Raw genomic sequence first — 72,089 nt, 5'->3', positions numbered from 1 at the left:
TTTTTGGAGAGAAGGTATTATAAATGTCTGCGAACAGACTCACAAAATTGCCAGAACACTGGGATTACTATTTTTGGTTCTCTTTTATACAATTTGTGTAAAAAGTTTGATGCATGTGCAAATCAACACTAATTTTGTATTTCACTGTATTTTTCTCAAATGTGAGCATTGAAAGTATAGATTTCTATTTTTTAGCAAACAAAAATATATAAGGAAGTTGGGTCCGATAAAAAAGTTTTTGACAAAAAGTATGTTGGATAAAACACACAATCCTTGCCAATCATATCATGGTCTCTCATTTTGCTTGTGAAGATGCTGGCAACAATTCAATCCTTCTAGTATTAAAGTTTGCAGGTTTGGGGGCTGAAGAAGAAGCCACATATGGCATGGTGATTAGGTTCACATCCAAGGATGTGAACTAAACCCTAGATGCTGTTGGAGCTAGAGAAGAAGTAGTTGCATGGTTCTAAAGCTTCAGTAGGTGTTTCTTTCACAAGTCATATGGTCATCACATATGATTGATTTTGTAATTAGTCCATCTCAAATTCCTTTTGTTCTAATCCAGAGTTGCGCATGGCACCAAGATTACATTTATCACTAGTGATACCTCTGTTACCAATACAATCACTACCAAATCTCCATCACAATGACAACCATTGATCTCTCTCCTTTGAGCCTAAGATTAGTGTTGCCAAATCGCCATCATCGTCCTTGAGGCAATGTGCTAGAAAGGTTTTCTCAATTGAGCCTAGAGTTGGTTTAAATTTTAGATTAATAAAATTGGCAAAAATTATAGAGTCAGTTAGTACTTCCGATAATGAACACAAGGAATACTCTTACAAATTGGCAAAATTCTATATTCAATTAGTACTTCCGATTTGCATCTTAATAATTGGGCACGTGTTTGGCCACCACAGAAAATACTTCCTTGCCCCAAGGATATCCTTGACTATAAGTGACACGGGAAGAGTAAAGGGATCAACGGCTCTCCATTGATCCATGTGGCACCTTTGGATTGGCAACCAAAAATAAACCCTCAATTGTGTGGCGACTGGACTCGACTGGACTCGACCCTTCACCGTGGCCTCTCCAAGGCAATCGACCTACCCATCTTCCCAATAACGAGTTCAAAAATAAACCCTCAATTGTGTGGCGACTAGACTCGACCCTTCACCGTGGCCTCTCCAAGGCAATCGACCTACCCATCTTCCCAATAACGAGTTCTAGAAGTTGATGCATCTAAAAATGGCTAAGAGTCTTGCCCCCGCAGTTGCGGCTTCTACGTCTAACATCTCATTTGTCGTCGATCCCTTCACTCTTCATATAAAGGAAGGGGGGGGGGGGGGGGGGGGGGGGGGATATGATGGCAAGCATCAATCTCCATACTCCCACCTTATAGCCAAGCAGTGTTCGAGAAAAATGTGTCTCAGCTTAATATCGTGCCGTTTTCAATTTCGAAAATGCCGATTGAAGGCAAGAGGAAAAGGAGAAATTCCGCCCCAAAATAGAGAAAATTAGTATAAAAACTCAAAAAATAGACCTAATTTTTTAAAATTTCCTCTTGGAAAATTCAAGAAAGGGAATTTTGTATGTTTGGAAAAATGATTTTTCCCGAACAATGGAGCCAAGAGCCAATAGTCACGTACTGTTTGGGATGGTGCGGCGACGATGATCGAGTGTTACCCATTTCTAAGATCTTATGTGGCCCCATTCATACAAAGGTTGGTACAACTTCAAGTTCCAAGGAAGGTGTGAAAATGCACTCCTAGGACCAAGAGCCTAAGAGGAGAGGCGAGAGCAAAAGTGAAAATTTGCGCGGTGACAATGAATGTCGGTTTTCAGTGTTGCTTTAGAATATGCTTTGTCGGACGCAAGGACATTGTAGGCCGCAGCAAATATCAAGGAAGATTTGGACTCCACAGTACTTGGACTTGAATAGAATGACAGAATTGCTCCTCTTTCCTCATACGCGTAGTTCACACACACAGGCACCGATAAACTCACTCTCAATTTCCACACACTCCACCTCAGCATATAAATGAAGGCATCAATCAACCCAATTCTGAGAAAATTACATACACAAATCCACCCACCTTTGCACATTTACAGCTTAAATCAGCTCCCTCTGCAACAATCATGCCATACACACACAACTCTCCCATCATGCCATATACACACAACTCTCCCGCACACGACAGCCACACCCAACTCCATGCCCATTACCACGACGACATTAGCACCAATCTCTTAGCGCCTCTCCGCCTCGGCGACGAATTCGAGCTCTCCCACAGGTTCAACTGTCCTTCTTGTATCTAAAAGCATGAGGGAAACTGAGAGGTTTTTGTTGCCTACAAGAGGGCCAGCCTTCTCATTCTGTCTTTGATATTTGCCAGAGTTGTTCTTGCCCCCGTTACGCGATGCCGAGCTTTGCACTATGTGCCTCAACCTGCTCATGTCAAGTATTACGGCGAGAGGACCACTCCTGGAGGCTTGTTAATCACAGAGGGGGCAGCCATCTGTCAACAAGGAATTGGGTAATCAATGGTGCATATAAGCATGTATTTCACTTATCACATGAGAGTGGCAAAGCAATCCACTACAACTGGGATTAATTAATGTTTGTTAATGTATCTCTGCTTGTGAACAGGTTCCCCCATTCTCCCGGCATTTGGTCGGAAGAGCAACTGCAAGCATGGTCTGAAGTGGTTCAAGCTGTTCATGACAGGGGAGGCTACATCTTCTGTCAGCTATGGCACGTCGGCCGGGCCTCTCATACATGTATGTTGTATAAGCAATGCAAGTGTATGTACATGAAACATTGTGCTGTTTGTATACACATTTCAACACAGCATTACACTCCGTTCTGATTGAATCCAAACTGCCACAGATTATCAGCCTGACGGAGAGCTTTCTCTTCCAGTGTCATCAACATCGACGAGGGTTCCCCAGCCATGGTCGATACGACTGCCAGAAGGAACTATGTCAGAGTACTCCAAACCAAGAGCATTGCATAAACATGAGATACCTATGGTGGTGCAACAGTTCCAACAGGCCGCACGAAATGCGAAATGTGCAGGTATGAAGCACCTTTGCCCTGCAGAGTTCCCGGAAACAGAGTCGTACAACATGATGACTTACTATTCTACTTGCTTGTGCAGGCTTTGATGGAGTCGAGATCCACTGCGCTCATGGATACCTCGTAGACCAGTTTCTGAAGGATGGTATCAACAACAGGGATGACGAGTATGGAGGTTCTGTTGAGAACCGCTGCAGATTTGCATTAGAAGTGATTGAAGCTGTGGCTGAAGAGATGGGCGAGCAACGCACAGCAGTTCGCATTTCGCCCATCATTGACCACCTAGGAGCTACAGACTCCAATCCGCGAGCACTTGGACTCCATCTCATTTCCCACCTAAATGACATGAATCTGGCGTACCTTCATGTCACCGAGCCACGCTTCACAAACCAAGGGCTCAAACCCTCATCTGAAGGCAAGTACTCTCTCATGATGCACAGATAAAAGCTGAATGTGAAATATGTGTGCCCATCATAAGCTTGCATGTTGTCCAAGTATTCTCTAATGTACAGATAAAAGCATGTTCAGAGGAGTGAGCATATCATCATGAACATGCACATGTTGTGGCATGCAGATGACCGCCATGATGACCTGCTACTGCTCTTGAGAGAAGCTTTCAAAGGCAAGATGATGCTAAGTGGTGGTTACGACCGCAGATCAGGCATGGATGCAATCAGGAGTGGGGTGGCAGACCTGATATCATATGGGCGCTTGTTCATCTCCAATCCAGATTTGCCGCTGCGTTTTGCGATAGAGGCCGGGCTGAATGCATATGACCGCTCCACCTTCTATACGCATGACCAGGTAAAGGGCTACTTGGATTACAACAGGCTCAGTTCTGACGAGGTCGAGCAAGGGTGGGCAAGAAGGCGGGAAGAGTCGAGGACCGATCAGAAGGGGAGGAGAAAACAGCTGCTGCGGGTGCACATCAGCAACAAATGCGGCCCTGCTTGGGGAGGTGCTAGCGGTGCGCTGCTGCCCAGCTCGCCTGCGACTCCCATTGCTGCTGGCTCACCACGTCCTTGAATGGGAGGTTTTTGCTTGAAGCAGGAGTTGAGCTCTTGACTGTGCAAACTCTCAAGATATACACGCAAAAAGAAGCCAGGCATCCGTGACCTTAACATCTGAAAGAGTATAGTTTAGCCTAGCGTATTTTTTGAAGGGCAACCCACATTTTCACCATGTTAAAAAACTAGCAAAATACCCATATACAGGTAAAATGCCCGGCCAAAAATCTACATTCATCACCTCACATTTGAGCGATATATATACACTAGATTTTTTGTACAAGATGTAGATAGATTTTTGGAGTGCAATTAGGAGAGTATAGTTCCCAAATGAAGTTTTTTGTCACCCTGACCACGATACACTCAGAGCTATTCAGCTGAAAGTGGACACATGGATGAAGTTAAGAGAGCTTGAAACCAGAAGAAATGCTTCAAACATTTTTTCTATTTTTCAAAGAGCATTTAAAAACATATCTTAATCTTGTTCAACGGTCGCTCATTGAACTTACGCCGTCGTTTTATCTTGCTTAAACATTTGAAAATTATCATCATTTGTTGTAAATGATTTGTCATGTAGGTTTTTTATTTGGACCATCCGTCTATAATCATCATTTGTTGTAAATGATTTGTCATTTGGGTTTTCACTATAAGAGGAGTTGTCTATAATCGCTAACAATGCCGTGGAAAAACAAAGGAAAAAGGGGAGAGAAAAATTTGTAGGGGCGGCAATAATCGCGGCTATGAACGCGGTAGTGGTTTCTCAGCAATAAGCGCGGTAATAGTCGCGGCAATATACCCGCTGCTATTACCGCGCTTATTATCACTACACGCCAATTCAAAAATAAAGATGCTCATTTGGGCCACCCAAATTTGGGTGGCTCAAATGAGCACCGTTATTTTTGACCTGCATAAAACAATAAAACATCAATAGTTTTTTGGAAGAGTATAAAAAATACCCAAAGAATTGGAATTGAATTTACTTTACCTTGACAATTAAAAATGTAGAAGATCAACTATTTAAAAAAATTACAATAAAAAGTGAATAGTTGTATATACATTGTGCCACATTGGGACTTTACGAAAGTTTTGACAAAACATTTTTTTCTTTAATCCTCGCTGTCCAGAGGCACGTATGTTGGATCACTTTGATTCTACATAAACCCAAACCAAATTAAACAATTATCCACAGCTCAAAACAATTGATACAAAATTACTTGTTCTCTCTCTCTCTCTATTTATCTACCTCTATTCCTCTTTCTCTCACTCTCTTTATCTATTTTTCTCTCTCTTATCTAACATTTCTCTTTCTTTATTTATTTCTCTCTCTATCTAACATTTCTCTCCCTCTCTCTCTCTCTCTTTATCTATTTCTCTCTCTATCTAACATTTCTCTCCCTCTCTCTCTCTCTCTCTCTCTCTCTCTCTCTCTCTCTCTTCTCTATCTATCTAACACTATCCAAACAATCATTTCCAAAACGTGCCTAACAAATCAATCATTTCCAAATGTGCGTAGCAAAGCAACCATTTTCAAACGTGCTTAGCAAAGCAACCATTTTAAACAAGCCATGCGAAGCAGCCATTTCCTAATGAACGAGGTATGTTATGGATTCTCTATTTTCTCTATTTTTTTGATTTATGTGTGTGTGTGTGTGTGTGTGTGTGTGTGTAGTAAGAAACAAAAGGGGAAGAGGGAGGATGTGCTTCTGTGTTTACCTCTTCTTTGTAGCGCGATTGAGCTTCGACTAGGTTGAGCTTCCAAAGACGATGGCGGAATACTCTCTTGCCGAAACTTGGACGAAACCCTCTTTGACGAAACTTGAGAAGCTTGGAGAAGGAGAGAGAGGGAAGGGAGAGGTTGGGGGGGAGGGGGAAGCTTAGGAGCGATGGCGAAGCGCAAGAACGCAGGGTATGCTGCAAAAACGCGGCATACTCTGCCTTCTTTCCTTTTATAGGTGCCAGTTATTACCGTGGCTATTACCGCCTATATTACCACGATCAGCCATTTCAAACGGATACATGGGAATCCGAGGTTACAGACAGGGGAGGGGGGGTACAAACCGTCCCCTCTACCCTTAGATATACATTATTTCATTTTTTAGTCTTTTTTTAATGAAGATTTTTAATTTTTTATGGATACTTTATTTTGTAGTACTTTTAAATGTTTATTAATTGAATTTTTAAAATCTCTTTTAGTTAAAAAATAATTTTAACACTCATTGTCATTTATTCCTTTTGACTTTAACTATATGTAATTTTTCTAATGGAATTAAGTGTTTTTCTAATTATTTATTTTTTAGGACACATGACTAAGTAAACAACCTTTCGTGTGTGCATGACATCGACTGGGATAATCATGGTCCTCCTGGAGGCCCAGAGCGAGATCGTTGGCTCAAGGAAAAACTACCTTGTCCTTGCGTCAAGTGCAAAAGGGCAATTCCTCGCTTGAGGCGCATTGCTTTGGAGCACGTGGAGAACGAAGGGCTTTGGCATCCTCGGAAAAGTGCTCGGAGAGATGATAACACGACTCACGCGTCGCTTGAGGAGGTGCCCCATTGGTCTGTGTTCGATGGTGGTGCACCGACGCGCAAGGACGACCGGCAGAGACAAGAGCGACTGGGCGATTTGGGTACACCACATGGTGATCCTCCCGTTGGCTCTACGTCGGCAGCTCCTATGGCGTCTTCGTCGCACTTTGAGGTAGAGGATGAGCACATGTTTGACATGTGTGATGAGTTACTAACTCATAGCGCGACGTGTGTGAGGAGGATTGTCAGCCCTGTACTAAACGGGCTGCTGAAATGGAGGATAGATTGATGACGAGTACCCGAACACCTCTTTACGACGGTGCACGGTACTCGGTGCTCCGAGCATCGTTGAAAGTACTTAACTTGTAAGAAAAGTTCGGTTGGAGTAATGCAAGTGTCGATGCACTACTTCTGTAAGTATGGAATGTGGCTTTTATATACTCTCTCCCTCTCTCTTTATGGTGTTGTCTTCTAGGAATTATACTAATACGCATGTTTGTTGTAGTTTGATGGGCAAAATGTTGCCAAAAGATCACCACATACCTCCAGATCATCGAAGAGCTAGATCGTATGTCACTGCACTTGGAATGGAGTATGAGCGCATCCATGCATGTGTCAACGATTGCATGCTATACCGCAATGAGCATGCACATGCTACCTCATGTCCCGTGTGCGGTGAGGCACGATACAAGATAGGTGTGAGCGGGGCACACCTACCCCTCAAGGTATTGAGACATTTTTCATTAATTCCTCGCATCCAACACATGTTTAAAAGAAGGTCTACCGTGGAGCTTCTCAGGTGGCACGCAAACCATCACTCAAATGATGGAATGATGCGTGTCCATGCCGATTCACCTGCATGGAGGCACATCGAAACTCAATGGCCAGAGTTTAGGTTGGAGCTTCGACACTTGAGGCTTGGGTTAGAAAGTGATGGTGTCAACCCCTTCGGCACTAAATCTACTTCATGGAGCACTTGGCTTGTGGTGATCGTCAACTACAATATTCCACCATGCGAGACAACTAAGAAGGAAAATATACTTCTTTCCTTGCTTGTGCCAGGGAAGTACAAAGTGTCAAATATTGACATTTACCTCGAGCCCCTCATCGAGGAGTTGGAGGAGTTATGGAGATACATTCCTGTTGTCGATGTCTCACTTGCAAAGGGGGGGAGAGAGGCTCAAGTGAGGGGAATCCTTATGTGGACTATGCACGACTATCCTGGGCTTGGAGAGATTTTTGATAACCCCTGTCCTCTATCTCTCTTTCCCTCATTCCCTCTCTTCTTTTAGCTCACTTTCGTTCACTCATCTCTCTAACCATATGATATGTATGCAGGGTTGTCCACATCGGGGCACAATGCATGTCCTACTTGCGGGCCATCGTTGGTGACAGAGAGGCCCGATTACTTGTGCAAGGTAATCTATCCAAACAACCATCATTTCTTACCCCAAGGGCATAACAAGCACAAGGCTCCAACAAATGGGAAGGCTCTTCTAAAGCTCACCATGGCAGATTAGGCAACCATTTGGGAGGAACACCACAACAACAATCTGGCTCCGTGTCCTCCACCAAAAGGTATGTCAAGGTATTCCATATTTTTAGGCTTCCATATTGGAAGGACTTAAAAATACAACACCTCTTGGATCCCATGCACATATTCAAGAATGTAGCCCAAACACTATGGGACCACATTATTGGCAAGAAGGACTCTTTGGGTGCGAGGGAGGATTTGAAGCTTTTAAAACGTCTCCCCGCCTCTGCTACTCCACGACGTGCCCCAAATGAAAAGATTGTGCTTCCTAAAGCACCATGGATGCTAGCAAAAGAAGAATTAGACAAGGTGAAGGGTACCATCACCTCTATTCGCAAACCAACAGGATACATGAGGTCGCTAAAGGGAGCTTTCAGGCCAGGTGTTTGCAAGAGAGGGAAGCATGGAGACAAGCACATGGAGGAAGGAGGGCACCCCCAATGCGTAGACACCTTGCATGTTTCCCAGATCTCATTAGTGTAGAGTGGATTCATGAGAGAATGACCGAGGCAAAAGCGCGCGGAGAAGACATCACCAACAAAGAATGGGAGTATGCACAAGGCTGAGTACCAAAGGTAGATACTCATATACCTAAACCATATTGTCTCGCTATTTCTTGAAATTATCTTTAATATGTATTTGATAAATTAAAATATTTTTCTATTTTGTAATGCCTTTCCTTTAACTCTATGTGGTCAAAGGATCGTCACTTTCGTTCACGCCACATTGACGAGCATAGAACCACCATGGATTGTGCCATCATGGGCAACTTTGACACAAACGGTGATGAAGCTAGGTACTGCGGAACTATTGAAAGGATACTAAAGGTTAATTTTAGAACCTTTCATAGCTTCATCTTTGAGTGCAAGTGGTTTGCAAATGTGTCTAGACGACATGAGAATGGCCTCTACATGGTGGACTCTGGTGTGCATCACACAGGGAGGTATGACAATTTAGTTTTACCGCGCAATTGTGAGTAGGTGAGTGACATGTACCTTTTTTATTCTTATTTCTCAATATACCCCTCATATTTTGTCAAAAATTCCCAAAATGCCCTTCAAATTTTCCAAAATTCCCAAAATACCCCTGGTTGTGAGAGTAAATTTATCCAAAAATTAAAAAAATTGTAGCTTTTCATAAGAAGACTGATTGTCTATGAATACAAGATACTAAAACTAGAATTTGAGCTGGTTATGTAGGCTTTGGAGATGAATTGCCTCATTATTTTTAAACAGAATTGTCTTTTTTTGGGAGGTAATTTGTGACAAATTACATGCTAAGCACTAAAATCCGGATATACATTGTCAAAAAAAGAATAAAGATTAGGAAATCGTGAACAATCCAGCTAAAATAGATACAAAGGGTATTTTGGGAATTTTTGAAATCTGAGGGGTATTTTGGGAATTTCCACAAATTAGAGGGGTATTTTGGTAATTTTCCCTTTGATCTACAAAAAGGATCCGGGGTGAAAAGCACCTCGCCAAAAATAGTATGACCGCCACGATCGCTGCCACTTTTGAAGCTACAAATACTTCAAACTTGCCATATAGACTATCTTCAAGAGCATAAAAGCTTTGAACTCACTGATCTGGACCAACCATTCTGCATACTGACATGACACCATCGCATGCCATAATCACCAACCTAATACAAGCACCAAATTCCTACTTGCATAACTTTCTCCCAATAGTTCCAAATGCGAAGCTGTAAAAACTAGGCTCTAGAGAACATGGAAAGCTGCAAAAAGCACTAATAAGCTGTGTACTTTAGGTTCTTTTAAGGTTCCTGACCAGAATAGCTTCCAAAACACCTTTGATCTACTAAATGTCATATTTGGCATACCCGCCCCAATTGTACCTATTGCAAACTGCATCCAACATAGCCTCAATCAACTCTACCATCCACCTGCTAGCTTCCATGCATCTGCTTATTGTCTTTCCATGGGTAAACCATCTTTATCATTGCCCACCCCCTAGTTACGTATTCATGGTCAACCATAGTATTATTAGATATGATGAGGCTACACAAGAAAAAGTGATAAGATTGAATTAGATATTTATATAGTAGCTACTTAGATAATATAGAGATAGAAAACAAAGAGCCATCATTTCAACCATCCTCCAAAGTTGAACAAAAAGTCATGAGCTCCCCCATGCACGATGTAAACTCCATTTGGATCAAAAGTAACAGCAATATGCCTACCATAAGCCATAACTGTTGTCGCTCGGGTAAAAAAAAAAGAATTCACTTTTCATAGGTAAGGGATATCATCTCGAGGATCAAATACATAGCATTGACCACAACCATCCAATTATAAAACTTGCATATTTAAACCTCTATTTCTGCTTGTAGGCTAAGCAACAAACCACTTGTGCAGCTTTTCATAGGATAGCCCTTTGTCAACCTGTATAGATAAGTCTTCTTTGTACACATAATATTGAGCATGCATAACAATGTTTGAAGCAACTTTATCATATCCAATTACCCCGCTTCTTGCTAAATGGCCATGCTTTCTTGGCCGCAGCAACGCACGGGTCACACACTAGTATACATAAGGGGGCCAAGAGGTACTCATTTATTGTTAATTTCATAATCTTTTATTCTATTTCTTTATAATCTATACTTCTTTCTCACTTCATCTCTCTCTACAATGAATACAAGTCTAGCCTATCCACCTACACTTAACAAACAGCACTCGAGTCTAGAATATGAGGACACACATTCCTGTGTTGGTTCACGAAATACTACAAGAATATCTGATCAAAGTCATTCATGTGTGAATGTGATATGTGAACTTAGAGCTAGGTTGACAAAGTCACAAGAAGGTGGTGTCATCCTTCTCTAGTAGTGAATCTCTCTCTCTCTCTCTCTCTCTCTCTCTCTCTCTCTCTCTCTCTCTCTCTATCGCGCGTGTGTGTGTGTGCTATTAAAAAGAGGAAAATGGTATAACCTTTCTATCACCCAAGTGTGGTAGATTGGTTATGCCATTTCCCTTACTCTCTTCTTCTTCTTCTTCTTCTCCCCCCCCTCAAAAACAAGGTGAAGAGGCACAAAGGCCTGCTAAGTTAAAGGGGGAATGAGATTTTTTTGGAAAGTAAGTTTAAATGAGTGCTTACAGTCACATGAAATTTTTACTGTGTTTTAAAATAAAATGATAATATCCATTAAAAATATATAATCACAAATGGTTTATATATTAAAAAAGACCCCACTTAAATAATAAGGTGAAAGATGTACATTGCACATTATCATTTGAAAACAAAACAAATAAAAAAATAAAAATAAAAATATATATTATATTAATTAATTATACATACACAAGTTAGATTCACAAGAGTCGATGGCAAAAACCTTGGACTCTTTCTTCCACCTCTCTCTTCTTTCACAAGGGACGGAGATAGTTCTATAAAATTTATTAGGTACGATTTTGACGTCCAATGAAATGTAGTGTAGTGGTAGTGGTTTTCAGTACATTGTCGTGCAGCTCCGCTCCCATGCTAAGAAAGATACCAAAAAAATGCACGTCGAGCTTATTTGAAGCTTACCTGATTAATGGTCGGTGATCAGGGTTTGTTAACAGGCCAAGTTTAATGATTAATGTATGTCAGATGCGGCTTAAAAGGGCCAATAGATGCCTTACTGATGCTAAAAAGGAGTATGCTTGAAGTGAGCACAAATATGAGATTATGATCTAGAACTGTTGTGCTTGAAGTGCTCTACTGACTTGTTTTTATGGCTCGTCGATTGGAGCTACATGCAAAAGTTATGGCAGTTTTAAGTTTGAGTCAATTGCAAATCCGTATCGAAATTGGGAAACTGCAGCTGAGGGGACAAAAACGAAGTGAATTCATGGGCCTGAAGTGCTCACTTTGTGGAGCGCATCGATCTTTTTAGATCAGCGATCGGAGTTACGGTTACCAAGATATCGCCAGATTAAATTTCACTGGGGTCCAATTCCGTACCAATCTGGTCGGCTCGATCGGTGTGCCATCTGGGAATTTTGAGCTTCAATCAGGGAATGCCCAACATGGCTGCGGTAGGAAGCATTCAGGCTATTTTCACTGAGTACGAAGGAAGTGCTTTTCGAGGAATGTAATCAATTATACTTGCATCTTAAGGGCATGTTGGATTATACGAGATGTGGATACGGGCCACAAAATTCACGATGATATTGTGAGTCAAGGACTGCTAGAGAAAAATGATGTGCTTGGCAATGCTTTGCCCAATGTGTATACCATGTGTGGTGCCCAAGGGCCCATAAACCAAAGGCCCCCCACTATGGAAATTTTGGCCGCCCATTAATTCAAGAAGGGTTTGTGTGTGGAGGGGAAAAAGAAAAACAAAGGCGTGGAGCTGCACGCAGCGAGACAAACGCAAGAGGAAGCAGAGATGATCTCGTGGCGGCTCATAGTGAGTTCGGATGGTCGCGACGAAGAAGAGAAGTTTGCTCAGCTTACCAAGGCGACCATGTTCGGTGCCAAACTCGCAGGATTTTGTGATGGTCCATTCCGAACTGCCACATCACCAAGGGCTCGTTTTTTTTTCCCCTAGCAACAACGGCGCCATCGTTGCTAAGGGAGGCAAAACGGGGGCTATTAATAGAGGGGAAGAAAGGTAACAAAGGCATGCAATAGAGGAGAGTGTGGAAAATGTAAGAAGAGGAGGGGAGAAGGAGAGCTTGTAAGCAAGAAGGCAGGCAAGCTCGCTCTCTCTCGCTCTCGTCCTCGGCTATCAAAGCAAGAAGGCGGGGCAAGCTTGCTCTTTCTCTCACTCATCCTCGGCTAGCAACACAAGGTGAAGCGAAGGCTCTCTCTCCCTCTCTCGACCATAAGCAACAAGGGCACATGAAGTAACGAGGGGAGCAAGAGGGGAGCAGAAGGAAGCAAGGGGATCTCTTTCTCGTTCTCGAAGCTAAGCAAGGGGAAGAAGCCTCTTCCTCTCTCGTCGTCCTCGGTTAGCAAAGGAAGGGAGCAAAAGAGGTAATCAAGAGGAGAGCAAGGAGGGTTATGGATTCGAATAAGGGCTCTCTCTCTCTCTCAAGCCAAAGCATCAAGGAGAAGGACTGAAGGGTTGCATAAACAAGGGAGAGCTTGAAGTGGGAAGCAAGGAGAATGAACGAAGGGGTTGTACTTGAGGATGGCAATTAAGCCAGTGCAAAGCACACAGAGCACACAGAGCAGTACAGAACAAAGGGGTTGTACTTGAGGATGGCAATTAAGCCAGTACAAAGCACACAGAGCAGGAAGCTGCATGATAATTGATAATAATTGAAGCATGATGAATGAGGCAGTGAGCAGAATTTAAGTTTGCAAAATCCAAGGGCAGTTGAAGCAAGTAAAGCGACATACAAAAATTTCCTTCACCGTCATCAGTCTGAAGATTAATTAATCGTCTTATTAAACCCCGGTGTCGTTAACGGCTCGGTTAATCTGTAAAGAGAGCTTAAACTCCTACTTACCGGTTAATCCAAGTGTTGGTGCTGCTAACAGCCTGCCTTGGCTACAGATTACATTGTATTCAGAGATTGAATTGATCAATTGAGTACTACGATGATTGCCAAAGCCATATGCATATGTTTCTTCTTGTTCTCTCTCTCACCTCTCACAGCCAGAGGCTCGACGCCTGCCCGGCTCACGTTTCGAGCACATATCCCCCGACAACGTAGCTATTGGATTCAATTCAATCACACCGATCCACATTTTGTGTCGGAAAGTGGACTACTCTTCCGAGGGGGGAAGGGTTGCTAATTTTTTTTTGTACCAATGGACAACCATTCCTTTTTGAATGTCTTTCATCGGCTCTTGTGAACCCAACCATAATCTAGAATGGTTTATATATTAGAATAGGCTCCACTTAAATACTAAAGTGAAAGGTGCACATTACACATTATTCCTTGAAAACAAAACAAAATAAAATAGAAGCAATAAAATAGAAAACACACTAAAACATAAAACAAACAATATACTAATGCTTTTGTTAAAAAATATAGATTTAATAAGCCTAGAGAATAATAAATCAATTTAATAATTCAACAAAATGAATCTTTGTGGAGTCTTTAAATAAAAGGACTCTTTACAAGTGAAAGTATATTAAAAATATTTATTGAAACAATATTCACATGATGGATCAAACTTTTATGAATACTCTTCAATCCTTTATTCTAAAAAACACTAGGGTAAACCCCCAGTTTAAGAACCTTTAAGCCAATGTCGGGTGTGTTTTTTATTATTGCAGAGTTTTGACTTCTCTGTAGTGCGAAACGTAGATGGCGTTAAGGTCGAGTTGTAGCAAAAATTGAGGAGCTATTGCGTCTCTGGCAATGCGTACGGCAGTGGAAAAAATTTTCCTTTGTTTAAAAAAGCGCTTTCAACAACAAGATTGATAAGGGTGATATCACGGACAAGACCGCCACATGAGATCCAGCCTATGCCTAGCAAATGAGAAAGCGAAATGCAATCATATAACCATCCCACCACACCCACTTGCTTGTACAAGAATTGACGCTCTCTAAATTCATTATTTAACTCACGTCTGTCTCTCTTTACGGGTCTGTCTCTCTTCACGGGTCACCCCATTATTGGCTCCGTATCCTATGGATCAAACTTCTATGAATACTCTTTAATCCTTTGTTCTTTGAAGTCCTTTTAAGCATGCCAAAAATAAATAAATCTGAAAGCAACATTGGAAGTAGCATTTGAGATTGAAAGGAAATGTTTTATTTCTTTCCAATTCTTAAAGGGACACATGGTGCTTTCATTGGAAAGAGCATTTGAAAGAAAATGCTTTCTTTCTCTCAAATTTTAATGGAATATATGTCAAGCAAACAAATTTGAACGACCTTCACCCGTAATACTGAGGCCTTTAGCAGGCCAACAAAAAAACGCACCAAATAAACAAATCAACACAAAGGAGATTTTGTGCAAAACATCCAACAGACTAGTCGAAGTTGGGGAGCCCGCTTTGTTTAAAGTACTTAGTGGTTACTTTTATGCTATATTAAATAATTCTTCTGAGATTTGTCATTTTATTTGACCTTACATTTAAAGTTTCTCTTTCTACATATGCTAGAAAGATATGCTGGGTATTTTTTTATCCTTGAGGCCTCTTAGTTTTTCAAGGAGTAAATTGAGATGATCCACTCTCAATATACTTTTTCAAGTGAACTAATTACATTAATATCTTTTCAGAACAAGGAGTAAAGATTGAGGCGTGAAGGCCTCTTAGGCTTATGTAAACAGAGCAGACTTGTATCAGAGAGACTTAAAAAAAAATTTACATCCATGAACCTTAGGAGGGGCGAGGGGCTATACAAGAGGTTACAGAGGATAGGCCCAAAAAAAAACAACAAGGGTAACAACCACAACAATACTCTAGTAACCCATTTCGAGTATTTGAATTCGATGCCCAATTTTGAGCATCAACTCATGAGCTTGATCGCAACTGATTATGAATCCTGCCAACTTTCCTTTCTACTTCCTCAATCCTCTGGTTGCAGAGTCCTCCTTGAGCGTGCCTTCGTCCAGTTGTTCAACAGTGCTTCATAGTTGGCTTTGCAATTTGCTAGCACTTTGCTTTGAGCATGGTAGATCCTGAATTGATCCAAATTTACCTTGAATATCTGCAAATTGAAGTGAATAAAAAGCGGTGTGCATCAATGTTTGAGGAGTCTTACCAGACTAAAAGTTTGAGAAGGCTTATGTTGTTGAGATATCTCTTAGGTCAGAATAATTTAAGTGAAGAATCTCCAAACCTTACTCAACCCGTGTGCCCTAAAAATGAGAAGAAGGCTTAACCAACGACATGAGGGTCTATGCAAAATGCTTTAGCCTCCACATGGCATGCCTGAATTCGGGCCTCCATAATATAATTCGGGCCTCGCTCACTCTTACCAATGGGCCAATACTATACAACCTCTCAATCTTACGCATGATCACACCTAGAAACACTCACACTATATCTCTCTTATGTCTTTATTCTTCCTTTCAAATGTCTTTATGTATCTATGTTCACAATTGAGCATAGGGTTGTTAATATACCATGCCAAGTTGCACCGGTTGAAATAAATTTTTTATAAAAACTTTCAAAATCCATACATGAAAATTATTTTGTAGGTTTTCTCACTTTCAAATTATAAGATTTAGTCGTAGATCTCAAAACTTATGAGTTGGATTACAGTAAAGTGTACTAAACAGCTTTCCTCGAGCACTGATTGCTCTCGTTCATGAAAAAGGTGTTGAACAGGAGCGACAACTCTAGGTGCTACTCCATTTCAAGATTTGAAGGCTTTTCCTAGTTGGCCACATGAATAACAGCCTCTTGCAAACCTGCTACATGGCTCAACCTGAAAACATTGCTCTGTTATAGAGTAGTAGAGATAGGCCTTTTGAAAACGTTAGTATATCTTCTCTCTCTTCTCAAACAAATCTATCAGTTAACTTAGAAAAATCTCTCTCTCTCACTCTCTCTCTCTCTCTCTCTCACGCACACACACACACACACGACAATAGCAACAAAAATTGTAACTACTATGATCTCGTGCCTCCCTGCTACCAATATCTGTATTCACCACATGGCGACTGAGCTGCCACTTGGCTACTTCATGCATGACAGCAAGAGAGAATTGTGGGGGGGGGGGGGGGGGGGGGGGGGGAGAGAGAGAGAGAGAGAGACGATAGCGTTCTCTATCATTGAGTTCTACATGGGTATCTAGTTTGCATCTTGCAAGTGGAGTATCCATGTCCTCAAAACTCCGTGTCTATGATTTCTGCAATGAGTGAAACCATGAGAGAGAGAGAGAGAGAGAGAGAGAGAGAGAGAGAGAGAGAGAGAGAGAGAGAGAGAGAGAGTAGCCCACTTCTTGAACACCTACAGTAGCAAGCACATTTGCACGTGCGCACACACACATACACAAACTCTCTCTCTCTCTCTCTTTTCTTTAAATTTTTTGGAGAGAAAAAATGCATTAGTCTATGAGATGATACAGTGAGATCAACTACATGACGAAACGAATCAAGTTTTAAAAAAATCTTATACCATAAAAAATCCTATTGGCCAGCACCAAGAAAATTGATGATGTGCATACTTTGCAACTATATAGGACAGTAAAAAAAGCTAGGTGACGAAACCTTCTGGAAAAATTCTACTGGTCCTTCTCGATCTTTGCCAGGTCCAAGGCTCGTCACAAGTCAGTTAAGGAAACACTTGTCAAAGCCACTTCATAATACTTCCAGCTGTCATTGTCGTCATCATTAGTACAGCAGGCATAGCTTGACTTGTTTTCCTTGGATTAGTCATTCCTCTTGAAAGGAGCTGCGACTTGGATTGTCTACGTTGGGCTGCTTGGCCCTTTCGCTTTGCAATATCATGTGGGGTTTCAAAGAAACGGCGGCGACGACAGGCAGTTTGCGATTGTAGTTGCATTGGCTGCATGATGTCGCATCGAAAGCGCTCCACTACATAATCTTCAGGCTCATTCTCGCCCACAAATATTTGCACATTGTAAGGACCTATGAACCACATCATGCTTGCGAATTGCAGAGAAGGGTCGTGAAGGGAGGTCGAGGATGTTGTCAAAAGAGACGTGTTAGGGATGGAGATCAGGAAGCGGACCTGCCTTGGGATGAGCGATGGTGTCGATGAAGACGAAGGGGAGAAGGACAGAGAAGAAGATGGAGCTGGTGGGGCCGAAGATGCACACGCCATTGCAAACGCAGCCATCGCCATAGCTGCAGCCATTTGTGTGCAAAAAGAGAGATTCTCTCTCTCTCTCTCTCTCTCTCCCCCCTTCCTTCCGAGGATTCGACATGTGTGATCACGCCACGATGGGTTTCACCGCACTTTCATCCAACATGGAGATGAGGGAGCTCTCACTTGAGGAGCAGCAGCAACAAGCGATGGACTTCATGCAGGACAACATGGGGGGGGGGGAGAGAGAGAGAGAGAGAGAGAGAGAGAGAGAGAGAGAGAGAGAGAGAGAGAGAGAGAGAGAGAGAGAGAGAGAGAGAGAGAGAGAGAGAAGGGAAGGGAGGGGGGAGGATACCAGGCAATAGATTCTTCGTCAACAGGTTCAGCTCGTCCGCAGCTTTTGTCGAAGTTGTCTACAGCTTCAGTTCGGACAACAACGAGACTCTCAGCTCGGATAGTTGCTTCAACTCGTCTTTTGTGTGTGTGTGTGTGTGTAGCAACGACAATAGCTATCACAACATCTCTCTCTCTCTCTCATAGTGCAACAACGGTACAATGGTTACCCTTGACCATACCTCCACTCCCTACCTCTTCGGCTACACCCAAGCTTGCCTGTTTGGCTACCTCTCGACTCCGGCCATCCCTCACATTGTGCAATGTCCACATGGCAAGTCTGAATTCAGGCCTCCATAATATGGTAATATAGATGCAAGTGTGAAAGCAACATATGAACTTAGAGCTAGGTTGAAAAAGTTATGCATGTGTGAATGCAACATGTGAACTTAGAGCTAGGTTGACAAAGTCACAAGAAGGTGTGTCATCCTACTCCAGTAGTATCTTTCTTTTTCTCTCTCTCTCTCTCTCTCTCACTCAATAAAGAAAGCAACACAAAGGAGACTTTGTGAACCACATTAAATAGATTGGTCAAAGCTGGGGAGCCCACTTTGTTGAAAATGCTTGCCAAACTATAAATACTAGATTGAATAATTCTATCTTTTAAGATTAATCATTTTATTTTACCTTACATTTAAAGCTTCTCTTTCTAGGTACGGTGGGTATTTTTTATTATCCTTGAAGCCTCTTAGTTTTTTAAGGAGTAAATCTAGAAGATCTACTCTCTCAATACACTTTTCCAAGTGAAAACTAGTAGTTACATTAATATCTTTTCAAAACAAGAAGTAAAGATTGAGGCGTGAAGGCCACTTAGGCTTATGTTGCTTACACATGTCTTAGGTTAGAAGCATCTAAGTCTAAGTGAAGAATCTCCAAATCTTACTCAACTCTTATGTCTTAATATTATTGTGAATTAGTACGGCCGATCGTCTTCGACGGCCTGCCTCTCTCGCCCTCTCTTCCTCTTTATCACGTGCAAACAGACTTGTTTTTGTTTTGGACTTTAACCTTCATATCGTAGATTGCGACACGTGTAAAGGACTCCCTCTTCTGCCATATTATGTTAATAGATAGAAAAAAAAGCTTAACCAACGACATAAGGATCTACTAAACAAAAAGACTTGGCATATTTGTACATGAAAAATACAAGAGTTTGTCAAGATGATGATTTAAGAGAGGCACTAGACCATGATAACACATCCTCTAAGCAGTACAAACCAATTTAAAAAAAGACAAATGGATTTAAAAAAGAGTAGAAAGGACAAAAAAGAAAGACCAAATTCTTTAGTGCTAAAATAAGTGATAGAAATCTTTAACATTAAAATAATTGGTACAACTATGAGGCTTGTCCTATTACAAAGAATATTAAAACCTTTTAGATGCTGCATGATGTAAGCCAAAAAATAAATCACTAAGTGTACACGAGGAGTTACTCTTGTAAAATTAAAGATGTGAACCCTTGAAAAACGAAAGTTCGAGAGCTAATTATCCAAGTGGCCTCTTTTTTTTTTGCTCACTTGTCGCTTGTGGGAAACATGCCTTAGGGATAGGGAGAAGATGGAAAACTAGGACATAGGCCCTAAATATATATATATACAGATATATCTATTCTATGCTAAGGATAATGGGGGAGGGTATTTCGGTTCTCTCCTATTGCCACGTGTCAGAAGCTCCTTCAAGCGACGGGTGTGACTTGCAGCTCCAGGAGCACAACGACGTTAAGAGAGAGGAGGACCCGTCGGCCTTACTAATATATATATATATATATATATATATATATAGAGAGAGAGAGAGACAGAGTAGGTGGTGTAAGGAGCACATGCAAAACCAGGGGAGAGGCAGATCAAAGATAGCGTGCATGAAAAGGCATGCCTATAGAGAGAGAGAGAGAGAGAGAGAGAGAGAGAGAGAGAGAGATTAGCTACACCATACCTAAGGGGTAGCCCAGAATAGCATTCTAGATTCTAGAAAGAGAGCCAAGAATAGCACGGCGTGGCTAGAGAGAGAGAGAGAGAGAGAGAGAGAGAGAGAGAATGTCCAGAATAGATTCAAGAGGGGGCTTGGCTTTCAAATTTTCGGTGACGCCTTCATCGCACGCAACGAAACGGTGTTCCAGAGATAGAGAGAGAGAGAGAGAGAGAGAGAGTGACTCTTCTCAGAGAGCTGCGCCAGCACAAAACCTAGCGAGGTCTGCTACTCTTATCTCTCTCTCTCTCTCTCTCTCTCTCTCTCTCTTTGAGTTTCTTGCTCTCTCCATCCCTTTCCTCTTTGCTTTTCTTTCTGCGGCCTGTTTTTCTACGGGCGCTCAATGTCAGAGGCTCCTAAATAGGGAGTTCTCGTGACGCAGAGCCGGGGACAACCCAGTGCTGTGAAGATGATATATTATAGCATTGCAGGAGCTACAGAGAGAGACTTAGGTGCATTTTGTGAATAAGTTGCTTCTCGTCTTTCTGCAGAGACGAGGGGTTTGATTCTGTGCTTTGCTTTCTTGCACGTTTACACATATCATGCACATGTGGGTACGTTTGTACACATGGGTGGTCCCTTTTTTTGTGTTTTGACAGTATGAGAAGTGTAACCCATTTTAGTGAATGGCAAGAGAAAGGAAAATAATTTGCAGCTTGTTGGGCCTAATATTCAACAAGGAGATATTATTGCATGTCGAATATTTGCTTAACAAGAGAGGCCTTGGGAGTCTTTCTATGATCTATAGTTTTTTTTTTCAGTTTTATTACTTATCTTTGAATATACTCAAGGTTTAGTTATGTTGCTCTTATCTTTGAATGCTATTGTAGTTTCTATTATGTTTAGCTTATTTGTTCTCCTAGGGATAGATTGCACATTATGTTTTAGTTGGTTTGAATAATCATTATACTATTCTAAGTTAAATGATTAGATACTCATAATGCAATGGTAAGGAAAAGAGTGATTTTTTTTTTTGTTTTTGTTTACGATAATGTTGTTTGAGTTTGTTGAAACTTCAATAAAGAGGCTTCTATTGTTAGAGCATCTCAACTTTGTGTTGAGATCTATGCTCATATGTTCATGTCGTGTTTGTTGTAGTGTAAGCATATATTAGTATCTAGTTCTATTTTTACTATTGGGTATTAATGATGTTAGTGCGGATGTAGTTATTAGTTAATAATGATGGTTATGTAGTCTTCAAGATGACTACTTTGAATCTCTAGCTTATCTTTACTATATTGATGAATTATGGGCTCTTTAGATTGTGCGTACGTTAGTCAATAGTGTGCATGATAAAGTTGATGGTTATGTTGACTATCTTGAATCTACAGCTTCTCTTTACTACAGAGGTTAATTTGGAATTTTCTTAGATTTTAAATATATATTTGAAGTTTTATTAAAGAGGCTTCTATGGTTAGAGCATCTTCAACTTTGTGTTGAGATGTATGCTTATGTGTATGTGGTATTTGTTGCAGTGTAAATATATGCTAGTACCTAGTTCTACAACCACTATTGGGCATTGATGATGTTAGCGCGGATGTAGTTGTTAGTTAATAATGATGATTACCTTGTTTTCAAGATGACTACTAAGAATCTATAGCTTCTCTTTGCTATATTGGTGAATTTGGGCTCTTCAAAGTGTGAATGTTAGTCAATAGTTTACATGATAAAGTTTATGGTTATGTTGTCTTTAGAGTGACTATCTTAATCTATAGCTTTTCTTTACTATAGAGGTGAGTGTGGGCTTACACACATACTTATTATGTATAGTATATATTATTTAAGATTGAGTCAGTAATTTAAATATAATATTGAACTTCTGTTTTATTTATTTATCTTGTCATTATATATTTGACACAAAGGCTTTATACGATTTCACCACAATTGTCTTTATGAAAAGACTTTATTATATGAATTCATTGTAATGTTTTACCTTTATATTTATGATGTATCTACTAAAAGCATGTTTCTCTTGAGAGTCTATTTTACAATCCATAGAGATTTCTATGATTGAGAGTAATTTGTGCTTAATTTTATTTTGTCTTTAGTTGTAGAATGCTTTATTAAAAGAATTCACTATCGCATTGTGATGAGTTATTAACTAATAGTGTATTTTAAGCTCAATGCTTTACTAATATTTACGATTGAGGCATATAATGTAGGGCAAGGATACTTTTCACGTAATATATAGTGAATTATTTTAGTTGATTTGAGGTTCTCTAGATTAAAGACATTTTGATTTTTATCATTAAGATATTTTTATGATTTTGATATAAACTTTTGAGAGAAATTTTTTGAGTTAAGATTTGTTTGTGAAATTGATTGTGTAAGATAAGATTGATCATTAATTTCTTTTTAAGTATTTTGTAAGCTAGATAAGTATATGACTGTGATACAGTTTGATCAATAAACTTTTGTTTATGAAATTCACTATTTTAGATCTTTCTTTAGCGAGTTTTATAATGGTTTAAAAATTAGAGCTTTTTTAATATATTAGTATAATTTTTTTAAAATATATTTGTATTAATTTTCTTCTCTCAAAAGATTTAAAAGTTTTTGTTATGTTTCTTTTCATTGTAAAGTGTGTATGAAGATATATCTATGGACTTTATGAGTAGTTGATTACTCAGTTGATATAAATATGTTTTATTGTAAAGTTTATGTGAATATTAATTTTGTTGCTTATAGATTTTTTAACTCTTATAATTTTTTATAATAGAATTCGGTATATCATGAACATATATGAAAGAAATTTTTTTTTAGTACTATAAATATCTTAAGTCTTTTCTTGAAGAAGATGACAACAGAGTTAAGAAAGATAGAAATAATATTTGAAGTAAGTAAAGTCAATGAAAAACAAATGATGTTTTTATGATACTTAAGTATTGTATGATTTTTAAATGTATTAGATTTAGCACGCTAAAACGTTATTTGCATAGTCTCTTTAAATAAGGCTAGTTGACTTCGATAGTTGATAAAAAAATTTCTCGTTCATCTAAGTAGCTCCATGTGTCTCTCGATTGTTGAATTTGAGGAAATATTGCTTTGCTTTCTTCTTATTATCAAATCAAAATCGAAGCATTAAACTAATGATTGGACTAATGATCTCCAGTTAGATTGCTTCTTGAAAGTCGACCCTTGTGATGACAACTCACTAGGTTCACTTTGGAAACTCACAAGTAAATACTTCTCAGTATCTACAATAGTACCTATAAGTATTTTGCAGTACCAAGTATCTATAGCATGTATCCATTAGCATCTCAACATCTAGTATCATTGTATTCGCATTGTGTAAGTAATAAAAGCAAGTTCTTGTTTTTGCTAGAGAGCAAGGGGTCCTTGAGGGTGGTTGGGACTATACACAGTGTCGTTTCTCTTTTCTCTCTCTTAGTCATTGTGTCAGTTTAATTTCTCTTTTCAAGTGAAGTAAAGTAATCTTATCTTTGTGTGGAGTAGTAGATTTAAGCTAACACTTTTTTTGCATCTTGTATTGTCATAGAGTTCAATGGTATGTGTACAGATGCTATCGATTTTTATTGTAAGTCGACGTTGGGAGATCCTAGATAGCAGGAGTGAGGGTTTGATTTATCTTATTTCCAAGGAGGAGGACTCTTTGGACGAAATTCGGCAGTGGTGATCCATGATCATTTTCAGCTCAGCTATAAAATTATAGCAAAGACTTTGAGTTTGATAATTCAACCGCTACTACAGAGCTTTGGACATAAGAGACAGACGTCTTTGTGCACAACGAGATATTGTTGGTAGGGGAAGAGGGGAATGATTCATGCTCATATGTTCACTACGATAGAGACGTTCTCTTGTTGCCTGTCACTTCCTCTTCTATGTTGAGGAGATGAGTAGATTTTTGACTTCACAAGAGGTTGGTGTGCGTGGCCTATACTCCTTATTCTGGGAGAACTTTTGGACGCGAAGTTTTGTTGATGACATAAGTATGTTTCTGGAGAGCAAGAGTTCAATTTGAATCAATGTGCGGTCTCTTGAAGTGTTCTCTTGTGTATCAAGACATTGATTAATTGACAGAAGACAATGTCTTTTTTTGGTTTGTCTTGCTTCCACGTCTAATTGGTCGCTTAAATAGAGATTCTAGTGGATCTTTCCCAAGGACACCAATTCGTTAAGTAAGTTGTTAGGTTGGTTTGAATTTGTTACTAGAGTAGCAGATTGCTTCTCTTTTGTTGTCTGTTAGAAGGAAACTGTCACATTGGAGTTCGACATGACTTTTTGACAGGGTTGTAGTAGTCAATAACAAGAGGACCTAATAGATACTCCTCATATATTGAAACTTTATCTTCGGGTTTTCGGTTTAGCTTCGACTATTTCAAGAGATCTATCAACTTACGGGTCCCTGTTCGATAAGGCCCAAGTGACAAAGAGATAAGAATAAAGCAAGGCCCACACACATACACAAAGATTTACGCAGCTGATGACGTGGCAACAATACGAATGCTCCAAAAATTGCGTTGACATGTGGACGTGGCAATCCGTACGGATTTCTGCGATTTGCTTTGTTGACGTGGCAGTTGTAAGGATTTTTGTAAATTATGCTGACAACTTTTGGACATCGCTTTTGGACCAGATGCATTTGAGTTTGAAGGCATTTCATGTAAACTGCTTTTGGACGTAGGGCCTTTAAATATGAGGCCATGGGTTCATTCTCGGACATGCTTCTCGGAGAAGGTGCAGAGTTTGGAGTATCGGCTTGTATTGTGTTGATGCAATATAAAGAAATACCGAAAGGGACGTGAAGATTTGGAGCCAATACTCTCTGGGGTGGAATTCCGTTACTCCGTGCCGCGTGTGCTGTCTCTTTCAGTTCAGTTTTATTGAAGTGCTAAAAGTTTGTTCAATCTGTTCTTTTCTATTGATTAGTGGTGTCCGTCTTGTGACAATAGTAATTAGAATTAGTCAATCCAACATCAATGAGATCATGTATAGATCTAGATGCGATTGCTAAACTTGTTGTCGATAGATCATGGTCCGAGATGTCGATGAACTTTATGTGATTTGATTTGAATGTGATGTTGATGTTCAGTGATTGTTGTGACTATGTTACAGTATTACATCTACTTTTAGTCGTAGATACGCCAAGTGCCATGCAAAGAAGGATCTCTATGCTTGGATGGTCACGACCTTTCGTCCAAGAGATATGCCTCTTCGCCAAAAGCTACACTCCTTTGATGATTGGTCACATCCCTTCGCTCTACGGTTTCGATTCTTCGTCCAATGGTTGCAGCTCTTCGTCGAAAGGATGCGTCTTGACGTCTAAAGTCATGTCTTTTCACCATGAGATGTGTCTTTTAATTTGTGCCTCTTCGTCTCTTATATAAAGAGCTTATTGTATTCAGTTTTGAAGCAATTATTCAATCAATCAAAGACATATTCAGTCCCTTGAGTCTCAGTCTCAGTCTGATGTTAAGTATAAAGTTTTAAGTCTTAATTATAGGATTATTACCACTAATCGTCACAGTGGTATCAAAGCAAATTTTTTTCAAGACCTGAAAGTTGTGAGCTTCTCATCCTCGTCGCTACGCACTAACCTCTCTCTAAGTTGTATGGAAGCAAACATGGATGGATTCTGTACAATTTGTGGTGGTGACCATAGATGGTATCAATGTTCAAAGAGACCAAATTCATCTAATCTGAAAAGAAATTCCAACGTGGAAACATCTTCGAATTCGAAACAATAAACTTCTGCTTAAGATAGAAGAAAATACGACTATGCTTATGAAGCATGCTTAGTGCGATTCTTCAGTTTTGGAGCCTCTCTCAAATCCGGTTTTGAGCCTTCTTGGAACTCTCAACGGTCAATCAATCAATATTTTGGTGGATAGGGGATTCTCAAATACCTTCGTCAGCACTCAGATTGTTTGACAGCTTGACTTGCCAATTCAAAAGACTTCTCACTTATATGATGTGGAATTAAGAGATGAATCAGTTTAACTTATGATGAGACAGCTCGGTAGTTGTAGTTCAATATTTAAAATTATGCAGATTAATTGGATTTCGAGGTAATGTCTATCTTATTACGACATGATTCTTGGTCAGCATTGGTTATTCCAGTACGATCCAACAATTAGCTTTTAAGGACAATACTATCAATTTGTTCAAAGATGGATGTGAGTTCATTTTACACGGGCTTTATTATGCGGAACGAGTGATTCAAGCCTCATGTGTACAAGTCAAACGACATGATGCAATGGATTATGATATAAATATGATTTTAATGCAGATGCATAAATTATAATTGATGAATTTTTGAACTCATTAACTTCTCCAAAATCAATTGAGGAAGACAAAAATGATTTCAAGCAAGAAGTTTTTCCAAGTGATACTTCGTTATCAAACAAAGATAAAGACATAGTTGCAGATTCTGAGTTAGAAGATGATTATGCTTTCTTTGATTCTTTGTTGGATGATGATATACCAATTGCAAGTCATGAAGTAGCGATTACTGAAGACGATTCTGAAGAATTTTGGGATTCATTATTGAAAGATGATTACAATCTCAAGCCAAAATTCTCTCCAATGATTCTCTCTGAAGAATGCGAGAAGATCTCCTCTCGACCAAATATTTCTCAATTATTACAAGATTTTGAATCAAAAGTGTAAGGTGCAGTGGAAGTGAATCTTGATATTGCTCAAGATGAGTGCTACGAATTGTGCTCAAGGGTTCCTTCTACTTATGGACGGGAGAGCCTATCGTTCCTTTAGTGAGAGAGTGCAATGATCACAAACAAAGTGAATGCTACTGTGAATGAAGGTGCAGAGAGAGAGAGAGAGAGAGAGAGAGAGAGAGAGAGAGAGAGAGAGAGAAGAATATGTCACCAGACGGTTTTCAAACCCTTCTCCATAGGCCACCCTCTCGCCATAGAGAGGTCTTATGTTATTGATTGTACAAATCTGGTACAATGGTATAGATGCAATGGACTTGCCGACGATGTCGACGACAATGATGACGGCGATGAGGACGGTGAAAACTGAAAACGCTAGGGCTGAAAAGCTGAATCTGTAAACTTTTGACTTTCTGTTGAATACTGACACTGTCGGTGAGGATTGCGCAACGACGCAACGATAATGCGCTGAAACCGCAAATGTTGAAATCTACGGATAGCGGGCTGAATCTGAAAACGTTGGCCGTCTCGACGGTACGGCGAGGATCTGCTGTGGGTAGGTCAGATCTGCGTCTAAGTACAGAAAATTGAAAACGTTGATGTGCTGGGTTGATCGGAAGTCGGAATCTGCAAACGCTAGGCTGAATCTGCAAACTGAAAACGCCAGGCTGATCTGTAGCAAAAATGCTAGGGAAACTGTATTTCTAAAAACATTATCTTCTCCGTTGGTTGAAAATGCTAGGGTCTTGTGCAAGACCCCGGTCTTGCTGAGAAGTTGCATTGCAAGTTGTTGGAACTTCTTCTGTCTCTTCTGCCAGAAAGTGCTAGTGCTAGTGCTAGGTTTCTTTTATAGAGACTTAGCAAATTTGCCCTATTCACTTTTCCAACAAAGTCACTTATTAAATAATAAGTTAAAAATGAGTAATTTTTGAAAAATGGTTCTGTGCACTGTAAAATGCTCAGGATGGGTACTGAATGTCATGCTGATGATCATGCTGTGTGCATTCAGAGGATATACGTGGACATGCACGGCCTGCTCACAGGCTCACAAAGGTGCCAGAAGACTTCCTAAGCTAACCTGAACCCTAGATCTGAGATAGCTTGTCCACATGCACATAGGGTTAGATGTGCACGTGACAAGAAGTCTTACACCTCATGAAAAGATTTTGAAGATCAATCCCTTCTTCTAGTCAACCTGATTAAGCCACATTCCTCTAAAAAGTCTTTGAACGATCCAATGACATGGGATTTAGCAGTCAAAGCAAAAAGGTTTCGGAAGAAGCAAAGGTTCAAGACAAATGTTCCAGCTAACTCAAAGATTGAAGATTTTCGGAGATTCAATGCTTTTTCAGAGTTCTATCAACATTACAAGTCATTTCTTTAACTGAGGCTCTCATTTTAAATGGGAGGGAGTGTCATGATTGTGACCATGTTACAGTATTACATCTACGCCTAGTTGTAGATATGCAAAGTGCCATGCCAAAGAGGGCCCTTACGCTTGGAGGATGGTCACAATATTTCGCTCAAGAGACATGCCTCTTCGCCAAAGGCCACACTTCTTCGACGACTGGTCACACCCCTTCGCTCTATGGTTGCGACTCTTTGTCCAATGGTTGTAGCTCTTCGTCGAAAGGATGTGTCTATTGAACTGGTTTTTGGTTTATGTTTGATTTTGCAAGTGTAATCGAGGACGATTACAATTCTTTCAAGAGGGGGGTATGTCACAAAGTGATGATGTGGCATGTCCAGTTGATGGATAAAATGACTTTTTTTAATAAGTTGTCTCAACTTATGGAGGTCTGTCCGATGAGGCGAGGAAGGACACAAGGATTTTATAAGAAATGGCTTGCAATTGCTGGTGACATGGTAGATAGGCTAGATTTTCGCAAAGTGCGCTGACTTGGCGAGTTGTACAGACGCTCACAATTTGCGTTGACATGCTGATGTGGCAGTTGTACGGATTTTCGTAAAATGCGTTGGCTGCTTTTGGGCCAAATGCTTTTGGGACTTGGAAGTTTTTCATGTGATTGCTTTTGGGGCTTTGCTTTCCCTTGTACTCTTTATAAGAGCCCTTGGGGCCTCACCCCTCTCTAGAGCATCTAGACGCAAAGTGTAAGAGCAAAGGTCTCTCGGGAGTTGTACTTTGCATTGATTAATGATAAAGAAATACTGAAAGGGACGCTAGACTTTGGGGGCGGTGACGGTGGAGTATACAGATCTTGGGGTAGTCTTCAGTGGACCGGTGTTTTCATTGAGGAGGCAGCAGAGACTAGATTGACGAGAGCTTATGCAGGAGATGGTGGAGTATACAGATGCATACACCTATCTTGGGGTAGTCTTTATGGATCGATGTTTTATTGAAGAGAGCAATAGAGACTAGATTGACGAGTGCTTATGCAGCCTTCGGAGGGTTGGAGAAGATATTTCGCAGGCTCAGTTTCAGGAACCTCGAACAAAGCTGTGGCTTTTTGACACTATAGTGGCTTCAACTATGCTTTATGGGGTCCATATTTGGGGACCCTCAGTGGACCACTATGGAAGATCTGGTAGCACTGATAAATGGAGATGTATGGAGAGGCATCTAGTCTCTATGATCTCTCGTCTGATTCGAGCTAAGGTGCAAGGTGCAGTGGAATGAATGTTGAACTTTGCTCAAGATGAGTGCTTCGAACTGTGCTCAAGGTTCCTTTTACTTACGGAAGGGAGAGCCTTCCGTTCCTTTAGTGAGAGAGTGCAATGGACTCATACAAAGTGAATGGACACTGTGAATGGAAATGCATGTGAGAGAGAGAGAGAAGAGAGTACGACACCAGACGTAAGACCCCCCTCCGAAGGCCCCACTCCCGATGGCGAGAGTCGTCTACTATTGATTGCACAATCTGGTACAATGACTGGATGCAAATCTAATGGGTATGTTGATGTCGACGATGTGGACGACGAAGACGATGCTACGGCTGAAAATGGTGTTGAAGTAGATGCTGAATGGGTTGAATGTTGTCGATGAAAAAACGCAATCTGCTAGTCCTTAAAGGCTGCTGAAAATCTGCTGTGTTTTTGCTGTTTAAAACGCTATGAGGGCTGCACTCTGTTGCTTTCAAACGCTGACTAGCTAACTGAAAAACGCTAGGCTGAATACTGTCTTCTGTGGTGGAATCTTGCTAACGCTAGGGGATCTCAAGGTGGAAAGGTACGGAGTGTACGGTACGTAATCAGTACGTAAGGTACGTACTTCTGTACGGATCAGCCTTTAAGGTACGTGACCAGTACGTAACATTTGTAACAACAAAAAGAATAGTGACTTTAGCCTTTTTCAGCCTATACATACTAGGAACTACATAGAGTCTAGACATAGATATTGCTTCAAACATCCATTAGATATTGCTTCAATGTCCATTAGATACTGCTTCAAATGTTATCCATACTTAACTCTTAGAAAAAGACAGAAAAATGTTATTCGTCTTTTTGCTTCAAATGTTATCCGCAAAAAGATTTATCTGCTTCAAATGTTATCCGTACTTAACTCTACCATCAAAAAGACAGAAAAATGGGAATACACTATATGATACAATAAACTTTAGTCCATTGCCCAATGGCAAGATGTCCCTAAAAAAAAAAAAAAAAAAAAAAAGGTGAAAGGGAAAAAAAGGAACGAGTACACTACCTATCCGTATGTACGGAACCGTACCGTACGGCTGTACCGTACTGTACGGATGCAACCTTGGGGGATCTGCTGTCTTCTGGGGTTGCCGGGGCTGATCTGTTGTACAAACCACTAACACTAGGGCTAATCTGTTCCTTGTTGTTGCTGGTAGTCCTGCCAAAGCAAAACGCTAGGCTAATCTTGTCCAAAACGCTAGGTCATTGTTGGGGATGCAAAAACGCTAGGTCATCTGGGGGTGTCCTGCTGAGAAGTTGCTTGTTGAGCAAGGTGCTCCTGCTGCCTATTCTGCCAGAAAGTGCAAGCACTAGGTTTGCTTATATACAAACTTATGAAATTTGCCCTACCGAGTTTCCAACAAAAGTCACTTAATAAATAAGTGAAAAATGTCAAAAATAGGTTAAATGCATTGAAAAATTCCCTTAATGGATTCTGATGGGAATGCTGATGATCATGCTGTGTGCAACCGGAGGATATGCATCTAATCTAAGTGTCTGGACTTGCACGGTTTGCGAATAGACTCACAAAAGTGCCAGATCACTTCCTATTCTAGACTGACTTCACTGAACTGAACCTTGGTCATCTTGTAGCTTGTCCACAGACACATAGGGTTGGATGTGTCACGTCACATCCCCTCCTTTTCAAAGTGAGGTACTGGTACCGAACTGTATGGCGTCGAGGGAGGTCGCCAATAACATCCGGAATCCTGGAAAGGACTCTTCGTAGGCCCACTTTGATGTGGGTCGTGCTGTACTTGAACTTCATAAAGGTCTGCAATGCTTGCTTCTTTGGGCCGCGCCGAAAACGACACAGTCTTTTGTGGCTCCTTCAATGCTTCAAGTTTGTTTATGGACGTAAAAAAATAATAATAATAAAAAAATGTGGTTCTTTCCTTGAGCGATACAGAACACTGCCAAAGCTCTGATACCAATGTTAGGTGCAACGGAATGAATGTTGAACTTTGCTCAAGATGAGTGCTCCAAATTGTGCTCAAGGTTTCTTTTACTTACGGCGCCTTCCGTTCCTTTAGTGAGAGTGCAATGGACACAAACAAAGTGAATGGACACTGTGAATGGAAATGCATGAGACTGAGAGATAGAGAGAGAAGAGAGTACGACACTAGAGATGTTATAAAACCCTCCTTCGAAGGTCCCACTCTCAATGGCGAGTGGTCTACTATTGATTGCACAATCAGGTACAATGACTGGATGCAAATCTAATGGGTATGTCGATGTCGACGATGTGGACGACGAAGACGATGCTACGGCTGAAAATGGTGCTGAAGTAGATGCTGAATGAGCTGAATGCCGTTGATGAAAAAACGCAATCTGCTGGTCCTTAAAGGTTGTTGAAAATCTGTTGTGTTTCTGCTGTTCAAAAACGCTATGAGGGTTGCACTCTGTTGCTTTCAAACGCTGAAAACTGCAGTTCCAAAACGTTGGTTTAGGTGACCCAAAAACGCTGAATAGCTAGCTAAAAAACGCTAGGCTGAAATTGTCTTCTGTAGTGGAATCTTGCTAACGCTAGGGGATCTGCTGTCTTCTGGGGTTGCCGGGGCTGATCTGCTGTACAAACCACTAACGCTAGGGCTGATCTATTCCTTGTTGTCGCGGGTAGTCTTGCCAAAGCAAAACGCTAGGCTGATCTTGTCCAAAACGCTAGGTCATAGCTGGGGATGCAAAAACGCTAGGCCATCTGGGGGTGTCCTGTTGAGAAGTTGCTTGTTGAGCAAGGTGCTCTTGCTGCCTCTTCTGCGAGAAAGTGCTAGCGCTAGGTTTGCTTATATACAAACTTATGGAATTTGCCCTTCCAACAAAAGTCACTTCATAAATAAGTGAAAAATGTCAAAAATAGGGAAAATGCACTGAAAATTTTTCCCAATGGATGCTGATGAATTCTGATGGGAATGCTGATGATCATGCTGTGTGCAATTAGAGGATATGCATCTAATCTAAGTGTCTGGACATGCACGGTCTGCAAACAAACTCACAAAAGTGCTAGATCACTTCCTATTCTAGACTGACTTGACTGAACTGAACCTTGGTCATGCTGTAGCTTATCCATGGACACATAGGGTTGGATGTGTCACGTGACATAAGGCCTTAGTGCCACATGAGATTATTCGAGACGAAATAGTTGCCCTCCCTCTCGTAGTTGAGGCCCTTACTAGATTAGTTTTCTTTATGCATAATATATGGGGCCTCCCTAGAGACAGACATGCTTAGCTAGTCCTTGAGTCATCTCGACAGCTAGCGCTACAGGGGAACACAACATGCTGGCATGGATAGATGGCATCATGGTTTCAGTCACATGGCTTCAACATGGATAGCTTGCCCCCATTCCAGTACTCCTTGGATGCACCCTCTTTTCTCTCACACAGAAAGAGATCACTAGACTTATATGTCAGGATTTGATTCGACTGGATACCAGAAGTACATGGATATAGTCTGTACAAGAGTTGAGCACGAAGATGGCATTCTATAGAGAGCATTTTCTCCAACTAAAAGAGGACGGATATGCGATTAGATCCGCCTATATGGACACTCAGTTATTATGCGAGATACGATGTGCTATTGGTTAAATGCGCACATCGTCGCATTAACTAGAGATTGAGACTGTCAGATTTAGCAGAGTACCAACAAAAGCTAGGATATGCCAATTGTGTCATATAGAGCCAGAGATAAAGAGTTACATCACATTTGTCACTGTTCGGTATACTATGAGATACGAGGCCGCTTTTACTCTCTATTTAGAGAAGGGTTTGGACTGTTGGCTAGAGTCATGAGATATCAGGATCAGAGATGCCAGATTGTTTTTGCTAGAGCTGCGCAGACACAGGGGGAGTCTCTTGAGGAGAGCAAGCATTGAGAGACATTCACAGAGGGAGATCACTGACTTCTTTAGAGCAGAGACTCAACAGCCAGATGAGCATGATTCACAACAGATTTCAGAGCCCACTTATACCAGAGGTATCTTAGTGAACAGGGCCATTGAGCTCGAGAGAGCTAGATGCCCACGCCTACGAGGGTGACCACGACGACGACGGAATGTCCATTAGAGGATCATGACTATTCTAGCACGATATGGGAGACGCCAAGTACGACTATCTACAAAGTTGGACATTGACGAAGCTCTTTAGCGACCGATGCAATACTTTCTCTGACAACATCCAATGTCGGCCATCTTTGGGCATTGGTAATGATGATGATTTGAGTCTGACGATTTTAGTCTTTTAGTTTTTCTAGTTTAGTCTTTCGCTTCACTTCATTTTATGTTTGTACCCAAACATTGGACTAGATCCTTAAGGATTGTATTGGTTTGGTCTCACAGGTCATTTTGGCCTTTTGAAGACGTTTAATATAACATTTCATTTCTCTATGGAAGTTGATGATTTTGAAGTTTTTGTTCGCGTGTTGATATTGATTTCTCGCTTGGGAGTGTCCAAGCCTGTTACACTTGTTGTCATAGGTTTCCTTGCAAGGGAGGAGCCTTGAAAGGAGTTGTTGCTTCACCAAATCAGAGCTTGAATTCTACAAATGGGCGGCCCATGGAGCCCTTCCACTCGATGGATTTTCACAGAAAATTTGATAGCATAAATTTTGGTATGAGTGGGCGTGAACACGAGATGGGAGGATCATTTTTCTTTAACCTTTCTTCGTCCTGTGAGCAGTTGTGTAGTCGCCTTGAGCATCACGATGCTACTTTGCATTGATTAATGATAAAGAAATACTGAAAGGGACGCTAGACTTTGGGGGCGGTGACGGTGGAGTATACAGATCTTGGGGTAGTCTTCAGTGGACCGGTGTTTTCATTGAGGAGGCAGCAGAGACTAGATTGACGAGAGCTTATGCAGGAGATGGTGGAGTATACAGATGCATACACCTATCTTGGGGTAGTCTTTATGGATCGATGTTTTATTGAAGAGAGCAATAGAGACTAGATTGACGAGTGCTTATGCAGCCTTCGGAGGGTTGGAGAAGATATTTCGCAGGCTCAGTTTCAGGAACCTCGAACAAAGCTGTGGCTTTTTGACACTATAGTGGCTTCAACTATGCTTTATGGGGTCCATATTTGGGGACCCTCAGTGGACCACTATGGAAGATCTGGTAGCACTGATAAATGGAGATGTATGGAGAGGCATCTAGTCTCTATGATCTCTCGTCTGATTCGAGCTAAGGTGCAAGGTGCAGTGGAATGAATGTTGAACTTTGCTCAAGATGAGTGCTTCGAACTGTGCTCAAGGTTCCTTTTACTTACGGAAGGGAGAGCCTTCCGTTCCTTTAGTGAGAGAGTGCAATGGACTCATACAAAGTGAATGGACACTGTGAATGGAAATGCATGTGAGAGAGAGAGAGAAGAGAGTACGACACCAGACGTAAGACCCCCCTCCGAAGGCCCCACTCCCGATGGCGAGAGTCGTCTACTATTGATTGCACAATCTGGTACAATGACTGGATGCAAATCTAATGGGTATGTTGATGTCGACGATGTGGACGACGAAGACGATGCTACGGCTGAAAATGGTGTTGAAGTAGATGCTGAATGGGTTGAATGTTGTCGATGAAAAAACGCAATCTGCTAGTCCTTAAAGGCTGCTGAAAATCTGCTGTGTTTTTGCTGTTTAAAACGCTATGAGGGCTGCACTCTGTTGCTTTCAAACGCTGACTAGCTAACTGAAAAACGCTAGGCTGAATACTGTCTTCTGTGGTGGAATCTTGCTAACGCTAGGGGATCTCAAGGTGGAAAGGTACGGAGTGTACGGTACGTAATCAGTACGTAAGGTACGTACTTCTGTACGGATCAGCCTTTAAGGTACGTGACCAATACGTAACATTTGTAACAACAAAAAGAATAGTGACTTTAGCCTTTTTCAGCCTATACATACTAGGAACTACATAGAGTCTAGACATAGATATTGCTTCAAACATCCATTAGATATTGCTTCAATGTCCATTAGATACTGCTTCAAATGTTATCCATACTTAACTCTTAGAAAAAGACAGAAAAATGTTATTCGTCTTTTTGCTTCAAATGTTATCCGCAAAAAGATTTATCTGCTTCAAATGTTATCCGTACTTAACTCTACCATCAAAAAGATAGAAAAATGGGAATACACTATATGATACAATAAACTTTAGTCCATTGCCCAATGGCAAGATGTCCCTAAAAAAAAAAAAAAAAAAAAAAAGGTGAAAGGGAAAAAAAGGAACGAGTACACTACCTATCCGTATGTACGGAACCGTACCGTACGGCTGTACCGTACTGTACGGATGCAACCTTGGGGGATCTGCTGTCTTCTGGGGTTGCCGGGGCTGATCTGTTGTACAAACCACTAACACTAGGGCTAATCTGTTCCTTGTTGTTGCTGGTAGTCCTGCCAAAGCAAAACGCTAGGCTAATCTTGTCCAAAACGCTAGGTCATTGTTGGGGATGCAAAAACGCTAGGTCATCTGGGGGTGTCCTGCTGAGAAGTTGCTTGTTGAGCAAGGTGCTCCTGCTGCCTATTCTGCCAGAAAGTGCAAGCACTAGGTTTGCTTATATACAAACTTATGAAATTTGCCCTACCGAGTTTCCAACAAAAGTCACTTAATAAATAAGTGAAAAATGTCAAAAATAGGTTAAATGCATTGAAAAATTCCCTTAATGGATTCTGATGGGAATGCTGATGATCATGCTGTGTGCAACCGGAGGATATGCATCTAATCTAAGTGTCTGGACTTGCACGGTTTGCGAATAGACTCACAAAAGTGCCAGATCACTTCCTATTCTAGACTGACTTCACTGAACTGAACCTTGGTCATCTTGTAGCTTGTCCACAGACACATAGGGTTGGATGTGTCACGTCACATCCCCTCCTTTTCAAAGTGAGGTACTGGTACCGAACTGTATGGCGTCGAGGGAGGTCGCCAATAACATCCGGAATCCTGGAAAGGACTCTTCGTAGGCCCACTTTGATGTGGGTCGTGCTGTACTTGAACTTCATAAAGGTCTGCAATGCTTGCTTCTTTGGGCCGCGCCGAAAACGAGACAGTCTTTTGTGGCTCCTTCAATGCTTCAAGTTTGTTTATGGACGTAAAAAAATAATAATAATAAAAAAATGTGGTTCCAGGAGAGTGGCACGCCGCTCTCAAGCCTGCAGCTCTCCGCCAGATGGAGGCTTTCACTCGACTAGAGTCCTCATTAGAGTTAGGGCTTGCTCAGGCAAAGGTTCATGCATTGTCTTTGAGGCTCAGAGAGAGGGCTCCCTCCATAGAGTGTTGTTGGGAGCTTATTTGCAGCCTAACACTTTGGTTCTGTCACGTGACACATCCAACCCTATGTGTCCTTGGACAAGCTACAGCATGATCAGGGTTCAGTCAATCCAGTCAGTCTAGATTAGAAGTGATCAGACACTTTTGTGAGTCTATTTGTAGACCGTGCATGCCCAGTCACTTAGTGTAGATGCATATCCTCTGGTTGTACACAGCATGATCATAAGCATTCCCATCAGAATCCATCAAAATCCTTTAGGGGAATTTTCCAGTGCATTTAGCTTATTTTACCTATTTTTGACATTTTTCACTTATTATTTTTAAGTGACTTTTGTTGGAAAGTAGGTAGGGTAAATCGAGTAAGTTTGTATATAAGCAAACCTAGACTAGCACTAAATGGCAAAAGAGGCAGCAGGAGCCCAAGCTCAACAGGCAACTTCTCAGCAAGACCCTTGGTGGACTTTCCTCCAAGCAAAGACATCCCCACACCTAGCGTTTTTCCTCAAGCTTCATCGCCCTCATCAACCTCAGTCAGCTAGCGTTTTCTATCAAGAAGTTCATCAACAGAAGTTCCCAACACCTAGCGTTTCCAGATTGCAGCCCAAGCGTTTATAGCCTAGATCGCCCTCCCTTCTGGCTGGCGTTTTTCAGCAAGAAAGCAACATCAGTTTTCAGCCATGAATACCATCAGTTTTCAGCCATGAATACCATCAGGATTCAGTTTTCAGCCATAAAGACTGTTGCTAAACTTGCTTTATTTGACAAGAAAATAATTCTAAATGAATTATTGGATTTATAAGTGAGAGGGTTTTCTCGCTTGGAATAACAGGAAAAATAATTCTAAATGAATTATTGGAATTTTAAGTGAGAGTTTTTCTCACTGGAGACATCCGAGTACAGAGTATTCCTAGTGCGTCGTTAACAGAAAAAATAATTCTAAATGAATTATTGGAATTTTAAGTGTGAGAGTTTTTCTCACTGGAGTCATCCGAGTACAGAGTATTCCTAGTGCGTCGTTCAAAGTAATGACGGGAGCATTGTGAATGGGAATATTTGTAGGGCCACCAGGAACGGGCACTTCTGATGCGTCACATAGGATGGGTGACAGGGAGCATCGAGAAGAAGTATCCGACCATCCGGGAACGGACATATCTGATGTGTCATAGGATGGGTGACATAGAGCATCGCGAAGGAGATTGTGCTGTAAGTTTGGTAGGAAGTGACTGGGTGATGGGTTTTCCTGATGCGTCACAAGGTGGGTGACGGGTGCATCGGAAAGGAATATCCATAGTCGAGAGGAAATTCCGAACTGTGTTAGAATTGTGCACAAGGAAAACGCAAGCACTTGAATGAAGATGGGTTCAGAGGAAACTTTGAGGAAAAACAAATGCTTTTTGAGAAAGCGGGATTGTCTTTCGGGAAAGCAGATGCTTTCTCACGAGAAAGTCTATGTCTGCATTGCAACTGTGCATGTGATTGCATCCAGGGACGCCTAGGAAGTACTGTGAAAGCATTGTTTTTAACTTATAAGGTTTTATTGAGTTTTGGACAAATTCAGACCATTTTTAAAGGTGACCGACCGCCCACTTAATAAGTGGGCAGCCATCTGATAAATAAGGCAACATATCAGCTAGCGTTTTCTCTCTCTTTTTTTGGAAGAAAAAAAAAAAGAAAGAAAAAAAACCGGCCGCGATCTCTACGCGAGCAGCTATTTGTGCCCGTGGCTAGGAGCTATAAAAGCATCACATGCCCTCACTCAGAGGAGGACCAATCTTTGCAAGGAGGAGATGCTGCTGCAGATTTCAGCCGTAAAGAAGACGTTGCCGGTGATGCCCATGGCTGTCCCAAGTGTACCAGATGTCGCCAAGACCCAGTGCACGAGTTCCCTCGCGAAGAAGTGCCTACGAAGCGTGTTTCCATCGCGACAAGTTGTTGTTTTTCTTTGTTTTCAACCCATAAACGTCGTAGACGGGGCTGATTTACGAGAAGGAACCCGAGAACACACCTCTTTTGTGTGTAGGATTGGAAGAGAGGATTTTCTATGGAGAGATCTCTTCCGGGGAATTGCTTTTCGAGAACGGAGTTGCGTTTCGAGCGTCGAGACTTTGCAGGTAACGATTTTCATGTTATGAACTCTGAGTATTTGCTTGCAGGTGTACTTCCTCTTAGTGAGGGAGTAGGAGTAGAGGAAGGTACGAGCCTCTGCAGGAGAAAAGCGCTCTTAAGGAACTAGAGCCAGATCAGCCCAGGGGTTTCGTACGCGAGTTTGGGAAGTAGATCCACGGATCGGAGAGAGGTAGTCTCTCAAGTTGTGATCTGGAAGTTGGGATTCCCAAGTAAGGACTTCGTGTCCGGGAAAGCAGAGTTGTTCTGCGGGAAGAGGACTCTGGAAAGAGAGTTGGAAAAGAGTTGCAGGGATGCCATGCCCTGAGTTTGGAAGGTGAGATCCAGAGGCGAGAACCTTGATTCTCGAGGAATTGAAATAAGGAACGGAAGTTCCTTGGAATAGGGTTTTGCCTAGGAATCGGAAGCTGAGGCTTCCGGGAACCATCAAGTCTTATTCTAGAACGAACGTGATAATACGTTCGGTTCAAGTGCTTGTATAGACTTCTCCTCAGTAATAAAGATACTATTATGGGGGGGGACCAGCCCATCTTCTGGTCCCCAATACTATGTCGATCTTTTCACTCTCTATCTCTCTCTATTTATTTCTCTCTATATCCTTTGGCTTCAGTAATAAGTGATAAATCCTATTTATCCGGATGTATTTTATATTGTTATGTGCTCCCGTTTTTGACAAAGACCATCAGTTTTTAGCCCAAGGAACCGCAGATTTTCAGCCATAAGAACCAGCAAAGGCAGCATTTTCTTTTGCGTGTTCAGCCGTAGCAGATTTCAGCCCATTAGCGTTTTGGACAGCAGATAAAGAGTAGCAGATTTCAGCCTTAGATCGGTCTCGACATCACCATCGATCTAGCCTAGACTTGCATCGTCACATGCATTCAGTTTGTACCCGTTTGTGCAATCAATAGTAGACCACTCTCACTGATGAGAGTGGGGCCTTCGGAGGAGGTTTTACAACGTCTCTAGTGTCGTATTCTCTTCTCTCTCTATCTCTCAGTCTCATGCACCTTCATTCACAGTGTCCATTCACTTTGTTTGTATCCATTGCATTCTCTCACTAAAGGAACGGAAGGCTCTCCCTTTCGTAAGTAAAAGGAACCCTTAGCACAGTTCGGAGCACTCATCTTGAGCAAAGTTCAAACATTCATTCCGCTGCATCTTACATTGGTATCAGAGCTTTGGTAGTGCTCTGTATCACTCAAGAAAAGAACCGCAAGAATCACAAGATTTTTTTTTTTTGCTTGTTCCGGTCGCACGAACGCAAGTTCGCTTAGGCGTGTCGATTCCTAATCGTGTTTTTGAAGTGTGACAGGAATCCCAAGAAAGAAGGGCTTGTCTAGCTTTCCTTTGTGCCTCTTTTCACTCATTGAGAGCGGACCGTGCACTTAGCGGCCGGCCAATCAACGTGAGGTGGGAAAAAGCAACCTTGGTGTGAGTGCAAGGCCGCCAAGGGGTGCGCCCGCGGAAAGGAGTAGAACTCGGGTGAAGAGAAGATCCTTCTTAAACACAGACTGCAAGCGAAAGAAAACCCTCAAAAACCTCAAGAATTTCAAGACCCTCAAGGACCCAATTTCCTCGTGAACTTAAGAACCAAAGATCATAGTGCATGGTCATCACCCGAAGCGGAATTGATACTTCGCATACAGGTGATGAGCATGAGAGAGGCGACGAAGAGTTCTCCCTACTAAGAGATTTTCCGACCCTCCCCCTTCTCCATCTACGCCACGAGTTGTACCAACTTCCATGGAGGCGATGGTCGAGTCAATGTTGGACATGATGGCCCAACAACAAGAAGCCAATCGCGAAGCGACTTGCCTTGCGCTGGCACAACAAGAAACGAATCGAATTGCGCTCGCACAACAAGAAGCGACTCGCATTGCTTTGGAACACGAGCGCGAAGAACGAAATGAAAGAAATGCTATAAAACAAGAAGCAACTCGCATTGCTTTAGTCTTTAGAACGCGAGCGGGATGAACGAAACGAAAGAAAAGCACAAAGAAAGGAGGAATGGGAAGCTTAAAGAGCGGCCTTGGAGGCCGAGCGTGAGGCTCAATGAGACCTCCGTACTCAAGAATTGGTTCGACAAGTACTTTTCTCGAAGTCCGAACCCGCCAAAGATCGTGGGAGTTCTTCAAGTGGCGCAAGCCACGATGGAGACTCCAACAATCCAGTCACAGAGAAGTTGACTTTCAGTAAGTATGATGGATGCTACGGTTATTCATTCTTGGTTGCATCAATTTAATGCTTATTTTGCGACAACTAAGAAGACAGGGAATAGCAAGGTTTTGACGGCAGCTATGTACCTTGCCGATGATGCCATCAATTGGTACCAGGCATGGCAAGAGGCACAGTTAGCCGCGCACCTAGAGGAAGCCGACGAATTCACGCCCTTTTCCTTCAATTTGGTTGATTTCGAAGACAAGCTCAAGGTGCGGTTTATGCCACCTCAGTACCTCGCACGATTGAAGGACGATTGGCGCGCTCTCAAGCAAAATGGTATGCCGGTTATATCTTTTTCTAATTGTGTTTTGTAGCTAGGTACCCAATTACGCAAGTCGGATGATGAGCGCAAGTAGGCATTCCTTTATGGATTGGACGAGTATATGAAGTATGATGTCGAGGTGCTTGATCCAATCGATCTCAACAAGGCGGTAGCGATTGCTCTCGCATAGGAGATGAAGCACAACAAGGAGAAGCCTAAGGAGAGCAAGACTTTCACAAGTACCTCGCAGACTTCTCAGAACGGTAAGAACGGTAACTCTTCTAACCAATCTACCAACAGTCTCTTAGAAAAGAATTCTTCCAATGAACCTAAGGGTAAGGCTAACACAATTGCTAAACCTAACCTTACTCCAAAAGGTAGCACAAGGAATTTTAGGAGGATACATCACGTCGGAAGAGCAAAGCACTTATTCTAAGGAAGGTCGTTGTTTCATTGTCACATTAAGGGTCACATAAAAAGAACATGTCCTAAGCTTGACTCTAATGACACTAACGAATCCACTTCCTCTGTCAATGCAATCACTGACAACACGAGTGTGCCCCAAGTTTCTTCTGACCCTCCCATTGATGATTCACTCATTAAATGTTATGGTCATATGACGGGGCACCGTTTTGTTGTCAGGTGACATCCAACCCTATGTGTCCGTGGACAAGCTACAACATGATCAGGGTTCAATTAGTCAAGTCAGTCTAGATTCAGAAGTGATCTGGCACTTTTTGTGAGTCTATTTTTAGACCGTGCATGCCCAGTCACTTAGGATAGATGCATATCCTCTGGTTGCACACAACATGACCATAAGCATTTCCATCAGAATCCATCAGAATCAATCAGGGGAATTTTCCAGTGCATTTAGCCTATTTTACCTATTTTTGGCATTTTTCACTTATTAATTTAAGTGACTTCCCAACAAAAGTAGGTAGGGCAATTTTGCTAAGAAAATATATAAGCAAAACAAAGTTGGCACTAAATGGCAGAAGAGGCAGCAGGAGCTCCACGCTCAACAAGCAACTTCTCAGCAGAACTCCCCGGGCAGGAGACTTAGCCTTTTCAGGCAAGGACAGCCTGGCGTTTTTCTCCATTGCAGATCAGCCCCAGCGTTTTGCATGGCAGATCAACCCGGCAATAGTTAGACACAACAGATCAGCCTAGTGTTTTTGCATATGCAGAATCCCGGCGGAAGGACCAAAATTCAGCCCTAGCGTTTTTGGTTGCAGATCAGCCCAGCGTATTGCACCTTTACCGCGACGGAAAGTCAAGGAACATCAGCGTTTTCAGTTTTCAGCAGTTAGTACCCGCAGATCAAGTCCCAAACCTCGCAGATCTCACCTTCTCGTAGCATTTCCTCGCCGCACGGTTAGTTTCAGCCCGACAAACAAACGCAGATTTCAGCATCTGCGTTTTCAGCACGTCGTCGTCGTACCGTCGTCATCGACATAGAGTCAGAATTCAACAGATAGAAGATGAGCAGATTTCAGCCCATAGCGTTTTTGGACTGCAGATAAAAGATTGCAGATTTCAGCCCTAGTGTCGGTCTCGTCGTCTCCGTCGTCATCGCCGACATAGTCTAGACTTGCATCAGTCTCATGCATCACCATTGTACCAGATTGTGCAATCAATAGTAGACCACTCTCGTCGACGAGAGTGGGACCTTCGGAGGAGGGTTTTACAACGTCTCTGGTGTCATATCTCTCTTCTCTCTATCTCTCAGTCTCATACACTTGTACGCACAGTGTCCATTCACTTTGTTTGTGACCATAGCATTCTCTCATTAAGAACGGAAGGCTCTATCTTCCATAAGAACAAAAGGAACCTTGAGCACAGTTCGGAGCACTCATCTTGAGCAAAGCGCAACATTCATTCCGTTGCACCTAACATTGGTATCAGAGCTTTGGCAGTGTTATGAATCACTCAAGGAAAGAACCACAAGAACCAAATAATTTTTTTTGCTTGTTGAGGTCGCACGAACCGAAGTTCGCTTGGGCGTGTCGATTCCTAATCGTGTTTTTGAAGAGTGAGAGGAATTTCAAGAAAGAAGGGCTTGTCCAGCCTCCCCTTGTGTCTCTTTTCACTCATTGAGAGCGGACCGTGCACTTAGCGGCCGGCCAATCGACGTGAGGTGGGAAAAAGCAACCTTGGTGTGAGCGCAAGGCCGCCAAGGGGTGCGCCCGTGGAAAAGAGTAGAACTCGGGTGAAGAGAAGATCCTTCTCAAACACAGATTGCAAGCGAAAGAAAACCTCAAGAACCTCAAGACCCCCAAGACCCCCAAGAACCCAAGTTCCTCGTGAACGTAAGAACCCAAGACCGCAAGACCCTACAAGAACCCACGACTTCAGAATGTTCATCACTCGAAGCGGAATGGATACTTCGCTTGGAGGTGATGAGCATGAGAGAGGCAAAGAAGAATTTTCCCCACTAGGAGGTTTTTCCGACTCTCCTCCTTTTCCATCTATGACAAGTATTGCACTAACTCCTATGGAGGCTTTGAACCAGATGTTTATGGAAAGGAACTTAGCACGCGAAGCAAGAAATGCAGAAAGAATAGCAGACAGGCAGAAAGAACAGCAGAAATGAATCGTAGGCACGTAGAAGACAAAGCAGAAAGAGAAGCAGAAAGAGAGGCAAGACGAGCAGAAAGAGAGGCAAGACAATCAAAAAGAGAAGCAGAAAGAAAGGCAAGACAAGAACAAAGAGACCAACACATGCAAGAGTTCTTGCAACTCAGATGCCAGAGATTCAGGAGACGAAGACTCTCTCAGTCTCTTCTTCTCCAAAGCATGACACACATGATTTGCATGATGATTTGAATGACAATGATTTGCATGATGATAAGGATGATGATTTGAATGATAATGATGAGCGTGATGATTTGAATGACAATGACAAGCATGATGATTTGCATGATCAAGATGTGATTTCTCACAAGCATGATGATTTGCATGATCAAGATGCGATTTCTCACAAGCATGATGAGTTGCATGAAGATGATGTGATTGTTCACAAGGATGATGTGTTAATGGATCCTTTTTCTAGCGAAGCTAATCTCGTTGTAGATTCGGTCAATCACGAAGAACCGATCTTTGCTTTCGAGTCGAGGTCCAAAGAACCCCCACAGGACGGTTCGATCATTCAGGAAGAAGCGATCTTGGCTCTCGAGCCTAGGTCCAAAGAACTCTCATAGGAAGTATTATGTGTTTGCATGATTGATACGCACGCATTGTTCGAGTGTTTCATTCGTGATCGTTTCCTGTATTTTAGTCATCGTCTTTATGTGATCCCTTTTCCTAGGCATGACATATTGTACGTTGAGCACGTTTCACTCTTGAATGAGCACAAACGTATGCGGTTTGTTCATGAAAAGTTGAAAAGTATGCATTCAAGGAAGTCACATTCCATGTCTCTTCTTTGGCATGACACATTCAAAGAACGAGCACATGAAAGAATGAGCACCAAGCATGTGCATTTCCGTTGTGAATTGCCACAGTTGATTGCTCTAGATCATAAGAGAAAGATTCGATCGCATTGTTTGCGTGTGTGTGGTGAACGGTTTGGAACTTCGTCTATTTGTTCATCTACATTGCATGCACAGTCTTTTAGGAAGACAAGATTGTTTCCACTGACTTTACGTGGAATGGGTATGTTCATTGTTTTGTGTTGGAAATGGTTTCAGGAATTTTCAGCCATGGAGATTCTTGAAGAAGAAAGAAGCATGACTTTCGACGAAGTTGAAGCATTGAAGGAGCCACAAAAGACTTTGTGTCGCTTTCGGCGCGGCCCAAAGAAGCAAGCATTGCAGACCTTTATGAAGTTCAAGTACCGCACGACCCACACATCCGAGTGGGCCGGCGAAGAGTCCCTTCCAGGATTCCAGATGCTATTGGCGATCTCCCTGGACGCCATACAGTTCAGTACCAGTACCTCACTTTGAAAAGGAGGGGATGTCACGTGACACATCCAACCCGATGTGTCCGTGGACTAGCTACAGCATGATCAAGGTTCATTCAGTCAAGTCAGTCTAGATTTCGAAGTGATCTGGCACTTTTTGTGAGTCTATTCGTAGACCGTGCATGCCCAGTCACTTAGGATAGATGCATATCCTTTGGTTGCACACAACATAACCATAAGCATTCCCATCAGAATCAGTCAGGAAATTTTCCAGTGCATTTAGCCTATTTTACCTATTTTTGGCATTTTTCACTTATTAATTTAAGTGACTTCCCAACAAAAGTAGGTAGGGCAATTTCGCTAAGAAAATATATAAGCAAACCAAAGTTAGCACGAAATGGCAGAAGAGGCAACAAGAGCTCCACGCTCAATAGGCAACTTCTCAGCAAACCCCCCCGGGACAGGAGACTTAGCCTTTTCAGCCAAGGACAGCCTGGCATTTTTCTCCATTGCAGATCAGCCCCAGCGTTTTGCATGGCAGATCAACCCGGCAACAGTTAGACATAGCAGATCAGCCTAGCGTTTTTGCATTTGCAGAATCCCGATAGAAGAACCAAAATTCAGCCCTAGCGTTTTTTGTTGCAGATCAGCCTCGACGTTTTGCACCTTTACCGCGACGGAAAGTCAAGGAACATCAACGTTTTCAGTTTTCAGCAGTTAGTACCAAAATTCAGCCCTAGCCTTTTTTGTTGCAGATCAGCCCCGACGTTTTGCACCTTTACCGCGACGGAAAGTCAAGGAACATCAACGTTTTCAATTTTCAGCAGTTAGTATCCGCAGATCAAGTTCCGAACCTCGTAGATCTCACCTTCCCGTAGTAGTTCCTCACCGCACGGTCAGTTTTCGCAAGGTTTACAGTTTCCGCCCGAAAAATGCAGATTTTAGCATTCGCGTTTTCAGCGCGTCGTTGTCGTACCGTCGTCATCAACATAGAGTTAGAATTCAACAGATAGAAGATTAGCAGATTTCAGTCCATAGCTTTTTTGGACAGCAGATAAAAGATTGCAGATTTCAACCCTAGTGTCGGTCTCGTCGTTCCCGTCGTCATCGCCGACATAGTCTAGACTTGCATCAGTCTCATGCATCACCATTGTACCAGATTGTGTAATCAATAGTAGACCACTCTTGCCGACGAGAGTGGGGCCTTCGGAGGAGGGTTTTACAACGTCTCTGGTGTCGTATCTCTCTTCTCTCTATCTCTCAGTCTCATACACTTGCACGCACAGTGTCCATTCACTTTGTTTGTGACCGTAGCATTCTCTCATTAAGAAGGGAAGGCTCTACCTTCCATAAGAACAAAAGGAACCTTGAGCACAGTTCGGAGCACTCATCTTGAGCAAAGCGCAATATTCATTCCGTTGCACCTAACATTTGTCATATTGTTTGACCCAGGTAGTATGCATGATGTGATTAGTCGCTCTCTTATTGAGAGAGCCCGCCTAGAGGTTAGTCAGAAATCTCCTCTCGAGGTCTCTGGCTTTGTTCCCGGTATGGACTCTCATCACGCAAGAGTGTCTTGGTGCGTTGTTTACAATTCAACAAACTGCTTTCCGTAGAATTTTTTTTGTCTCTCCTCTCGTAGGATGTGATATGATTTTGGGCATTTGATGGTTTCGTGAGCATAACCCTCTCATTGATTGGGAGGCTAACACTTTCACTCTCAATGCCAAGAGTGACTCTCCCATTGTCATTTGTGGAGAGGAAGTTATTCATTCTCCCTCTCTCATTGCTAATGTGCAGGACAAGATTGAACGGATTCAAGAGAAGGAGACTCTCTCAGTCCCTTCTTCTTCCAAGCATGACACACACGATTTGCATGATTATGAGAAGTATGATGGATTGAATGATAATGATGAGCATGATGATTTGCATGCCAATGATTTGCACGACGATTTGGATGACAATGACAAGCATGATGATGTACATGATCAAGATGTGATTTCTCACAAGTATGATGAGTTGCATGAAGATCCTTTACAAGAAGGATGATGTGTTAGTTGATACTTTTTCTAATGAAGCCAACCTCGTTGTAGATTCGATCAATCACGAAGAACCGATCTTGGCTCTTGAGTCGAGGTCCAAAGACCCCCCTCAGGAAGAACCCTCTCAGAAAGAACCCCCTCAGGAAGAATCGATCTTGGCTCTCGAGTTGAGGTCCAAAGAACCCTTACAGGAAGTATTATGTGTTCGCATGATTGATACGCACACATTGTTAGAGTGTTTCATTCGTGATCGTTTCTTGCATTTTAGTCAGCGTCTTTATGTGATCCCTTTTCCTAGGCATGATATATTGTACGTTGAGCACGTTTCACTCATGAATGAGCACGAATGTATGCGGATTTTTCATGAAAAGGTGAAAAGTATGTATGTAAGGAAGTCACATTCCATGTCTCTTCCTTGACATGACACAGTTGTGGAAAGAACACATGAAAGTATTGAGCACCAAGCATGGGCATTTCCGTTGTGAATTGCCACAGTTGATTGCTTTAGATCATAAGAGAAAGATTCGATCTTATTGTTTGCGTGTGTGTGATGAACGGTTTGGCACTCCGTCTCTTTGTTCATCTACATTGCGTGCATAGTCTTTGAGGAAGACGAGATTTTTTCCAGTCACTTTACATGGAATGGGTATGTTCATGTTTTTGTGTTGGAAATGGTTTCAGAAATTTTCAGCCATGGAGATTCTTGAAGAAGAAAGAAGCTTGACTCTCGACGAAGTTGAAGCATCGAAGGAGCCACAGAAGACTTTGTGTCGCTCTCGAAGAAGCAAACGTTGCAGACCTTTATGAAGTTCAGAGTGGGCCGATGAAGAGTCCCTTCCAGGATTCCGGATGCCATTGGCGATCTCCCTCGACGCCATACAGTTCGGTATCAGTACCTCACTTTGAAAAGGAGGGGATGTCACGTGACACATCCAACCCTATGTGTCCGTGGACAAGCTACAACATGAGTAGGGTTCAGTCAGTCCAGTCAGTTTAGATTAGAAGTGATCTTGCACTTTTGTGAGTCTATTCGTAGACCGTGCATGCCAAGTCACTTAGTGTAGATACATATCTGTTGGTTGCACACAGCATGATCATAAGCATTCTCATCAGAATCCATCAAAATCCTTCAGGGGAATTTTCCAGTGCATTTAGCCTATTTACCTATTTTTGACATTTTTCACTTATTATTTTTAAGTGACTTTTGTTGGAAAGTAGGTAGGGCAAATTGAGTAAGTATGTATATAAGTAAACCTAGACTAGCACTAAATGGCAGAAGAGGCAGCAGGAGCCCAAGCTCAACAGGCAACTTCTCAGCAAGACCCTTGGTGGACTTTTCTCCAAGCAAAGACATCCCCACACCTAGCGTTTTTCCTCAAGCTTCATCGCCCTCATCAACCTCAGTCAGCTAGCGTTTTCTATCAAGAAGTTCATTAGCAGAAGCTCCCAGCACCTAGCGTTTCCAGATTGCAACCCTAGCGTTTTGGAGCCCAGATCGCCTGCCCTTCTAGCTGGCGTTTTTCAGCAAGAAAGCAACATCAGTTTTCAGCCATGAATACCATCAGTTTTCAGCCATAAATACCATCAGTTTTCAACCATAAAGACCATCAGTTTTCAGCCCAAGGAACCGCAGATTTTCAGCCATAAGAACCAGCAAGGGCAGCGTTTTCTTTTGCGTGTTCAGCAGCAGCAGATTTCAGCCCATTAGCGTTTTGGATAGCAGATAAAGAGTAGCAGATTTCAGCAGTAGATCGGTCTTGCCATCACCGTCCTCGTCATCGATCTAGCCTAGACTTGCATCAGTCACATGCATTCAGTTTGTACCCGTTTTTGCAATCAATAGTAGACCACTCTCGCCGACGAGAGTGGGGCCTTCGGAGGAGGGTTTTACAACGTCTCTGGTGTCGTATTCTCTTCTCTCTCTATCTCTCAGTCTCATGCACCTTCATTCACAGTGTCCATTCACTTTGTTTGTATCCATTGCATTCTCTCACTAAAGGAACTGAAGGCTCTCCCTTCCGTAAGTAAAAGGAACCCTTGAGCACAATTCGGAGCACTCGTCTTGAGCAAAGTTCAAACATTCATTCCGCTGCACCTTACAGGTTCATCTCGAGAGCTCAATGCTTTTATATCTTCGAGGCTCGACCTGTCCCACCAACAGAGACTATACACTCGGGGGACAATTTGAGAGATTCTAGGTGAGATCCGACCACATGTGGGAGCGCCGTGAGGCCTTCTTGCGACTTTGGTGATGAGGGCCCTTCTTTGCCATGGTTCATGGAGCGCCTAGATAGCAGTACCGCCCATGAGTGTCGTCCTTTCCTCCTCCCATCTCTTAATCTAAGTGTCATTGTACATAACTTTCTTTCTCATCGGGAGAGTCTCCCGATGGGGACTTGATTTAGCTCTCTCTAGTAGGGGCAGGTTGTAGCCCATCGGGCAATTTTCTTAACTAATGGAAGGATGAAAAGGAAAGACTTTCATAAAGAGTTCTCTCTCTCTCTCTCTCTCTACACACACACACACGCGTATTTTCATATAGATCTTAGCCCTCCTTTGTGGACCACTCTGCTCTCTCTACCATTGTGACATTGCATCTTTTTGTTTTAGCTCCTCTTTTGAAACTCAAATTTCACCTTATTTATATTTAGTGCTTTGTGTGTTGTTTTAATTTAATCGGATATGTTCATTGCACAAATTGATTGCTATCGTGTTTTGCTTGCTTAGACTTGCCATCAATTGCCTTGAGAGAAATGGGTACAATAAAGTGTCATTTGTATGCTGGATTATCACAAGAATCAATGTTTGGGGCCAAATCAAGTGTATCTATTAATTAAGGGCTAATTTGTTAATGAAACGATTTTGGCAAATACCGCCTTTGTGTTTCAGCTGAAGTTTTACATTGGCTTTATGTAGGTTTATGATCAATTTTTGGGCTTATGGATTCAACAGCAAGATCGACAGGTTGGTTTGTGATGCAAGACTTGTAACTCTAGCGTTCAAAGAGTTCATGGTTGTTGAAAACGTGGCTATAGGGGTTGTGTGTTGTTGAATCCAAGTCTAGGCCTATATCTAGCTCTCGGTCTTTGTCAAATAGGAGTAGATTAATTGCAAGTTTCTCCAATTCTTTTATGATCAATTTTGAAATATATAGTTGCATGTACTTTTTCATTCGGTATGAAAATAGTATAAATCTGGGAACTTAAGGACGTCTCAAATAATTTCATGTATTTTAATTGGTGTGGCCTTAAGGTTTTAGCTTTGGATATGTATCACAAGAATTTACTTCTTTATATGTCATGTTTCTTTGCTTCTCCTTTGGATATAACGTTTGGCCTGCATTCTTATTGTGTAACATAGAAATTAGAATTATTGCGGAGAGCACCTTCTTTCGTTGAAATCTTATATTTTCCAAAATATAAAAATAAACCAATTGTTTTGTAAAATGAAGGTGGTTTGTTTGCATATGTTACTTTTGCAATTCTGTTATGAAGTGCTTTGAATGTGCCACGCAAGCTTTCTATAGGTCGCTACTCCACAACTGCAGATGGAAAGACATCTGCAAAAAAACATTAAATAAGATTATTGGAAAAACCATTCTTGTTTATTGGATACAGTATGAAAATGAACATGGTTTCCTTATATTATGAAGGTAGACGTGGATACTGATCTAGGTTAACACCAATATGTTCTTGGCCAAGTAAACATGTACTCTGCATAGCCAGTTAATGTCTGTCTCTTTGAATGCAAGGATATGGGCTTTCTGGTGTTTTTGTACTTCAGTTATTGTCTGTCACTTTGAATGCAAGGATACGGGCTTTCTGGTGTTTATGTACTTCATCTTGTTTGGTACTGTTCACCCTGTGTCCATCTTTACAAGCTGAAAGCATGGTTACCTAATCATCTACACTTACACGAAAAGGCATAGGTTTCCAAAGTCAATCCTCTCTCATATAATGGAAAACAATAGAAGCTATGAAAGGGCAATGAGAAGAGGCCATTGAAACTTAGAAAATATAGATTAGAGGAGGGGAAAAGTTTCAAGAAAACTGAAGATTTGAAAAATGGAGGATAATGGAAAAGACATCTCTAGCTTATGTTTCTTGTTTAATGTTTAGTTTGCAGTGCGTTTAACAGAAGATTTCATGTTTTTCAAACACCATGGTTCGTATTGGTCTCCATCCACATGTAAGGGGCTAGGTGACATCCAATCTTCAAACGATTTTGAGTTCTCAAAACTATAAAAAATACCCTTGTGCTCTGTGCCCAAGTTTTTATGCTACCTTTGACAAAAATGGCCAAAACATCATTTGATTTAGCGGCTTCTAACAAAATAGAGGACAATTTAGTGATTTTAGTTGAAACCAACTAAGACAACAATGCCATATTTTTGTACATTTGTCAATATTCTATTTGCCTATTCCTTAATCAAAGTAATTAGCAAACATTCCCTTTTAAGCTGGTTTTGGCTCTAATGCTACTGCAATATTAGAATGCAACACAACATCAAGAAATAACAATCTATCTTTCATAAACTCGTGTGTTAGTTTTCTGGAGGGTATATTTTGATGATCTATGGTTTGTTGCTCTCTAATGTAGAATTTGCCACAGGGAACCTGAGTTGGAGAGGAATACTTTTGAAAGATAACAAACCCATTTCTGACATCCAAAGCTACAGAGTTCCTTTTCCGTTGTAAGTATTTGCGTTAGCTGTCATGCTCTTGGAGTCATGCACGTGAAGTTGATTTCTCATAATTGGCATATGATGTTGAACAGGCCTTCACAGTTGACAATTGAAAAGCTTGAAACGGAGACTATTTGTCCTCTTAATGTGCTACCATCCTTCCAAATATCTCCTTTAGGAGCAAATCCAGCTCGTGTAGCTGAGTGGAAGAGGTTCTTAACATTTTTACTGACCTATCGTAAGGTGGGACATTTTTGAGAGTTAGTTCTAGCAATCTTGTGCTACATTACTGGTAAATAAATTTTTCTGTTTTGTAGGTTGCTTACATAACCATAGCAGGATGGGAACTCTTGATCAATCCACCTGCAGCTGCTGAGGTCATCTCAAAGCAAGCAGTCGTCGTTAGCTATCGGCTGCGGAGGAATTTTGTACCTGCTTGTTCCTATGTTCCTATAGAACCAGTGGTGAATACATTTGGTGTGAATTATGCTCAAAATGGTATATCTTTTCTTTGAAGCGCTTGAGTGTAGGTTCCTATTTGTATTTGCTATTGATTAATTAGGTCCTTTAATCTATCCCGTCAGCTGCTGTACCCATATTGGCCCCTGCGCCAGCACCTGTACCTGCTGCTGTTATCCAGGAAAAAATCAAGTCCTCAAGTTTTGCCCAGACGCATCCAAGTTACTTGGAGACGTTAGGTCAAAATCATGCCTCATGGATATTTGGAGCTCTAGCTGAACTCATTGATAATGCTCGCGATGCAAAAGCAAGCAGGTGATATTCAAGACCTTCTGTTTTGCCATTTGAAATTGTGCATTTCTTAGATTTATTTCTCATGCTTGTATGATCACCATGCGTAAGCAGATTAGATATATCAATAGATCAGGAGTTTTTAAAATCAGCAAACAGTCCTATACCGGTCCTTTCAGTAAGGGACAATGGGACAGGTATGACGCATGCTGAAATCCTGAGAATGATCTCCTTTGGACACAAAAAACCTGATGAAGATGACGAGAATCTTATTGGACGTTTCGGTGTAGGTTTCAAGGTATTTGTTTGCTGAAGTTGCAGTCCTTATGTTTGAAACAGGAAACGTGTAGAGCGGATCGCTTACATGCATTAAATCTTACTTACAGACAGGATCAATGAGACTAGGCAAGGATGTTGTTGTTCTGACACAGAGTGCAGAAACACGCTCAATTGCCTTCCTTTCTCAAACCTACAACAAAGGCAACGAGGTGAATAGTGACAAACTTGCTGATCAATTTCAACTCTAATGGGGCTTGCCACAGAATCTCAAATCTGGGTAGAAGCATTTGACAGATCACAATTTTGCAGGAAGTTGAAATACCCGTAATCACATACAGGAAGGAGGGTGGCTGGATGGAATTTGACTTGAAAGCTCACAGCCAGGCAGAAGCAGAGGCTAGACTGAAGGCGGTGAAAGACTATTCACCTTTCAATGAGTATAGTATTGGATCTAGATTTGCGGCTTTTGGAGAGCACACTGGAACCATTGTGTGTGTTTTTAACTTGGATCGCTGGGGAGCCAATTATGCCTTGGAATGGGATCCAAAAGGAACTGAGTCAGAGCGTAGGCTTAAACGTGACATTTGGATTCGCTCAAGGCGTGTACGCACACGTCCGAGTCAAATGACGAAGTCGGTATGGATTTTTGGTCCCCTGTGACTACGAACTAATCATAATTTGGTGTTACGGTCAAGCACTGCAACTAGATTCATTGTCTGAGTGCAGGTGCCCTTAGATTATTCTCTCCACGCATACTTGGAAGTGATGTTTTTGGAGCCAAAGATGAAGATTTATATACAGGGAACACTGGTATAAGAATGTATTGTATGTCCTTAGATAAACATTTGTCAATGATTGTGATTCAAGCAATCCATATTGTCAAAATTTTGTGAAGGTGAGAACTCGACGCTTGCATAAATCTTTGAACAAGACCAAAGTCTTGAAGGATATAGTTTTGGGAAAAAAGGTGGAGCTCACGCTTGGACGCAGCCAAGCTGAAAGGGACGTTGGTAACTGTGGAATATTCCTCTATTGGCATGGAAGGCTTATTGAGGTAGTAAATGTTGGTGTTGCAGATTGCTGTCCTTAGTATTTTCAGTGTTGCAAATTCAGTGGGTAACATTGATTTCAGGCATACAAGCGGGTAGGTGCAATGTTACACTCAGCGGACGTGGGGCGTGGCGTAATAGGTGTTATTGATGTAACAGATGTCATGGTAAGACTAGCTTTCATGTGATATCAACAAGAGTAGGATGTTGTAGTCTCTACTTTGTGGCAGCTTACGGTCTGGTATGTAGCAGAGGTCTGAAGATGGAGTTGGTGTCCTTAACAATAAGCAAGGTTTCCAGGATTGTGTAGCCTATGCCCATCTGGAAGACTGGTTGGCAACCATGGCTGACAGCTATTGGGATGAAAATTATGACCGCCTTACAGTGGTGGGCTTCAGTTTCACCCTAGTAATTCACCCTTCAAAGATAAAGCTATCTTTTTTTTTTGACATTGAGAGTGTTATCTTTCAGGGTAGAAAGGATGAGAATGCTGTTTATACACCGGATCATAGTTGGGTCCAATGCAATCGGTGCCTAAAATGGAGGATTTTGGAGGTTGGCATTGAAGACAAAGAATTACCAGACGAATGGTAATTTTTTTTGTCATTGTAATGGTGGGTTTCCAAGGTTTTAGAGTAAGCTTAAGGTCATGGTTTGTGTGCAGGTTTTGCTATATGCCACCTTTCAGAGGCTCTTGCATGGATCCTGAGTGTGAAGCAGATGCTGGGGTGGTCACGGTGGGTGCAACAAGGACTTACGCAGGGGTTGGCCCTTGCCTTCAAGAGAAGGAAGACATGGAGCATTCTACAACAGCTTGCAATTCCACATTGAGCACAAAAGGTGCCAAAGCAATCTTTTGCATCTTTCATTTCACCTTCGTTTTTGGGAAGGTTCTTGTTTTTTCCTTTGTATGCAGCTTCTAAATCTTCCTTCTGCCTTCAGAATTGAGCGATGCAAGTGATGATAACATGAAAAGCAAGCTGGTGAAGCCCCCTGTTTTGAGGCGTTTGAAACGAGGACCTGCCACCACAAGCAAGGGTCGTCAGTCAGCAGCTAAAAAGATCTGCAAAGGTGGCTGATGTGATAAAAGCATATCTGTGACGAATGAGAACTTGCAAATGCTTGGGGATGGTCCAGAGAGGACAGCTTTCGAGTTGAAAGGGCAGTATTTAAGCTGCTATTCTAAGTCTCATGTGGTCCATCACAGATGGGATCGGTTTTCGAATTTCCATGCCAGTCACCTTGAAAAAGCCAAGGGTTGCAGTTGTAAACAGATGCTCACTGAAAGCATCTTCTCTTGCTGTTTGGTCGTCGTAAAAAATTGGTTTATAGTTTGCCATTTGAGCCCCCCCCCCCCCCCCCCCCCCGTTTCCATTTCCCCCGTGCGCCCTTCCGTATATATCACTTCGCTGTAATGTTTCTACATGCTCCGCACACCCCCGCCCCCTTCTAATGTAAATCTCTGTTTACTGATTCTGTAATATGAACAAAGCAATCTGCTGGAGCGGTTTATGTTGAAGGGTCGTATTGGCACTTTGCTGTAATGTTTTTCTAAGTGCGATAGAGTAATGTGGTTGAGTCTGTCCATGTTACTTTTGAGGCACATAAATAGTGTAGTTTGTTATGCTGTTGATATATTGCAGTGTGCGAAGACCGAGTGGTTTTGCCAAAGGCCTGCACCTCATTCTTGCATTTGTTTCCGGTCATGTGCTTCTCAATTTTCAGGTGACAGGTTTTGTCAAGGAGCGTAGTATCCTTAACAACATCTTTACTTTTTGGGAGTCTTCTGTCCTCGCGCGGCTCTGTGGTGAGGATCTGGTGATTCTTCTTCTCGATTTTGAGAAGTCCTACGATAGAGTTGACTGGGATTTTTTGGTGGTGCACTCTACGCAGGATGGGCTTCTCAAATGCTTGGATCAGAGGGTGTCAGCTTTGTACAAACGGGCAGTCAGGTACTTTTGTCAGGAGGTAGAGGTGATCGTTTCATGCTCACACGTTCGATCAGACAGGGCTGCCCTCTTGCCCCCTTCCTCTTTCTGTTCTATGCTGAGGCGATGAGCAGGTTTCGGGTTTCACAGCAGGTTGGTTTACGGGGCTTAGCGCTCCCTATTCGGGGAGGAGCCATTGGACGCTGAGTTTGTAGACGACTCAGGCTTGTACTTGGATGGCCAAGAGGCCAACCTTCACAGGTGTGAGCAGGCTCTTGAGACTTTCTGTTGTGCATCTGGCGCACTGATCAATTGGAGAAAGACAGTGGCTTTCTCGGTTGGTAGTGCTCCTACGTCCGATTGGATACCAGGTGAGGGTTTCATGTGGATTTCCCTAGGGACTGCAGTTCGGTACTTGGGCTGTCAGGTTGGTTTGGACTCGTCTCCTGAGCAGCAGATTGCTCCCCCCCTCCTATCTATCAGGAGGAAGTTGTTACATTGGAGCTCCGTAGGACTTTCTTTGGCAGGCAGAGTTGTAGTGGCCAACCAGGTGTTGTTGGCTACTATGCGGTACATCACTTCTTATTGGATCTTCTCGAGTTCTTGTATCAGCCAGGTAGAGAGGCTGATCAGGAACTTCCTTTGGTCAGGGGGTGATACTCAAATAGCCCGGGCCAAAGTGACATGGCAAGTCATCACTCTTCCTTGTTCTCAGGGAGGGTTGGGGATCATAGACCCAACACAGCAGAGGAGAGCCCTTCTTGGGAAGTTTATCGTTAAGAGGACTTCTTCCAGGTGAGGAGCCTTGGAAGGAGTTCTTGCTTCAACGGCTTAGTGCTAGGGTGCCTCAGGCTCGAGGCCCCTGGCGACCCTCGATTGGATGGATTTTCACAGAGATGCGTAGAGTTGGCTTGAGCAAGAGACTGGAGGACCGCTTCGCTGTGAGTCTGCTCCGATCTTGGGAGCAACTACGGAGAGGCCCGGAGCAGCATCAGCCTACTTGCACAGAAGAGCGTCTGAGGCAGCCCCTTGTTTGGAACCCCATGGTTAGCACTTAGAGAGGCCACTTGGTTGGCCGCATGTTTCTTGGGGTCCCATGGCAGAGGGTCCTGTAGGTGACTGGTTACAGTTTCCAAGCTTGTCAGAGGAGCTTCAGGACATTCAGCTACAAGGCATGAGAGGGATACAGAGCATGTGTTAGGACATCTCAGAGGCAGTACCAGCTGAGTGGCTCACACCTCTTGAGAGGTAGTAGCGCCCAGATGGATGGGAGCCTTCACGCGACTGGAGGTTCTCATCTCAGTTCGGGCTTGCTCAGAGACTATACCCTCCCTGTTCTTCGAGCTACAGGGTGAGGGACGTTTACACAGAGTTGCAGTAGAGGTTCCACAGGTGGCAGAGTGTTGTTTTCATAGGATCCGAGTGGTGGGCATGTGTGGGAGGACTTGTGTCATAGATCCCGACCCAGCAACTCTTGAGATTGGCCAGTGGAGATTGCACTGACACGAGTCCAGTGGGATCCAGTGGGATCCTGGAGAGTGGCTTTGGAGGGACCCTTTCTCCTTAGCAGACCATCCAGGCATCCCTTTCTTTCAGTACACTGTTCGACTGGGACATCACATACTGGCAACGAGGCTCGTCCTGTTGCAACACCTCATTGGCAAGAGGAGGGTCTCATAGATGAGTTCTTGGCAGCTGTTTGGGAGAGGTTGTGGGACTCCAGACAGCCGAGGCGAGTCACTTTGTTCCAATGGCCGGTGGCACACCGAGCTACAGCAGTTGGGAGTTGGCTTGTACATTGTGGTCTCTCGGCCACATGTGCAGCTTGTGACCATCTTGTGGAGAGTCAGCGTCATTGTCTTTGGGGCTGTCCTTTGGCACAGCAGGTGTGGCTTGGTGTTCTTTGACTAATGCCAACTCTTTCCATTGCTCGGCAGTACACATAGGGAGCAACTGCTTGGTCTACTCTCACTGGCTCGGCACTTCAGTTTGAGCTATCCTCCACCAGCAGGATGATAGTGATGCAAGGGGGTCGACCTACACTCCAGCCAGCTACAGAGCTTACTCCACAGGAGTGGTGCAATGAGAGAGAGGAGTGTTGGGAGCTCATCAACGGCCTAACACTCTTGTTCATCTGGCGGGCCCGTTGCTTCCGCATCTTCGAGGCTCGCCAGTACCACCAACAGAGACTGTTCGGGATCTTTGGCTAGAGCTGATCCATACTCTCAAAGGACAGTTTGAGAGACTCCAGGGCAGCTCTGGCTGCATGCGGGAGCGCAGAGAGGCTTTATTGACTTTGGCGTCCTGGGCCTTTCTTCACTATGGTCCAGGGTGTGCTCAGATGGCACTACTGTCCACCTGTGTGGCTCTTCCCTCCTCCCATCTCTTGATTTAGCCTCACTGTACATATACTGTTTTTTCATTGGGAGAGTCCCCATCATGATTGTTGTAGCCCTCTTGCAGAGGTGATTGTAGCCCTATGGGCAGTTTTCATTAACTAATAGAAGGATCTTTTTCTCGGATTTTTTTTTTCAGGTGACCAGTGCGGGGGTTGTCGTTTAATGAGCATATATAGATCCAGATGCCCATGAATGCGGAAGACTACGTAGCATCGACGGAGGCTACATCAGAGGATCTGGATCACTTAGGCTCGACATGCACGACGCCCGGTCAAATTGCTGACCATGGAAGAGATTGATGAGATCCGCTAGCGACCAATGGTGGATCTCTTGTGACTTGTGGTTTAGCTATCGCGGCTAGCTGTTTATTTCACACCTACAAGCTTAGGATTTCATAGTATTTATATCTCATCCTTTTGTTAATTCATTTTGCTACTCTTACTTTGTATCAGATCCATCACATTGTAACGCTCTGGTCTCATAGGTCATTTTGGCCTTTTGAAGACGATAATATAACATTTCATTTCATTTCATCTCTCTCTCTCTCTCACACACACACACACACACACACACACACACACTCATTGGATAGGTCTTTGATGTCTCCTGGGATTGTTCCTAGGATGTTTAAAACTCAGCTCTCTCTCTCTCTCTCTCTCTCTCTCTCTCTCATGTTTGGGGATTGGGACCCAAGGGGTGGCAAGAGCTCAAGTTGCATGAGAGAGAGTCTCCATTTAATTAGCAATACCAGACTAGCCTTTTGTTTATGTGGTTGTTCTTGTAGTCGTGTATGAGCCAGTTCACATGGGAGTGGTGAGCGGCTTGTTGCCAACCAGTTGTGAACCTCTTTGGTTTCCATGGATGAATTCCAGAAAAAAAATTGTGGAACTTTGCACATTAGATAGCTTGCGCACATGCACTTGTCTCGGTTGAAGAAGAGCAAAGCAGAGGCCACCGGTTTCTTGCGCACATGCAGAGCGGTTTGCCCCAAGGAAATGTTGGGCATTAACGTCAGAGCTTGCAAACGAGTCAGTTTGCTTCCCGCCACGCAAACAGCTCTTCACCGCTATGATCGGCAAGGCAGTAGCTCTGACGTTCCGATGCAAGCGGTGGAAAGCACGGTGGCGTGCACTGCTGTTGGTGGGCCTACGATGGGCTGCATGTGCGTGGGCTAAGAGAGTGTATTTGATTTGCTCTCGCAGTCGTGTATGAGCCAGTTCACATGGGGGAGTGGTTAGCAGTTGTTGCCAACCAGTTGTGAACTTTGCGCATTAGAGAGAGTGCATTTGATGAGCCTAGCTTTTTGATTGCGGGGTTGCTCTTGCAGTCGTGTATGAGCCAGTTCAGTGGGAGAGTGGTTTGCAACTCGTTGTCAACTGGTTGAGAGCCTTTTTGGTTCTCCTGAATGAATTCCAGAAAAAAATGAGAACTGGGTGCCAACCAATTGCAGCCTGGCTTCATGTGCATGGGGAGGAGTGGAGTCGCAGCCAGAAGCAAGACACGATTTACTCCGCTGCTAGCGAATCGATTCTCGGAACGTCATCTTGCAAGCTAAAGAGAGCTCGTAGCACTGCAGGCTGTTCCTTGCATGTGAACTTAGCAGTTGCAAGTTGCGGGTTGTGAGCAAGTTTGTAACTTGCATGCGATCTTACCAAACAATAAAGTCCACAAGAAAATAAATTCCACAGCATGCCAAAGTTAACAATAAAGCCCACAAGAAGATAAAATTTTATCAATATAAAAATAATCATAAATGTTAAAAACTTGCAAGTGTTTATATATTTTAAAAAAGTCAACAAAACATATTACTTGATAAGAAATGCTAAATTCTTGTAAATAACCACTTTTTGCTCCTTTCCTCTCTATTTCTCTTCCCTATTTGCCTTGAAAATGGTCCCCTTGAAGCCATTTGTACATAGTGCTTATGCACCTATCAAGTGTCGGGGGTAGCATTTGATCTTTCACTTAACATGTTGTGAACAGGTACCAAGAGTCTTGGTAGGTCAAATGTGTTCTCTATGAATTTCATTTTTGAATTTTTAATATTGTAAACTATTCTTTTGACGTCAATAGGGTTGAACACCAACATAGGGCAGAAGAGAGTTTGAAGAAGGTAGTGGGCCATAGACAAGAGTGGGAAGTGATTGGATGATGGCTTATATGCAACCAACATAGATAGAGGGGTTGAGAGAAGGCCCTTTTACATTATTGCAGAAGAAGAAGAAAGAGGACTCTTAAGCAGTGCGGGAATTGCATAACATATAAAAGATAAGAGTTCTCTCTCTCTCTCTCTCTCTCTCTCTCTCTCTCTCTCTCAATTCTCCTCGTCGGATAGATCGTTAAGGTCTCTTGGGATAGTTTCCTACGATGTTAAAGTACTACTCTTCTCAGGGGTGTGTGTGTGTGGGTGCGTGTGTACGCTAATAAAAGAGAAAAATGGTATAACCTTTCTCTCACCCAAGTGTGGTAGACTAGTTATGCCATTTCCCTCTTGAATAACAAGTCTTGAGTTCAACTCTCCTCATCGGATAGATCTTTAAGGTCTCTTTGAATAGTTTCCTACGACGTTAAAATACTCCTCCTCCTCTCTCTCTCTCTCTCTCTCTCTCACACACGAAACCTTTTCCTTTCTAAATCACTAACTGCTTGAAAGTGGCTCTTGGCATGTTGGAAAGTGCTTTAATGCACTACTAGAAAGTGTCTTTTATACTTTCAAAAAGTGCTCACTACTAGGAGGCTTTTTCGATAGGAAAACTTTTTTGCATCACTACACGCATCACTATGGTCCTATTGCATACATGACATGGTTAGCATTGCCAAATGCATCGCTTAAACGACATACAATTGTTGCATAAACAATTATATATACATTGCTTAAGCGATACCATATATTTTACTGGCTAGGCGCCCCTTTAGCGACACTAGGAAATATTTGTTTTTAGGTCAAAATAGGGGAGCTCCCAGCTGTTAAGTTCTCTCTCTCTCTCTCTCTCTCGTGCAATTGACACACATACACACATCATACATGCACACATACACATACGCCATTTACACATACACATGCCCACGTAAATCATGCACAACAACAAAGAAAAACACATCAATTTGAAGTGGATAGTTTACACTTGGGAGTGTTCTACATACCCTACAACAAAAGATGACTGCCGCCGTTGAACAAAGTATTTGTGCCCAAACAAAATTGAAAGCATGGATGATCACCACATGTTTTTTTTTTCTACTTGACACTATACAAATAAACAAAAACAACTGAAGCAGACTAAATAATGATGGTTAAAACTTAGATAAACCTGACATTACACAAATAGACAATAAAAACAATTGAAGCAGATTGAATATGGATGATTAAAAGCTAGATAAACTTGACACTATACAAATAGACAAGAATCAGTTGAAGCAGACTGAATATATAGATCTACATGTATAAATACAATGTCAATGCGTGTAAATGATCAACCTGTTAAAATACAACAAAATTCTATCTAATGCCGATGGTAGGCAGCACTATCGAACTCATCGTCCTAATATCTCTCAACATGTAGAGGTGTGTAAATGATCAACCTATTAAAATACAACAAAATTCCATCTAATGCCGATGGCAGTTATCACTATTGAACTCGGCATCTTACTATCTCTCAACACATAGAGGTGTCTATTGTGAGGACGCCATGCAAGCACACTCCTCATCTATCCTCATACCTTGCTTCTCCCCTGTAACAACAAGGTCTAGATCGCTCTTTCTTGCATTAGTAAAGAGTTCAGTTAGATTGATTGACAATTAAAAACCGCTTAAACAAATATTTTAACGTAAAAAGATAACTAAAAGCTACAAACTATACTCCCAAAAGTTTTTTCCGGTGGCATAACTTGATCCAAACAAGTCCAAACAAAACCAAACTTCACCAATGCATGTAGGACAACTACAGCTAGTTCATGATGCTACATGTCAATTTTGCCTCAGGGGGTGATGGATCGCGATCCATGTTGAAACACATATTGAACTTCTGATGATACCATATGATAAAGAATGCTTTGGGGATGCTATGGTTTACTTATTTTTGAATTTGGATCATTGGTGGGAGATTTGCGTCAATTTTTGCAAATTTTCTTAGAGCTGGAGAACTCTGGCATTTTGGCAAGGGTTTTGAAGTTCAAATGACTTGAAAATCTAGGGTTGGTTAATCTTTGGCATTGGGGACCTGAGGGTATGATTTTTGATTGGAAAGCTTGTAGGGGCTCATGGATCATGGTCCATGTTCATCAGTCATTTGGAGTGAAACTTTCCTTTAGCATATCCTAATACATTGGTGGAGTGATTTTCAAGTTTGAACAAGTTTCTCTCTAGTTTTCCTAGTTTCTCAAGTTATGACCCAATTTGGTCCAACTTACCCATATTTGGTTAATGTTAGGACAAGGGTCCTATGGGGCAAGGCCCAACCTAGGGGGTCAGGGACCTAGGCCAAGGGCCTTGACTGGACCAGTGTGGACTGGGGATCCGCTTAGGGCAAGAGCTAGGAGCTAGGCCTATATAAGGGGCGGTAGGGAGGAGGATCCTAGGTCTCAGTTCCCTAGGTATATTGGTATCAAAGCAAGGGGGTCTGGACCAAGGGGGTCGTGGACCTCACCTTTTGCATGTTTGCATGTGCATGCACCAAGGGAAGGCATGGAGAAGCGTTCAACTCAGGCGGGCAAGTCGAAGGCGCGAGCTTGGCTTGTGTGCAGGGCCGCTTGCGGCAAGAGGGGAGAGAACAATGACCACAGCCAAATACCGCGATGGTGGGCTCATCTTGAGCGCGAGGGGCTGGGGAATACTTCACGTCACAGTGGCGAGCCCTGGTCGGCACTACAACACGTAGAAAATTCTCTCTCTCTCTCTCTCTCTCTCTCTCTCTCTCTCTCTCTCTCTCTCTCTCTCTCTCTCTCTCTCTCTCTCTCTCTCTCTCTCTCTCTCTCTCTCTCTCTCTCGCGGCACTTAGCTGCGCCATCGCCATGCCTGGAGCTCGTTTTTTTTCACACTCAAGCGCCCAAACGCTTTGGCCTTAGGGCAATAAAATTAAAAGCCAAGGGAGGGTGCCCACGGGCTAACCCCCCCTTTTCACCTCTTCGTTCTCCGTGCACAGCACCACACCAAGCCACCGTATGGGGGGTGAGCAAACGACGGAGCAGTACGGATTTTTCGCATGCAGAATTTCTTGTAAAACTTTGAAATTCACAACACATATCAAAGGCAAGAAACATTCAAGGCATGCAAAGTACATCGATCGTGAAAGCGACCACCTTGTCATAGGATTGGACGATTCTTCCAAATGCCACTGCATAAATTTGACGCAAGGGAGGTACGCATCTCAATAAGGTTTACAATTTTTGTATTTGACTAAAGTTTTCATGCAAAACGTACACAAAGGGTTAACGAATGGTTAACGATTGCGAGGTTGCTACCAATTGGGACTGTCATCCAATTGCATTCAGGAAAGTACAGGTCATGCCTGCAATTGGTACGGTACAGATGTTGGCATGGCCGACTACTTTATTTTTTATTTTTTATTTCCTTCCTCGTTTATGCTTTATTTGATGTTCTTGGGGGAAGCAAGGATCCCTATCTACATATATGTCAACGAAAATATTTACGTATATATCAAGGACAACGTAATCAAACCAAGCAAGTACACAGTACATATTTTGCAAGTTTTTTCCGCTTTTCAGTACATGAAGCCAATTCAACAAGGTCGATTATCAGTAAATGCTCGACAAGGTCGACTTCTTTTTTTTTCTCTCTGTAAATTGGCAAGAATATCTGTTTGCTATGAGCATAGAAGTATTTATGTGAAGCACGACTTTCATAATTGCTCAATTTTTGTATTGAGACTTCACATGTTTAGCCAACTCCTTGTAACGGTTTCTATACGCTGACGGAGGAGGCTTACCACACAGTACTGGTTAATTTCCATAGACATTGCTCGACAAGGTCGATGTTGGAATTAGGGTTGCAGAGAAACACACACAGCTTGGAGAAGGTGAAGGAAGCTCAAGGCACACAATAGAGAGTGTGTTACTTAGTGTGCAATGGAAAGATGGATAGCCCTAGAGTGATGGGCGTATATACAATGCACAGGGGAAAAAACCTCCTAAAGAGGGAAAAAATGCCCCGGCGGTCCTAGTGTGTTCACACACATCACTACCACATGTATATGGTAACAAATCCCCCCTGGAGTGATGCGGTGAACAAGAGCTGGCACATGAGTAAAGGGAAGTGCCATGCCCTGAGGACAAGATCAGTCCACAAAGGGGAGTAAGCCCAAAGCTTTGCGGAAAGCTTCAAGCTTCTCACGAGACAATGCCTTTGTGAAAAGATCTGCAAGGTTGTCCTGTGTTGGCACATAAGCCAAGCTGATCTCTCCTGCTGAGAGCCTCTCCCTGACATAGTGGTAATGCACCTCAATGTGCTTTGTGCGAGCATGAAAAACTAGGTTCCTTGCAACTGCCAATGCACTCTGACTGTCAGTGTAGATAGTGTTGGCAGTGTCCTGTCCAACACCCAAATCAGCCATAAGGCGTCTGAGCCATACACACTCAACCGTAGCTGTGAAGACTGCCCTGTACTCAGCCTCACAACTGGAAGTGGCCACAATAGGTTGCTTCTTGCTCAACCATGATATACATGAACTGCCAAGCATGAAACAAAAACCACTTGTGGACACTCGCGTGTCAAAACAACCAGCCCAATCTGAGTCCGAAAAAGCATGTAGGTCTGGCGGCAATGATCCCCCCTTGGGATAAAACAAGCCAAGATGTAAAGTGCCACTAAGGTAGCGGAAAATCCTCTTGACAGCCTGCCAATGCTTAGACCCTGGGCTATGCATAAATCTGCTGACCTGTGAGACTGCAAACTGAATATCTGGCCTCGTGTTGCATACATAAATGAGGCAGCCAACAACAATTTGGTAAAGAGTGACATCAGCAGGATCACCAGCATCATGTAGACTCAACTTCAAACCTGTTTCCATGGGAGTGGCAATAGGTTTGCAATCCTCAAGTCCAAACTTACATAGCAATGTCTCTATGTAACTTTTCTGACACAAGGCAATACCACCATCACACTGCTTAAACTGTATACCCAAATAATGATGCAACAACCCCAAATCTTTCATCTTGAAAGTAGCATTCAAATCAGCCTTAAATTCAGCAATATGTCTCTCATTTGGTCCAGTGATCAGCAAATCATCAACATAAAGAACCACAATGAGAAGTACATCACCCTCACGCTTTACATACAATGTGCTTTCTGTTGGACACTTACGAAAGCCTTGTTTGACCAAATGAGTGTCAGCTTTCTCATACCAAGCACGAGGAGATTGCTTCAACCCATACAAAGCCTTGTTACATTTGCACACTTTGTCCTCTTGTCCTTTTATGACAAAACCGCGAGGCTGCGTTACATAAACTTCCTCAAATATGTCACCATTCAAGAAAGCAGTAACAATCTCTGATTGATGTACATCCCAACCAAAATGAGCTGCCAATGCACATAGAAAACGCACAGTAGTCATACGACAAGTGGGAGCAAAAGTTTCTTCATAATCTATGCCTTTTTGGTGTGCATAACCCTTTGCAACAAGTCGAGCCTTATGGCGATCGATCTCACCATCCGGCTTGCGTTTCAACTTGTAAACCCACTTCGTACCAATGGCCTTTTTGCCAGGAGGCAAATCACATAAATTCCATGTGTCATTTTCTATAAGTGCATCATATTCTGATTGCATGGCAGCCATCCAATTTTCTGAATTTTGTGCTTCATCAAAAGTTAGAGGCTCCTCAACATCATATAAGCTAGACACAGCCAAAGCATAACAATCTGATGCATAAGATGCATGGCGAGAGCCTGAATGAGCACGACTAGACAAAGGTGCATCCAATTTACTGTCACGCAAAGTGTGCACTAGCCATTTTGGCATACCTCTAGCCTGCTCATTTTCAGCCCTTTCCTCATCAAGTACATCATGTACATCTGCATCAGTAATAGTCTGATCTAGAACATTTTCAGTAACCCCCATAGGCTGTACAGTTTCCTCTTTGGAACTTACATTCGTATTTCCACCACTGAAAAGAGGCAACAAAGTGCCATAAATGTCCTGTGAGCTTACATTACTGCTTCTAGTACATGACAGCAAGGGCTGAACAAAATCTTCCACAAACACTACATCCCGAGAAACCAGAATACGTTTTGTTTGCGGATGATACAACCTGTAACCTTTGCTTTCAGCACTATAACCAACAAAAATACATTTGACAGCCTTATCATCCAATTTTTTGCGCTGCACTTGTGTCACCTGTCACCAAAGCATATGCCAAATAGCCAAAAACACGCATGTGCTCAATAGAAGGCTTTCTATCATGCCATGCTTCATATGGAGTAATAGACTGCAAAGCTTTCGTAGGACACCTGTTAAGTACATAAGTGGCACACATGATGGCCTCAAGCCAAAAACAATGCGGCAAAGCTTGACTTTTGACCATACATCGTGCCATTTTCGTCAGTGACCTGTTTTTCCTCTCAGCAACACAATTTTGCTTAGCCAGAAATGCATTAAATTCATGAGACATATACTCCCCCCCTCGATTAGAACGGAGGGTGCCCATAGTACATTTCGAGACATTTTCAGCCATAGCCAGAAATCGTTTGAAGCACATAAAAACTTCAGACTTTTCTTTAAGCGGAAATACCCATGCATGCCTGGAGTAATCATCAATGAAATTCACGAAGTACAGGTAATTGCCCAAGGACGGAGTTTGCATGGGCCCACAAACATCACTATGCACAAGCTGCAACCTGCATGTGGCCCGAACTGAACCATCCTTTGGAAACTTAGAACGCTGCATCTTACCCAAATACAGCCTTCACAAACATGTTTGACAGGTGCTTCAAGAGGTGGCAAAGAAGCAACCATATCAGATTTCTGCAAACGCAGCAAACTGGCAAACTTCAAATGACCAAAACGTGCATGCCAAAGTTTTGCATTTGAAATAGCCCTTGAATCTGCAACAACATTTGCAAAATTTTGTCCACACTTTTCATACAAAGTGAGCTTATACAACCCACGACACAAAAGCCCAGATGCAACAATTTCATCACCAAAACTGAGATCATGAACTGTACATCTGTCATCCACAAATTTGACTACAAGTCCAAGTCTAGCAAGTGCGGATACAGACAAGAGATTCTTCTTGATCCCAGGTACATAAAGTGCATCAACAAGTGTGAAGGAACTGCCATTAGCAGCAGTGAGCACAATCTTTCCAACTCCGTGAACTGGATAAGAGGCGTTGTTGGCACAAGTGACTGAATTCCCATGAGGGACAGACTCAAGAGAGGTAAACAATTCACGATGTGAGGTAATGTGCTTTGTAGCACCACTGTCGAAATACCACACATGTGAATCTACAGCAACTGACAAGCATGCATCATGGACATCAGGATTGTAAGTGCACTATGCGCTAAACGCCCATTCTACATCAACATCAGCAACACAGTCTCCTTTCACAGAAGACTCAACAATGGCTGCATTTGTAGTGGAACCAGCATTTGCAGTGGAACCACCCTCTTTCTTCTTAGCCTCTTTGGCCTTCAACTTAGGACACGACTTGATCAAGTGATCATTGGCTTTACAATAATGGCAACGCATCTTCTTTTTGCCCTTATCACCATAATTGCCAGACGAAGTACTGCCAGCAGAAGCATTGTTGGACTGAGTAACTTTCCTTAAATTTCTAGAGTGTGTGCTCAATCTGTGTGTGATGCATCTTATGCCTGACTTGTATATTATCATATATGCATTCCACAATTTTTTGGTATGACTCTCTCACCAAGAGAGGGTAAAAAAAGACACACACATTTTGAGCTACCTACCGTGCAGGGGTCGTGATTGTATGAGAATGACTTAGCATTGGCACTTTGCCTAGGAATGAAGTCCAAATTTTAGGTTCCTTTGTTGTGTGTTGACAGCAATTAATAAGCATGTTAAACAATCCAAAACTTATCTTGGTCTTGACAAAGTGTCTGGTGTTATAGCGGAAGCATAAACCAAGAAGTGATGGATTTCATTTCACTGGGCTAACATGCCTTGCATGCAGAGTTGTAAGCCCTTGGCAAGAGTGATGGCTTCAAACGGGAGATCCAAAACCATAAGTGCCTTGCACAGATGTAATGGTAGGGATTCTATGAGTGATATTCCTATTTTGCCAGTTCCCCAAACTTGTGTGTTGCTGCCCGTGATGCCAAGTCATTGCGCAGTACCTTGGCACAAGGGAGAAGCCTTGATTCATGTAAAATTGGCAAAGCACTTTGCTTTACACAACCGACAATATTTTCCAACTAATGTGTAAACATGGAAAAATAAACAAAACTGGATATGGTCTAACCTGGTCATCATGTTGTAATCAACTGTTTGGAGATGTCGAAAGAAAAACTCGCTCAAATGTAGATCATATCCATGGTTGTTGCGATCAAATTTGGCCTAAAATATCCTGCAGGCATATGGAGAAATTTCCCAAAAGTGTGTGCTCATAGCATACCCTAAACGAGAAAAATTTCAATGCAAGAATCGTAGATTGAAGCCGTGGTTCACAGAAATAGCTTTGTGCTGAAAAACCGTGGTGGTATAACAAAAAAGAAGTCGACTGTTACCATATACATGTGGTAGTGATGTGTGTGGGCTCATTTCGGCCTCCGTTTCCACTACAGGCAGTACTGCACAGGCTATTTCGTCATTTTGTGCAGAATTTCTATCAGTTCCGTTTTTTGCATAATAGGTGCCTTATAGTCTTCTACGGTTTGTGCTATATAGCACAGGTTGTTCCCGCTCCGTTTCTCCTATTTTCGGGTAGTTTTCACATCAGGTGCATCATTTACAATGACTGACAACAACAACACAGATGTGTTCAAGATGTTTGCTGCTGAGGACAGGTTGGATGGGGACAACTACCCTATGTGGGCTTATATGATGCAACATGTTCTTGTGTCAAAGGGTGTCTGGAACATTGTGCAAGGCATTGATGTACGTCCTGGTTCTGAGGATGTAGGCGATGTTGAGGATGTTGCAGGTCTTGCTACAAGGATTGCAACTGTTAGAGTTGTTTTGCCTACGATAGAACAAGCTCGTTGGGATGTTAAGGATGCGCAGGCTCATGCATTGATTGCGTTGTCTGTGAAGTGCACCATTGTTCCTCACATCCGTTCAGCAAAATCTGCAAAACAGGCTTGGGATATTTTAGCAGGTCTTTATGCAAGCCGCAATGAGGCTAAAATTGCTTTGCTGCGTAAAGAGCTGGAGTCGAAGATTATGCATGAGGAAGATGATATGGACACTTTCCTTGCTAGTGTCAAGGATATCAATGAGCAGCTTATTCTGCAAGTGAAGTCATTTCAGACAGTTACCTTGTCCTAATGAGCCAAGATGCTCTAACTCTCAGCTAGAAATTGGACAAGATGCCATCCACATTAGTCTTCATCGGTTCGACGATTGAACACTAATGTCCATGAGGGCTATGAGCCACACACGCTGGCTAAGAACCATTGTTAAATCTAGGGTCATATCCACTTGTCGGTATTCCTTGGATGATTGTTCTCAAGATCGAACAGCTCTACCTAGTAGAGTACCCATTGACATTAATTGACAAGCAAGCATCTTGTCATTCCGGATGTTTAGGTTGTCATTTTTGCACTACATGTTTTTAGTGCGACGCTCAAGTGAGTTTTTGATAATCTTAAACTCACACAAGCTGATCTCTACCACGGAGTATAGACGCAACAATCAGTTGTGACAGCATGGCTGTCCATAAGAGCTCGGCAGTTCACTTGTGTGGATTTCTTGCTCTCTCTATAGCACTACGATGTGTCTATGGACATATAGTTTTGGGGTAAGACCCGGCGGGTGATTGTTACATCACCCCATAGGCATTAAGGATCATAGTTTGATCTGCATTGAGGATCACAGTTGATCTCTCCCAGTTATACTTTCAAGGAAAGAATTCCGCAATCTACCACACGCAGTAGCGGACGGACGCACTTTTCAAGTTGGTTCCAATCATTCTGTACATGGTTGACTATGTTGGTTACCGTTAGCAGTTTCTACAAAGAGTCTTACCAAGGGGTTTGCCAATGTAGATTCTCATCCAAGGGCTTGATTGCAAAGGCAACACCCACGGTTCCCAGTGCAATGCTGTTTGTTTTTTCAGGTAGGGGACGTGCTCCTCTCCATTTGAATACAGGTAAGTGTGCATTACGTTCAAATCTTCAGGTACGCATCTATTGATTTGGTGTTATTCCATTTTTAGTATGCTTTGCTTGGTCTTTCAAGACTTCTAAGTACGCTTGAATGTTACAGAGCCATGCCAAGGGCATGTTGGCACAAAGTATTTTGGGCCAAGTGTCCAATCTATCTTTCTGTCTTATGCTGTTACGAATCTACTTGTAGGGTTCAATTTGGCACATGTTGTCACATGGGATACAACATGGTCTAGGAACTCAAGGAGTTCGGTTTAGCCAGTGTGGAGCAAGCTAATGAGGGTCCCTCTCACTCTTGTCGTGGAGTGTTTTGTAGTTCCTCCACACACAAGTACATCTTGTACTTGATGGATGTCGTTTTTTCGGCCATCCTTATTTGAGACATATTCCGCATGTGGTGAATATGAGTCTCTGGGATTGACACTGGCGCCTAATTCTTAATGATGTGTAGCAACAAAGTCCCTACGTGCTGGTCGCATTCGTTTATTAGACCATTTGGAGCACACCGTATCAGGAACAATTTCAGTGGCCAGAAGTTGTCGGGTACTCAGTACAGATTTGTTGGGATGACAAGTGCTGTGAAACCACCTTAACGGAGGGTTGTTTCTACATATAGCCAAGTATGCTAAGTACTGAGAATGTCTCATGGTTGGTACCTAGGTGTGACTGATCTTTCACATTCTGTTATGGTCCAACTCTTGTTGAAAGGATTTCACTTACGTACCGTGGAAAGTCTCGTCATGGAATTGCGATTTGGATAAATTTTTGTTAAATGCATGCACACTAGGTGTTATGGGCCCTAGTGTTTAACACTGATTTATTTGGAGCGGCATGCCAATTCATAGACTTTTATTCTCTCTGCACCTTTTTGCACTGCATGTGCAATCTCTCCTGTAGATTTATTATGAATTTACACCCTGCCATATAAGGCACTGGCTTAGGATGGGTGTCTATGGTTGGATGGTCTAAACTCTAGGAGCATACTCTAGTCCACCCGCTTTCAACCTAGTTGGTTGTCTTCACTCCATATAATATATATGGATGGATACTCAATGATTGAGTCCTAGTTTCTCGACAGTCAGGGAAGACTGTCTATAAGTGGTTGGGGAACAACTCCTCACTCTTACTGCTGCTATTCATCTCGTGTGGGATGGGCAACTTACAAATATTTCTTTTGCTAAAGGATCTGCTAAGAGCATACGTTAGCACAACACATTTCTGAATAGATGATTTTCTCCCTATTCTAGAATTTGCTTAAGTACGGTTTTCAACTTTGAACACCTGTTGTGGTGGGGTTGGAGATTGTTTCAATAGTTTCATACGTCAAGGAGTGCTGACAAAGTATGTTGTCAAGTAACCTTCATTAGGGAGGAACACGTAGTTCTTTGTGTTCCAAATGATTCAGAATTCTAACAAGAGGACACT

General features: G+C 42.3%; 2 protein-coding genes and 1 pseudogene across 5 annotated transcripts; 2 read left to right on the top strand and 1 right to left on the bottom strand.

Moving 5' to 3' along the window:
- The first annotated feature begins 1,656 nt into the window (after positions 1-1,656).
- LOC147436522 (12-oxophytodienoate reductase 3-like) lies at positions 1,657-4,554 on the top strand. The gene is made up of 6 exons (XM_086489396.1): positions 1,657-2,291; positions 2,394-2,534; positions 2,648-2,778; positions 2,888-3,076; positions 3,159-3,491; positions 3,651-4,554. The coding sequence occupies exons 1-6, from the start codon at positions 2,137-2,139 to the stop codon at positions 4,100-4,102; spliced, it is 1,401 nt and encodes a 466-aa protein (XP_086345522.1). The 5' UTR covers positions 1,657-2,136; the 3' UTR covers positions 4,103-4,554.
- A 12,698-nt stretch (positions 4,555-17,252) lies between these two features.
- LOC147436521 (uncharacterized) lies at positions 17,253-17,984 on the bottom strand (annotated as a pseudogene).
- A 2,179-nt stretch (positions 17,985-20,163) lies between these two features.
- Positions 20,164-55,549, top strand: LOC147436520 (uncharacterized). Of its 4 annotated transcripts, none has more exons than XM_086489392.1 (16): positions 20,164-20,407; positions 50,194-50,241; positions 51,877-51,970; positions 52,054-52,204; positions 52,279-52,459; positions 52,546-52,735; positions 52,826-53,009; positions 53,098-53,199; positions 53,300-53,626; positions 53,717-53,800; positions 53,886-54,044; positions 54,123-54,206; positions 54,292-54,426; positions 54,511-54,629; positions 54,704-54,879; positions 54,982-55,549. In XM_086489392.1, exons 2-16 carry the CDS (start codon positions 50,217-50,219, stop codon positions 55,116-55,118), a joined length of 2,148 nt encoding a protein of 715 aa, XP_086345518.1. In that variant the 5' UTR covers positions 20,164-20,407; positions 50,194-50,216; the 3' UTR covers positions 55,119-55,549. The 4 variants fall into 4 exon arrangements, with proteins under 4 accessions (XP_086345518.1, XP_086345520.1, XP_086345519.1 ...); XM_086489394.1 differs by having other exon boundaries at positions 20,166-20,407; positions 51,889-51,970; XM_086489393.1 differs by lacking the exon at positions 20,164-20,407 and adding an exon at positions 20,440-20,636.
- The last annotated feature ends 16,540 nt before the right edge of the window (positions 55,550-72,089 follow it).

Source organism: Adiantum capillus-veneris, chromosome 18, assembly GCF_014529385.1.
Source record: "Adiantum capillus-veneris isolate H3 chromosome 18, ASM1452938v2, whole genome shotgun sequence".
Taxonomy (NCBI): Eukaryota; Viridiplantae; Streptophyta; class Polypodiopsida; order Polypodiales; family Pteridaceae; genus Adiantum; species Adiantum capillus-veneris.
This window is presented reverse-complemented; position numbering and strand designations above follow the sequence as displayed.

Coding starts and splice junctions, on each gene's coding strand:
- LOC147436522 (XM_086489396.1), top strand. CDS start 2,137: ATGCCATACACACACAACTCTCCCATCATGCCATATACACACAACTCT. Junction 2,535..2,647: donor ATCTGTCAACAAGGAATTGG/GTAATCAATGGT, acceptor GCTTGTGAACAG/GTTCCCCCATTCTCCCGGCA. Junction 3,492..3,650: donor GCTCAAACCCTCATCTGAAG/GCAAGTACTCTC, acceptor TGTGGCATGCAG/ATGACCGCCATGATGACCTG.
- LOC147436520 (XM_086489392.1), top strand. CDS start 50,217: ATGGATTCAACAGCAAGATCGACAG. Junction 53,200..53,299: donor CCTACAACAAAGGCAACGAG/GTGAATAGTGAC, acceptor ACAATTTTGCAG/GAAGTTGAAATACCCGTAAT. Junction 54,045..54,122: donor GGCATGGAAGGCTTATTGAG/GTAGTAAATGTT, acceptor CATTGATTTCAG/GCATACAAGCGGGTAGGTGC.